The sequence below is a fragment of the Bufo gargarizans genome, chromosome 8 (assembly GCF_014858855.1).
Source record: "Bufo gargarizans isolate SCDJY-AF-19 chromosome 8, ASM1485885v1, whole genome shotgun sequence".
Classification (NCBI taxonomy): Eukaryota; Metazoa; Chordata; class Amphibia; order Anura; family Bufonidae; genus Bufo; species Bufo gargarizans.
Window position 1 is genome coordinate 121,982,986 of NC_058087.1, and position 72,089 is coordinate 122,055,074.

The window sequence follows — 72,089 nt, forward strand, 5'->3', positions numbered from 1 at the left end:
CCACGTACAACACCAACGTTCCCCGAAAGGTGACAACAAGCCCCCTGGGACGCCTGCTGTGGTTGGTCTTCCACCTCCTCAAAGCCACCTTCCTCCTCTGACTCCTCTTCTTCAGACTCCTCTCTCTGCGTTGCCGCAGGTTCAGCAATTGACGACGACAAGGCTGCTTCTGGTGGTGATGTTACCACAACTCTTCCTCATCATGCTCATCTACGGCCTGATCCAGCACTCGCAGGGCATGCTCCAGAAAAAACGCATATAGGATGAGGTCGATGATATTGCCTTGTGACCAGGTTTGTCACCTCTGCAAAAGGACGCATGAGCCTACAGCTATTGTGCATGAGCGTTCAGTAACGCGGCCAAAAAATACCCAGCATCGCAGAGGCTGTCCTCTTTTTTTTTTATTAAAAAAATCTGTTCTTACCAGTTTAATCTTTGTTTTGTCCCCTATCAAGGACCGGTGTATGGAATAGATTTTAGGAACCGGGAGATGGAAAAAGATGCTTGGTCGGTCCTCTTACTTCCAATTTGGGGCACTGCGCGTACGGCTTGCAATGTACTGTGCCACCATATATGAGTGGTGTGTGTAAGTAGTACTATTCCTATCAGTTTAATCCCTGTTACGTCCCCTATTATTATTATTATTATAAGGTGTGTTAAGTAGTACTATTCCTATCAGTTTAATCCCTGTTACATCCCCTATCAGGGGCCGGTCTATGGAATAGATTCTAGGAACCGGGAGATGGAGAAAGATGCTTGGTTGGTCCTCTTACTTCCAATTTGGGGCACTGCGCGTGCGCCGTGCAATTTTCTGTGCCATCAGATATAAGTGGTGTGTTAAGTAGTACTATTCCTATCAGTTTAATCCCTGTTAAGTCCCCTATTATTATTATTAATAATATTATAAGGTGTGTTAAGTAGTACTATTCCTATCAGTTTAATCCCTGTTACGTCCCCTATCAGGGGCCGGTCTATGGAATAGATTTTAGGAACCGGGAGATGGAAAAAGATGCTTGGTTGGTCCTCCTACTTCCAATTTGGGGCACTGCGCGTGCGCCGTGCAATTTTCTGTGCCACCAGATATGAGTGGTGTGTTAAGTACTACTATTCCTATCAGTTTAATCCCTGTTAAGTCCCCTATTATTATTATTAATAATATTATAAAGTGTGTTAAGTAGTACTATTCCTATCAGTTTAATCCCTGTTACGTCCCCTATCAGGGGCCGATCTATGGAATAGATTTTAGGAACCGGGAGATGGAAAAAGATGCTTGGTCGGTCCTCCTACTTCCAATTTGGGGCACTGCGCGTGCACCGTGCAATGTACTGTGCCACCAACTATGAGTGGTGTGTTAAGTAGTACTATTCCTATCAATTTAATCCCTGTTAAGTCCCCTATTATTATTATTATTATTATTATTACAATAAGGTGTGTTAAGTAGTACTATTCCTATCAGTTTAATCCCTGTTACGTCCCCTATCAGGGGCCGGTCTATGGAATAGATTTTAGGAACCGGGAGAGGGAAAAAGATGCTTGGTCGGTCCTCCTACTTTCAATTTGGGGCACTGCGCGTGCGCCGTGCACTGTACTGTGCCACCAGATATGAGTGTTGTATTAAGTAGTACTATTCCTATCAGTTTAATCCGTGTTACGTCCCCTATCAGGGGACGTGTATGGAATAGATTTTAGGAACCGGGTGATGGAAAAAGATGCTTGGTTGGTCCTCCTACTTCCAATTTGGGGCACTGCGCGTGCAATGTACTGTGCCACCAGATATGAGTGGTGTGTTAAGTAGTACTATTCCTATCAGTTTAATCCCTGTTATGTCCCCTATCAGGGGCCGGTCTATGGAATAGATTTTAGGAACCGGGAGATGGAAAAAGATGCTTGGTTGGTCCTCCTACTTCCAATTTGGGGCACTGTGCATGCAATGTACTGTGCCACCAGATATGAGTGGTGTGTTAAGTAGTACTATTCCTATCAGTTTAATCCCTGTTACGTCCCCTATCATGGGACGTGTATGGAATAGATTTTAGACAACCGCAAAGAGTTGTCAATAGTTGACACACTCATTACATCAATTTTATTCCTCTATGCGTCAATCTTGGTGTAGTGATGACTGTGCTCGTGCGCATATTTGGGAGATTGCAGGCGATGGGGTTTTTTCTAAGCCTATGGTCGTGCTGAGGTAGTTCAGTGACAGTTAAGTGACCCAGAAAACATTGATCACAAAGAAAATTAATGTTTTTTCTATGCAAAATTATCCAGCTGATTGCTTTTGGTCTGTTCACAACCTTATCATCTGGGGTGTGCCAACATTGCCATTGCCAACATACTCATAGAGGTGGTCGCTTCATTGTGATACGCAAGCCCCTTCACCACAACAAGGTAACGATCACGAAGGGGAATTTACACATGTATATGCCATTTTTTTTTGTTTGGTTTTTGCAGCCACAGTGCAGCACCAAAGGCCAGAAAAATTAGGCATGTACACCAGCGGCCAGAAAATTGATGTTTTCCAGGCAGAAAGTGCCCTAAAGCATTGCGGCTTGAACCCTTGTTGGTGGTGGATAAGTCACGCAAGTCATCCGGCATTCAGAGATAAAATATAGCAGCGTGTGGACCATTTTTAGCCCAAGGCAGCTTATCTCATCAGGCCTTTTTTAGTCGAATGTATCGCCCACTGCCAGTCCCTTCGGGATCCATCCCTCATTAATCTTAATAAAGGCGAGGTAATCTAGACTTTTTTGACCTATGTGACTTCTCTTCTCAGTGACAATACCTCCTGCTGCACTGAAGGTCCTTTCTGACAGGACACTTGAAGCGGGGCAGGCCAGAAGTTCTATCGCAAATTGGGATAGCTCAGGCCACAGGTCAAGCCTGCACACCCAGTAGTCAAGGGGTTCATCGCTCCTCAGAGTGTCGAGATCTGCAGTTAAGGGGAGGTAGTCTGCTACCTGTTGGTCGAGTTGTTCTCTGAGGGTGGACCCCGAAGGGCTGTGGTGATGCGTAGGACTTAAAAAGCTCTGCATGTCCTCCATCAACAACACGTCTATAAAGTGTCCTGTCCTTGCCGGCATGGTCGTGGTAGGAGGAGGATTACTTTCACCTGTTCCCCTGTTAGATTCCCGTTGTGCTGTGACATTACCCTTATATGCTGTGTAAAGCATACTTTATGTTGGAACTGCTGCATCCTTTCCGACTTCCGGTAATTCAGTAACATTTCAGGCACTTTCTGCTTATACCGGGGGTCTAGTAGTGTGGTCACCCAGTACGGGTCGTTCTCCTTCAGCCTTTTTATTTGAGGGTCTCTCAACAGGCATGACAGCATGAAAGACCCCATTTGCACAAGGTTGGATGCCGAGATCCTCATGTCCCGTTCCTCGTCCTCACTGATCTCACTGAAGGTCTGTTCTTCCCCCAGCCACGTACAACACCACGGGTACCAGATAGGTGACAACGAGCACCCTGGGATGCCTGCTGTGGTTAGTCTTCCTCCTCCTCAAAGCCACATTCCTCCTCTGACTCCTCTTCCTCAGACTCCTCTTCCAGTATTGCCGCAGTTCCAGCAAGCGATGCTGATAAGGCTGTTTCTGGTGGTGATGATGGTGACCACAACTCTCCTCTTCACGCTCATCTATGGCCTGATCCAGCACTCTTCGCAGGGCACGCTCCAGGAAAAAAACAAATGGGATGATGTCGCTGATGGTGCCTTTGGTGCGACTGACTAGGTTTGTCACCTGCTCAAAAGGATGCATGAGCCTACAGGCATTGCGCATGAGCGTCCAGTAACGTGCCCAAAAAATTCCCAGCTCCTCAGAGGCTGTCCTAGCACCCCGGTCATACAAATACTCGTTGACGGCTTTTTCTTGTTGGAGCAGGCCTGCTTGAGGACGTCCTGTAAGCCTGGGTACTTATGCACAAAGCGCTGTACGATCAGATTACACATATGTGCCATGCACGGCACATGTGTCAACTTGCCAAAATTCAAAGCCGCCAACAAATTGCTTCCGTTGTGTAACACCACACCACTTTGCCGATCTCCAGTTGGTGCGGAGTCAGCCACTGATCCACCTGTGCGTTCAGGGCAGACAGGAGTGCTGGTCTGGTGTGACTCTCTGCTTTCAGGCAAGTCAACCCCAAGATGGCGTGACAGTGGCGGCATTGAATTTTGCCAAGTTGACACATGTGCCGTGTATCCGGGATGTGGAATAGCTCCTGGGGAGCTGGGTGTGTGCAGTTGATGTGGAGCAAGACGCAGCAGCAGAAGAGGACTCAGCCGAGGAGGTTAGCGAAGAGGATGGAGTAGGAGGAGTAGAGGAGTCAAAATTGTTTTTGTTTTTTTATGTGATATACTGTGACACCAGATAGCAGTTGCACTGGTGACACTCTGCACTTGCAGGGGGGCCTGAAACACACGCTTGCAGGCAACTGACTGCTATTCTATTACAGTCAAAAAAGTTTTTAGTTTTGACACCAGACACCTATGACACCAGATATGAGTGGTGGTACTGGGCAAGTGGGCACAGTATATGCTGTAAGCCTGACACACACGCTGGCAGGCAACTGCAATTAGATTACACAGGAAGAAAAAAAAAAGCAGACTGATGTACTAGCCCTAAAAAGGGCTTTTTGGGGTGCTGTCAGGACGCTGTCCTTACAGCAGAGATCGGATGAGTCTTTCAGGACTGGAGTGTAAACTGAATACACTAGCCTAGCTATCGATTTCCCTTTTAAATCAGCAGCAGCTACACTGTCCCTTCTCTCACTAAGAATGCAGCTTCCGAATGAATCTAAAATGAATGCTGTCAAGGAGGTGGGAGGGTCTGGGAGGGAGGGTCTGCTGCTGATTGGCTGGAATGTGTCTGCTGACTGTGAGGTACAGGGTCAAAGTTTACATAATGATGACAAATAGGGGGCGTTCCGAACATCGCATATGCTCGCCCGCTGCGGCAAACGCGAACACCTTCACCCTGACATTATCTCCTATGGTTAACCTACTGCCATCCCCTGTCTTAATTTCCAGGTCCTGCAAAATGTGTATTCGTAATCCTATTCCCCCTATTTGCTCTGCAAAGGACGACAACACCTTGGGGTCCAGCATATCCAGGTAGGAGCACTGTGACACGTGCACAACACCTTAAGGGACATTTAGGCCACCCTACACCCCTCTGGCATTCCTACACCTGGGTACCACCATATCACTAAAAGGAGTCCTGAGCCCTTGTTGCTTCACTGCAACTTAGGGTGGCCAGATGTCCGGTTTTAGGCTGGGCAGTCTGGTTTTCTGTCTCCCTGTCCTCCATCCTGCACAGAGCCTGGACGGACACAGGGATGTCTTCCCTTGCAGTAGCTCATGCTCAGACAGCAGCACTGCACTGTCTGAGTGTGAGCTGCAGCAACTGACTGAGGCTTCTTTCACCCCCAGTCAGTCACTAGAGCTGCAGACATGGCTTCCTGTGGCTAACTGAGGGGAAGAGAAGCACCCTGGCTGCCCCCAGCTCACCTTCCCTGCAGAAACTTCTTCCCTCTCCTTCCTTCGTTTTTTTCCCTGGCTGGTGATGGGGGCATGGCTTCACATAGGTGGGTGGGGTTTATTGGTTTGGGGGCGTGGCCGATGAGGTCCAGCTTCCTGGGGTGAAGCCAGTGGCCAACCAACTGCAACCGGCGTCACGACAAAAACACTAAGAAAGGACCCCTTTTTTTCTTATAGTGTGCAAGCACAAGCACCACTGCTGGATTACAGCGTGGTTTTAACCTTGGAAACTATCAGTGTATAATTCGGTGGAAAAATGAATCAAGCCAGCAAAGGAAGCAATATGGATAATAACAATACATTAGTAAGTGCCTTGTATTAACTTTCTGATGATAAATGGCACATTTTATGCATCAAAATCCACATCAAACAAAACTTAAAATAAGCGTCATTAGGGATGAGCGAATTAACTTTGGATGAAAACTTTCAATACTGTACGGAGCTGCGTACAGTATTGGAAAGTATTGGCTCTGATGAGCCGAAGATATTCTTTGCGAAGTCTCTCGAGACTTCGCATAATAACTTCAGAAATTGATTTATACTGTAAAAAAACATTTCCCAAACAGAGTTCGGGAAATAGTTTTTTACCGTACAAATTAATTTATGAAGTTATTGCGCGAAGTCCCTCACGAATTTGCGAAGCAATAACTTTGTCTCATCTGAGCCAATACATTCTAATAATGTACAGAGCTCCTGCTCTGTACAGTATTAGAACAAAGTTTTATGTGAATCGACTTCGAATGTTTAGATGGAAATCCATACATGTCAATTCTTATTGTGGTTTCTGCACAGGAACCTGTACTCAAACTGCAGCATGTGATCACACATGGATTAGCCCATTTGAAGCTTGCTCCTTTGTTTATTGAGTGGCAAAAGTATTTGAACCTTTAATATTAGCAGATAATTTGAAGGTGAAATCGAAGGTGATTTGCGTGTTTTCAATCAATGTGTTGACAACGAGCTGCTACCAGCTGCAACCCTGCTCACCTTAGGCTACTTTCACACTAGCGTTCGATCGGATCCGTTCTGAACGGATCCGATCATATTAATGCAGACGGAGGCTCCGTTCAGTATGGATCCATCTGCATTAATAACTTAGAAAAAATTCTAAGTGTGAAAGTAGCCTGAGCGGATCCGTTCAGACTTTCAATGTAAAGTCAATGGGGGACGGATCCGCTTGAAGATTGAGCCATATGGTGACATCTTCAAGCGGATCCGTTCCCATTGACTTACATTGTAAGTCTGAATGGATCCGCTCGCCTCCGCACGGCCAGGCGGACAGCTGAACGCTGCAAGCGGAGGCGAGTGGAGCGGAGGCTGAACGCCGCCAGACTGATGCAGTCTGAGCGGATCCGCTCCATTCAGACTGCATCAGGGCTGGACGGAGGCGTTCAGGTCCGCTCGTGAGCTCCTTCAAACGGAGCTCACGAACGGACCTATGAACGCTAGTGTGAAAGTAGCCTTACCCGGCAGTCCATACCTGATTCCTGCTGCTTTCTTCACAGCAGGTCCAGCTGCTGGGTCCCCCTGTAGCCTGCCTGTCGGCTTAGTCTCTCCTCTTGTGCTTGCTGGGCCCATGCACACAGTCTCTCCAACTCTTAAAGGATCAGAATGAGCACTCTAATTTTCACCAGCCAATTGCTAGCTTCCCTAGAGGAACTTAAAGGGGTTCTCTGGGAATTAAGAAAAGAAAATTACTTAAATATTACTTTATTATGAATATATTCTGAAATGCCTTTATTAGTTATAGCCCTTTTTTTCTAGGGAGCAATCATTAGGAGAAATAAAATGGCCGCCGTCCTATTAGTACACACAAAACCCGTTCTACTCACACAGGAGGACAAGTTACTTCACAACATTATAGAGCTGCCTTATCCTCCTCACTTCTTTGATTGTCAGGGATTATGATCCTGAATACAGCTGACAAGATCTTCAGCTGAATCTCTGTAGGAATGGAGTTCATGAGGAGATATGAAGTACGGAGGGGACAGACTGTGGGAATGTGGTAATGGAGACTGCAGACAAGTGCTTCTGCTCATCAACCACACCTCCACCCTGTTCTCTGTACTTCATGTCTCCTCATGAACACTATTCCCACAGACATTGAGCTAAAGATCATATGTATTCACGATTATAATCCCTGCCAAAAACAGCAGAGTGGAGGATGAGGCAGCTCTTTAGCTCAGTGTTGTGAGGTAATTTGTCCTGCTGGGGTTTTAGGACAGGTTTTGTTTGTACTAATAGGACGGCAGCCATTTTATTTCTCCTAATGATTGCTCCCCAGACATAATTAACCATTATAACTAATGAAAGGTATTTGAGAAGAAATTTAGAATAAAGTAATATTTAAGTATTTTCATTTTCTTTATTCCCAGAGAACTCCTTTAAGACACCTTCTCTTGTGCGGAAAAGCCTGAGCAATAGGTTCCTTATCTTACTAAGTTCCTGAAAAGGTGTCCCGTATTCTGTTGTCTGCCTGTGTACCAATCTCTGCCCATTTACTGTGTTCTGACCCTCCACTTCCTGACCTGTGTCTAGACTATCATTATCCTCCCAAGGAGAGGTTGACCAACAAAGAGCACTTCACGAACAGGGTGTGTAAGGTCGAAGGAACCAAGCCACTAAAGATCTTTCTCACATTAACTAATATTAATGTTTATGAATCTACCATCAGAAGGATATTGAACAACAATTGTGTGCAATTGTGAAAGGATTGCAAGGAGATAGCCGCTGTTCTAAAAAATACAAATATAAACACTGATGCCCTTCTACAGTTTACTAAAGATCACCTGAACAAGCCAGAAAGCTACTGTAAAAAATGTTTTGTGGATAAATGAGACCAAAATAGTATTTTTTGGTTTAGCCCCTTAATGACCGGGCCATTTTGCACCTTTGTGACTAGACTGATCACTTTATGTGGTAATAACTTTGGAATGCCTTTACTTACCCAAGCCATTCTGAGATTGTTTTCTTGTGACATATTGTACTTTATGCTAGTGGTAAATTTGAGTCAATATGCTTCACCTTTATTTATAAAAAAAAAATCCAAAATGTACAGAAAATTTTATAATTTTTACAATTTGAATTTCTCTGCTGTCCATATACCATCTCTGCTGTCCATATACCAGGCCTACCATTATTACCCCATTATATACTGCCTGCACGTCTGGTCACCCCACACCTAACAGTCTCTTGTTTCCCTGAGTGTTAGGTGGGGTGACGAGGCAGTATATTAAGGGGTAATGCTGGTAGGCTTGGCCTGGTTTATGGACAGCAGAGATGGGCAGGTGGCATCCTCTGGGCAGTACTGTCTCTCTGCACCCTGACTGCCACCTGCTTGGCCTGGCTCTCATGGCACTTCACTGCCTGGTGCTTGGCTATCAGCACTGAGTGACTCAGTTACACTGTGACACTGACTGCTATCCATACCCCGAAACGCGTAGAGCAAGATTCCTTCACCCCACCCTGTGGTTCAAATAAAGACGTTTGACAAGAAGCTCGACTGGACTGCTGTCTTTTCGTGAGATCCTACAGGCGACCCAGGCGCAGGAGGTGATCCGGTGGGTGTTTTGAGTTTATCCCATCTGGGACCTCCTGGGTGAAGTGAGTTAAAATTGTTTTTATTATTCATTTATAATATGACATCATAGCTGCTATTTGAGCCTTTGATTATATGAATTTTAATAACATACCAAACTTAGATTTTAATAACTATTTAATAAGCGGATATTTTAACACATATTTCTCATCTAAGGGACGGTGGCGCCGTCTAAAGGGGTGAAAAACATTTTTTTCTACCTTGAGTGCTATCCATATACCAGGTCAGGCCTACCAGCATTACCCCTTGATATACTGCCTGCCCTCATGGCCACACTGACTGGCATTCACTGTCAGTGTCGATCATTCCTGCTGCCTGTGGAGCCTGTCCTGAAGGGGCACTGCGGCAGCAATCTTCTTCTTCTTGTTCCGGCTCCGCAGTGTCTTTCCCGCCTGGATGGTGGGCGGAGCCTATCAGTGAAGTTCCGTACTGCCGTGCGTACCCTGGTGATTTATCAGGGAGCGCACGCCTTCTACTGAAACAGTTCTTCACTCTGCGGCGCTGCGCAGTGCAGCAGAGCAGAGCAAAAACTAAAGTTAACGGATTCTTTAAACAAATCCTCCCTATCACCAGTATTATCTGAAAACCTCAGGGCTCTCAGAAGGAAACTTAGAGAAAGTATGCTACATAAATATGAACTTTCACTAAAGAAAGTTAAAACTATGTATTACTCCCAGGCAAATAATGCTGGTAGCCTATTAGCAAAGATTAGCAAAACCAGGGACCTGAAATCATGCATCGCCTAGCTCTGGGACTCCACGAAGACCGAGAAGATTTATGAACCTAAATCCATAGCTAATAGATTTATGTCTTACTACTCTCAACTATACAACCTAGCTGATGAACCGGACTTTACTCCAGTATCATCTCAGGAGATTGAGGATTTTCTTCAGTCCCTATCTTTGCCCTCTCTGAATGAGCAACAACGAGATTCCCTATGTAACCCTATAACCCTGGAAGAGATCTCCCGTATAATTAGCCAACTACCTCATCAAAAAAGCCCTGGCCCGGTTGGCCTCTCAAACTCCTATAATAAATTGTACTCTAAGATATTGACCCCTCACCTTCATGCATCCCTGTCTCATGTTGTGGCGGAGGGCAACATGCCCAGAGAAATGTTGGAGGCGGTCATAGTAACTTTGCCAAAACCAGGGAAGGAACCATCGGTCCCACAAAACTTCCGACCTATCTCCTTGTTAAATACTGACCTTAAAATCTATGCAAAGCTACTAGCGAACAGACTAGCCAAGATCATACCTTCACTGGTGACCCCTGACCAGGTTGGATTTGTTCAGGGCAGACAGATTACCGATAACTCTAGACGAGTGTTAAACCTACTAGATTAAATCAACAGCAGTGTTTATCGAGCACCGTAGTGCTCGGGTGTTCGGGCGAGCACCCGAGTATAATGGAAGTCAATGGGAGAACAGAGCACTAAACCAAGCACCCCCTGCTCTGAAGAGGGGAGGGTGCCTAGTTCATAGGAAAATGTCATAAATTGATGGAATCACCACGAAATGGTTCGGGAACAGAATGGGGAGGATGTCTGGATGCATCTTGGACTCCCAGTTCGCTGCTGGGAACGATGTTGTGCGATTAGTATGCCACTTTTACAGACTAACAATAATACGCACAAAACCAAAGATGAAAATCGATTTTAGCTGAAAAATTGTTAGGAAACATTTTTTCCTGTATATTTACTTGTATATAAAGTGCAAGTTCAGCCAAAAATGTTGTTGATTTTCGGAACTGGGGCCATGATTAAGAGGGACGGCCGGTGGCATCCGTATTGCGCCGCTAGAAGTGAAATTCATGGATCGGCGCAAGACGAACCACAGTGAAAGCATTTGCCAAGAATGTTTTCATTAATTAACAATGAAAGTCGGAGGTTCGAAGATGATGTTATTCTCATGACCCGCCGAGCAGCTTTCGGGAAACAAAAGTTCGGGGGGAGTATGGTTGCAAAGCTGAAACTTAGGCCTCATGCACACGACCGTTCAGTATTTTGGGGTCCGCAAACCGCGGATCCGCTAGAAACGGAAGCTGCCCCTGTGCCTTCCGCAATTTGCGGAACAGAACTGGGCAGCCCATTGTAGAAATGCCTATTTTTGTCCGCAAAACGGACAAGAATAGGAAATGTTCTCATTTTTTTGCGGGGCCACGGAACGGAGCAACAGATGCAGACAGCATCGGTCGTGTGCATGAGGCCTTAAACTAATTGATGGAACGGCACCACCAGGAGCGGAGCCTGCGGCTTAATTTGACTCAACATGGCAAACCTCACCCAGCTCGGACACAGAAAGGATTGACAGATTGATAGCTCTTTCTCGATTCTGTGGGTGGTGGTGCATGGCCGTTCTGAGTTGGTGGAGCGATTTGCCTGCTTAATTCCGATAACCAACGAGACACCTCCGTGCTAATTAGTTACGTAACCCCTGGCTGTGAGGATTGTGTTGACCAGACTCTTATGGGAGAGTGCCTGCTGCTTAGCTGACCATCGAAAAAATTATGGTTGAGGGCCTGCAGGTGAGCTGACCATCGCAAACATTATGGGCAAGTGCCTGCTGCCGCTTTGCTGACTCTAGATAACTTCTGCCTGATCGACCATCCCTGAGACGTCGATGATCCATTTGGATGTCTGCCCTATCAACTTTCGATGTTCTTTTATGCACCTAACATGGTGACCACCGGTAACGGGGAATCAATCAGTGTTCGATTCCGGAGAGGGAGCCTGAGAAACGGCTTCCACATGCAAGGAAGGCAAGCGGGAGGCGTGCAAATTGCCGACTCCCGATTTGGGGAGGCAGTGACGATAAATAACAATACAGGACTCTTAAGAGGCCCTGTTATTAGAATAATTAATAAAAAATTACAGTAAATGTCACTGGTATTTAGGATCAGAAAACTTTTTTCACTAGCGGTACCACAGGCAATGTCACTGCTTGCAGCGTCTACGCAAAAAGTACACTGTGTGTCACAGATATGTGAGGGCCTGCAAGTGAGCTGACCATCGCAAACATTATGGGCGAGGCCCTGCTGCCGCTTTGTTGAACCTAGATAACTTCTGCCTGATAGCACGTCCCCGTGACATTCATGATCCATTTGGATGTCTGCCTTATCAACTTTCGATGTTCGTTTATGCGCCTAACATGGTAACCACGGGTAATGGGAAATCATTGTTTGATTCCGTAGGGCAGGTGCCACCCATAAGCAGAGTAGGCCACCATGTAGAGTGCACTCTTTCTGGGGGGGTGGCATTCTGGAGTCTGGCCGCCAGTGGCGTTGCGAGGTAGGTGCGGCGGGTGCGGGCTGCATCGGCTGACACCAGTCTGATGGGGTGTCACCCACCGGACCCAAGTTCCCAACACCACTAGCATCTGACCCCTTGTACTTGTGACGCTGATCTGATCCTGTACATGCGCGGGCATGAGTTCAGTCACTTCGGCACGTGATCCCTAAAGTGGGTCTCGCAGGATCACGTGCCGCAGGACAGGATTGCACGCTGAAGACACTGAACTTAACTGAATTCATGCTCGAGCAACCGGCAAGTACAGGCTGCACAGGATCAGCGACACAAAATAAACTTGTGTGGGGGCAAAATTACTTAGTGGGGGGCATATTACATAATCGAGGGCAGTGTGTGGGCAAAATTACTTAGTGTGAGGGCAAAATTACTTAGTGTGAGGGCAAATTACTTAGTGGGGGCAAATTACACAATGGAGGGCAGTGTGGGGGAAAATTAATGTGAGGCAGTGTGGGGGGCAAATTACAGAATGTGGAGCAGTATGGGGGGGCAAATTACTTAATGTGGGGCAGTGTGGGGGCAAATGACATAATGTGAGGCAGTGTGGGGGGCAAATTATTTAATGTGGGGCAGTGTAGGGGGCAGTATTACTAATGAGGGCATTCTAGAAGGGAATTGCTATTGGTGGGACTATGAGGAGCACTATTACTATGGGGGCACTATTATTTTTTCAGGATAGTATTTGTGGTATTGGGGCTGGGGCACAGCGAGCAGCAGGATAACACTGTGGGGACTCCAGTTTGGGCAATGATGATAGAAAAGTGAGGACACTAAGATGTCTGTGTGTCACACTCTGCAGAGACGAGGTGGCTGAGAGAAGTTTCCGGACCGAATGGAGAAGATGATGACATATCATTCAAAAGAGCGTTTAATGATGACATATTATTCAAAAGAGCGTTTCTACAGGGAGGAACAAAAATACCAAACTTCAAAAAAGCTAAATTTAGCCAACTAAGAGAGGCCATAGGCCTAACTAACTGGGACAAAGTCCTCAAAAATAAAAATACAGCCACAAAATGGAATATCTTTAAGAACATCCTAAAATCTCATTGTGAGAGGTATGGGAATAAAAGGTTAAGGAACAAAAAGAAACCAATGTGGATAAATAGAACTGTAAAGAAAGCAATAAATGACAAAAGGAAAGCATATAAATCACTAAAACAGGAATGTAGCACGGAAGCACTGAAAAACTATAAGGAAAAAATAGAACATTTAAAAAACAAATAAAAGTGGCCAAACTAGAGACCGAGAGATTAATTGCCAAAGAGAGTAAAACTAACCCTAAAATGTTCTTCAATTATATAAATGTTAAAAAGTATAAATCTGAAGGTGTCGGCCCTTTAAAGAGTAATGAGGGGGGAGTCACAGAGAGCGATGAGGAGAAAGCAAAGCTGTTAAATATTTTTTTTCTCCAATGTATTCTCTGAGGAAAATAAACTGTCAGATGACATGCAGAATGTAAAAATAAATTCCCCAGTACAAGTGTCCTGTCTGACCCAGGAAGAAGTACATCAGCGACTTAAAAATATTAAAATAGACAAATCGCCAGGACCGGATGGCATACACCCCCGTATCCTAAGGGAATTAAGTAATGTCATAGCCAGACCCTTATTTCGGATATTTGCAGACTCTATACTGACAGGGAATGTCCCACAGGATTGGCGCATGGCAAATGTGGTGCCAATATTCAAAAAGGGTCCAAAAACAGAGCCTGGAAACTATAAGCCGGTAAGTTTAACATCTGTTGTGGGTAAACTGTTTGAAGGTTTTCTGAGAGATGCTATCTTAGAGCATCTCAATGGAAATAAGCAATAACACCATATCAGCATGGCTTCATGAGGGATCGGTCATGCCAAACTAACTTAATCAGTTTCTACAAGGAGGTAAGTTCTAGACTTGACAGCGGCGAATCAATGGATGTTGTATATCTGGACTTCTCCAAAGCATTTGACACTGTACTACATAAAAGGTTAGTATATAAAATGAGAATACTCGGACTGGGAGAAAACGTCTGTATGTGGGTAAGTAACTGGCTCAAAGATAGAAAACAGAGGGTGGTTATTAACGGTACATACTCAGATTGGGTCACTGTCACTAGTGGGGTACCTCAGGGGTCAGTATTGGGCCCTAGTCTCTTCAATATATTTATTAATGATCTTGTAGAAGGCTTGCATAGTAAAGTATCAATTTTCGCAGATGACACTAAACTGTGTAAAGTAATTTACACTGATGAGGACAGTATACTACTAAAGAGGGATCTGGATAGATTGCAGGCTTGGGCAGATAAGTGGCAAATGAGGTTTAACACTGACAAATGTAAAGTTATGCACATGGGAAGGAATAATGCAAGTCACCCGTACATACTAAATGGTAAAACACTCGGTAACACTGACATGGAAAAGGATCTAGGAATTTTTATAAACAGCAAACTAAGCTGCAAAAAACAGTGTCAGGCAGCTGCTGCCAAGGCCAATAAGATAATGGGTTGCATCAGAAGGGGCATAGATGCCCGTGATAAGAACATAGTCCTACCACTTTACAAATCGCTAGTCAGACCACACATGGAGTACTGTGTACAGTTCTGGGCTCCTGTAAACAAGGCAGACATAGCAGAGCTGGAGAAGGTCCAGAGGAGGGCAACTGGACTGGGCAACTATAGTACCCTGAAAGATTATCAAAATTAGGGTTATTCACTTTAGAAAAAAGACGACTGAGAGGCGATCTAATTAATATGTATAAATATATCAGGGGTCAGTACAGAGATCTATCCCATCATCTATTTATCCCCAGGACTGTGACTGTGACGAGGGGACATCCTCTGCGTCTGGAGGAAAGAAAGTTTGTACACAAACATAGAAAATGAATTCTTTACAGTAAGAGCAGTGAGACTATGGAACTCTCTGCCTGAGGAGGTGGTGATGGTGAGTACAATAAAGGAATTCAAGAGGGGCCTGGATGTATTTCTGGAGCGAAATAATATTACAGGCTATAGCCACTAGAGAGGGATCGTTGATCCAGGGATTTATTCTGATTGCCTGATTGGAGTCGGGAAGGAATTTTTTATTCCCCTAAAGTGAGGAAAATTGGCTTCTACCTGACAGTTTTTTTTTCCTTCCTCTGGATCAACTTACAGGATAACAGGCCGAACTGGATGGACAAATGTTTTTTTTCGGCCTTATGTACACCACCACCACCAGCCTGCACAGTGGTAACAAGGCATGATGGATACATGTTCTCATTCTGTTTATGCCAAATTCGGACTCTACCATTTGAATGGCTCAACAGAAATCGAGACTCATCAGACCAGGCAAAATTTTTCCAGTCTTCAACAGTCCAATTTTGGTGAGCTTGTGCAAATTGTAGCCTCTTTTTCCTATTTGTAGTGGAGATGAGTGGTACCCGGTGGGGTCTTCTGCTGTTGTAGCCCATCCGCCTCAAGGTTGTGCGTGTTGTGGCTTCACAAATGCTTTGCTGCATACCTCGATTGTAACGAGTGGTTATTTCAGTCAACGTTGCTCTTCTATCAGCTTGAATCAGTCGGCCCATTCTCCTCTGACCTCTAGCATCAACAAGGCATTTTCACCCACAGGACTGCCGCATACTGGATGTTTTTCCCTTTTCACACCATTCTTTGTAAACCCTAGAAATGGTTGTGTGTGAAAATCCCAGTAACTGAGCAGATTGTGAAATCCTCAGACCGGCCTGTCTGGCACCAACAACCATGCCATGCTCAAAATTGCTTAAATCACCTTTCTTTCCCATTCTGACATTCAGTTTGGAGTTATCGGGAAGTAGTGAGAGCAGTTGAAACAACAAAATCATATAAAAGAATGATAGCTCACAAGAATTTCACACTCAAAAAATATGAAATTGGGCATCTTGGGACTGTCTGTATCAAACGGCATCCCATACGCCACGATCAAGTAGCGGGAGAGCTCAGGAAACAGAAACAGAAACTGCTTAAACTTATAAGCTTCAAGTAAAGCTTGGTATATATGCCTTGCTAATGCCTATGGTACCTCTCTATCTTTTCTATTCTTTTTCTTTTTTTGTCTCTTCTTTGAAGTTCCTTTACAGAAGTTACTGTTGCCTTTATGTTGTGTTCTTTATATCTTATTCTGATATGCTAATCCCACCTGATCGTATATCAAAAACATAAATGCCTATTGGTTGGTGTTACTTTGGACAAATGCGATGACTATACTATGTTTGAAGGTATTTGATAATTTGTTAAAAAACCATTGAACAGTAAATTTAATTTAGCCTCTATTTCTGAAATGTTTCTGCTGGGATTTGAACTCACAACCTACTACATTAGAGCCAAGAACTTTAACAACTACGCTATACAGCTAAATGTTAACCTGCCCTGAAATATGAAATGATACTTCTTCTGTATAGGAATACTTACTACATGACAAACTACTATGAGGTTTTTCTGACATAGTTTATCATTCAGCTTTATAGCTGAGTGGTTAAAGTCCTTGCCTCTAATGTAGAAGGTTGTGAGTTCAAATCCTGGCAGAAACTTTTCAGAAATAGAACTAAATTAGATTTAAATACGCTGGGTGTCTCCAAGCACTGACTCCATATATGGACACAGCTATATATGGAGTCAGAGAAGGGACTCCTAAGCCGCGGACTGACAATGGGGGATTCCCTCAATGTACAGTGATCTTCTGCATAGACCTCAGTGGGACCCGGCACCCTCCCCTCTTCAGAGCAGGGGATGCCTGGTTTAATGCTCGGTTTCTTCCATTGACTTCCATTGTGCTCGGGTCCTCTGTAGAGCACCCAAGCATCGCAAAGTTTTCTACCCGATCACTTTAGTGCTCGATCAATACTAATTGGTTAGTGACATATTCCCATTCTTGTTGTGAGGTACACCTGCACTGCATACCTGACAGAGAAATAAATACAGTTAATCCGTCGGTTAGTTCGGTGGGTGACATACTGTATACCCATTTTTTGTGAAATTGATATAGTTATATCAACTGTTAGTCCGGTGGGGGAAATATACCCAATTTTTGTGTGAGATACACCTGCATTGCATATGTGACAGTAAAATTGATACACAGGGTGAGCCATTTATATGGATACACCTTAATAAAATGGGAATGGTTGGTGATATTAACTTCCTGTTTGTGGCACATTAGTATATGTGAGGGGGGAAACTTTTCAAGATGGGTGGTGACCATGGCGGCCATTTTGAAGTCGGCCATTTTGAATCCAACTTTTGTTTTTTCAATAGGAAGAGGGTCATGTGACACATCAAACTTATTGGGAATTTCACAAGAAAAACAATGGTGTGCTTGGTTTTAACGTAACTTTATTCTTTCATGAGTTATTTACAAGTTTCTGACCACTTATAAAATGTGTTCAATGTGCTGCCCATTGTGTTGGATTGTCAATGCAACCCTCTTCTCCCACTCTTCACACACTGATAGCAACACCACAGGAGAAATGCTAGCACATTACTCCAGTATCCGTAGTTTCAGGTGCTGCACATCTCGTATCTTCACAGCATATGAAGATACGAGATGTGCAGCACCTGAAACTACGGATACTGGAAGCCTGTGGAGACGGAGACTTTTAAAAACCTTATGATGGTGGGTGTCCAAAAATGCGTGGTTCCCAGTCGCCACTACTGTTCCATGCGAGCCATCCATGCCCTGCACAACCAAGTGGCGGACAAAATAGATATGCACTGCGCAACACCATCTATGGCAAGGTCCACATAACCACCGATACATGGACCAGTAAGCATGGACAAGGACGTTATATCTCCCAAACTGCACACTGGATAAATGCAGTGGAGGCTGGACCTGAGGCAGATAGCAGTTTGGCGCATGTCCTTCCACCACCGAGGATTGCAGGACGTTTCTCTTTGCCTCCTGTTGCCTCCTCCTTCTACTTCACTTCCTCCTCTACCACTTCCTCAGCTGTTCAGGGGAAAACGACAGCAGGCAGTTTTGAAATTCATCTGTTTGGGGGAAAAACTCACACCGTGCAGGAGCTCTGGGCATGGAAAACAGACCGATGAGAGGTTGGTGCCAGTGAGCCTCATGCCCGGCCTGGTTTTGTGCAATAACAGGCAAAATCTCGTAGCAGCTCTAGGCCTAGCCGGTTTGACACACATCCCTTGCCTGGCACGTGTGCTGAATTTGGTGGTGCATAGGTTCCTTAAAAATTACTCCGATATGTCAGAGCTGCTGCAGAAAGTGTGGGCCGTCTCTGCATGCTTTTGGCGTTCTCACTCTGCTGCTGCTCGCCTGTCTGCACTGCAGTAACTTCGGCCTTCCAGCTCACCGTCTCATATGCGGCGTACCCACAAGGTGGAACTCCACCTTTCACATACTGGAGAGACTGTGCGAGAAGCAGCAGGCGATAGTGGAGTTTCAGCTGCAGCACGCACGGGTGAGTTGCTCTGCGGAACAGCCCCACCACGTCACCACCAATTAGTGGACCTCCATGCGGGACGTGTGTGCCGTGTTGCATTGTTTCGAGTACTCCACCAAGATGGCCAGTGCCGATGATGCCGTCCTCAGTAGTACTATCCCACTTCTATGTCTCCTTGAAAAAACACTTCGGGCGATGTTGGAAGAGGATGTGGCACAGGAGGAAGAGGAGGAGGAAGAGGGATAATTTCCATGGTTATCAGGTCAATCATTCACAAGTGGCTTGGAGAGTGGGCTCCTGCACCAACAGAGGCCAGGTACACAACTATCCAGCCAGGGCACAGTTCTGGAGGATGTGGAGGAGGAGGATGATGAAGAGGAGGAACCGTGTTCACAGCAGGGTGGCACCCAAAGCAGCTCATGGGCATCACTGGAGCATTGCTGGGGGGATACAGAGGACACAAACGATACACCTCCCACAGAGGACACCTTGTTGTTGCCTCTGGGCAGCCTGGCACACATGAGCGACTATATGCTGCAGTGCCTGCGCAACGACCGCCTAGTTGCCCACATTCTAACCAGTGCTGATTACTGGGTGGCCACCCTGCTGGATCCCCGCTACAAGGACAACATGCCATCCTTAATTCCGTCACTGGAGCATGATAGGAAGATGCGTGAGTACAAGCGCACTCTGGTAGACGCGCTGCTTATGGCATTACCACCTAACAGCGGGGGTCAGTGGAAGCACAGGGCGAAGGCAGAGGAGGGGGAAGAAGTTGCCAATGCAGCTGGGGCACCGCCAGCTCCTCAGAAGGGAGGGTTATCTGGAAAAGCTTGATCAGCACGCAACAACAACCAGCACCATCAGCTGATATGGAACGTCTTATCAGGAGGCAGGATTTCAGCAACATGGTGGAACAGTACGTGTGCGCATGCCTACACATACTGACTAATGGTTCTGCCCCATTCAACTTCTGGGTTTCCAAAGTGGGCACATGGCCTGAGCTTGCTATTTACACCTTGAAGGTGCTGGCCTGCCCTGTGGCCAATGTATTGTCCGAACGTGTGTTTAGCACAGCGGGGGGCGGGGGGATGGGGGGCGTGATCACAGACAAGCGGCTGTAAAAAAAAAGAAAAAATTACATATTTTACAGAAAAATGTCAATTTAAGCCCAAGTTTTTCATTGTCACAATGGGTAACAGTAGAAAGTCACCACAAAATGTATTACCCATTTTCTCCTGAATATGGTAACACCCCATATGTGGCTGTTGACTGCTGTATGGGCATAGTGCAGAGCTTAGAACAGATGGAGCACAATATGACTTTTGGAGGGCAGATTTCCCTGGAATAATTTTCATGTGCTGTGTCACAATTGAAGGTACCCTGAGGTACCTAACAGTGGACACCCACAAAAAGTGACCCCATTTTGGAAACTACACCCCCCAAGGAATTTTTCGAGGGGTATAGTGAGCACTTTGGCCCAGTATGCTTTTCATATAATTGAAAAAAAAACTTGGGCTGTACAGTAAAAACGAAAAATTACTTATTTTACTGAAAATTTTCACTTTAGATCAAAGTTTTTCATTGTCACAAGGGGTAACAGGAGAAAGTCACCACAATATTTGTTACCCATTATCTCCTGAATACGGCAACACCCCATAGGTGATTGTTGACTGCTGTATGGGCATACAGCAGAGCACAATATGGCTTTTGGTGGGCAGATTTCACTGGAAGAATTTTCAGGCACTGTGTCGCATTTGAAGGTACCCTGAGATACCCCACAGTGGAAACCCCTAAAAAGGGACCCCATTTTGGAAACTACACCCCCCAAGGAATTTTTCAAGGGGTATATTGAGCATTTTGACCCAGTATGGTTTTCATATAATTTAGAAATCCTTGGCTGTAAAAAAGAAAAATGACATATTTTACTGAAAAATGTCAATTTATGCACAAGTTTTTCATTGTCACAAGAGTTAACAGGAGAAAGTCACCACAAAATGTATTACCCATTTCTCCTGAATACGGTAACACACCATATGTGGCTGTTGACTGCTGTATGGGCGTAAGGCGGAGCACAATATGGCTTTTGGAGGACAGATTTTACTGAAATCGCATTTGGCACTGTGTCGCATTTGAAGGTACCCTGAGGTACTCCATAGTGGAAACCCCCCAAAATTGACCTCATTTTGGAAACTATAACACCCAAAGTAATTTTTAGATAGTGAGTACTTTGTCCCAATATGCTTTTCATATAATTTAGAAACCCTTGGCTGTATGAATGAAAAATGTCACTTTAGGCCCAAGTTTGTCATTGTCACAAGGGGTAACAGGAGAAAGTCACCACAACATTTTTTTTACCCAATTTCTCACCCCATATGTGGTTGTTGACTGCTGTATGGGCAGAGCTTAGAACAGATGGAGCACGATATGGTTTTTGGAGGGCAGATTTCACTGGAATAATTTTCCGGCTCTGTGTCGCATTTGAAGTTACCCTGAAGTACCCCAAAATGTGACCCCATTTTGGAAACTACACCCCTAAAGTATTCATCTAGGGGTGTAGTGAGAATTTTATTATTTTACGCTATTCATCTAGGGGTATAATCGTTAATTTCTAACGATAATTTGTTTTCCCTTAGTCCTAACAGCAGCACAGATGGGGTTAACTGCCCCCCGTGGACTGGTAGGACCGGCGGAATTTTAATGAGCCCAAAGATTAAACCAATAAAAGAACTCCAGCTCCCTTAAAGGGAGGGGTTCATCCCCCAGCCCACCGTGTATGTTACAAGAAAAAAAGTACTTTAGGGCGGGAAATTTGTGTGCTGCTGTTAGGACTAAGGGAAAACAAATTATCGTTAGAAATTAACGATTCCCTTACGTCCTACCAGCAGCACAGATGGGGAGATAGCAAGAAGAATCCCCTAGGGAGGGTCCTCATGCTCGGCAGAAGTAAGGACTGTCTGCCCAAAGGCCGAGAACTCCGATATCCTAGCATCGATCCTATAATGGGAGATGAAGGTAGACTCAGAGCTCCAGGAGGCTGCCTTACAGATCAACTCTAGGGGGAGAAGATTTCTTTCCGCAACAGAGGTAGCTACGGCCCTTGTAGAATGGGCCCTCACAAACTCCGGAGGATCTAAGGCTTGGGAAATAAAGGCTTCCCTAATGGCCTCCTTAATCCAGCGACTAATAGTCGTTTTAGACGCTTTACGGCCTTTTGACTTACCGGCAAACAGGATAAAGAGATTTTCATCCAACCTGAACTCTTTAGATCTATCCACATAGATCTGAAGGCATCTAGCTATGTCCAGTGGATGTCGAACTGGAGCATCAGAGGAGGAGGCAGAGAGCAATACAGGTAGAGAGACTACCTGATTAATATTTTGGAAGGTAGAAACCTTAGGTCTAAAGTAAGGTAGAAATTTCAGAAGGACCCTGTCTTGTAGAAACATGGTATAAGGGTAAGATGCGGAGAAAGCTTGAAGCTCCGAGACTCTTTTGGCCGAAGTTATGGCCAGAAGAAAAACCATCTTAAGAGTTAAAAGTTTAAAACTTGCCTCCTCCAAGGGTTCAAAGGAGGGAGATGCTAGCCCCTTAAGAACAACTGATAAATCCCATTGAGGAACGGGTCTCAGTATTGTAGGCTTCAATCTTTCCGCTCCTTTAAGGAAGCGCTTGATGAGCGGGTCCCGAGAATATGGTCTGTTAAGACAGGCCGAGATGGCAAAAACTTGGACCTTCAGGGTAGAAGGGGAGAGACCTCTGTTTATCCCATCCTGGAGGAACTGTAAGATCGCTGCGAGGGGCGGATCTGCAGACGCCACCTGGTTGGAGCTACACCAAGAGGCGAAGATCCTCATAATCCGAGAGTAGGCCTTTCTGGTAGACTCTGCTCTGGAATGCGATAAAGTTCTCAGGACCGACTCAGAGAGCCCTTCCACTCTGGGAAGGGACTGGTCAACCTCCAGGCTGTCAGGTTGAATCTGTGCAGATCTGGGCAGAGATGCGTGTCCCACGACACCAGGGTCTGCTCCGGGGGGAGTCTCCAATATTGTCCCCGACTCATCTGAATGAGCTGGGTAAACCAGGATCTCCTGGGCCAGAACGGTATGATGGCTATTACCGAGGCCTGATCCTGACGGATTTTCATCAATACCCTCGGGATCATGGAAAAAGGAGGGAAGATATACGCCAGCCTGAACCTCCACGGTATTGTCAGAGCATCTATCGCCAGGGGGTTGTCCTCCCTGTAAAGGGAACAGAACCTCTGTATCTTGGCGTTGAACCTGGTTGCCATGAGATCCACCTCTGGCATCCCCCACCTGAGGACTAATTGTTTGAAGATCTCCGGATGTAATGACCATTCCATGGTAGGTAGGCCGCGACTTAGGCGGTCCGCGATGACATTGAGGGAGCCTTTGATGTGAGTGGCGGATAGATGGGATAGGTTCAGCTCTGCCCACCGAAGAATTACCCCAATCTCTAAAAGAAGGGGTACGGATCTTGTGCCCCCCTGCTTGTTTATATAAAGCACGGCAGTCATGTTGTCTGACTGGACTTTCACTGCTTTGCCCCGAATCTGAGGGGCGAAGTGAAGGAGGGCTAGCCGGATAGCACGCATCTCGCGGAGATTTGAGGAAAGATGCCGCTCCTGAGGAGACCAGGACCCCCGAACTGGGGACCCGTCTAGATGAGCGCCCCAGCCTACAAGGGACGCGCAGCCTAGGCGGAGCAGAAAGGATATTGCGACATGAAGTTGGTGGGAAAGTAGAGGGACTGAAGAGGCTAGAAGAAGCCAGTCGTCCAGGTAAGGGACAATGGTCAGACCTTGGAGTCTCAATGCTGCCACTACCGATACTACCACCTTGGTGAAGATCAGGGGGGCAGACGAGATTCCGAAGGGAAGGGCGGCAAACTGGAAATGTTTGCACACACCTGATATCTGGACCGCGATCCTGAGAAACTTCCGAGAGGAAGGGTGGATCGGGATGTGGAGGTAAGCGTCTTTGAGGTCCAGAGTAGCCATCACATCCCCAGGGTTGAGGAGGTGGCAGACTGACCTTATGGTTTCCATGCGGAACCTGGTCCTCTTTATGAAACAATTGAGAAATCTCAAATCTATAATCATCCGAAGATCTCCCGTCCTTTTGGGTACCAGAAATACCGGGGAATAAATCCCTAAACGCCTCTCCCCTGCCGGTACCTCCTCCAGGGCTCCCTTGGAAAGGTAGTCTTGGATATAGGCTTCCAAGACCCTTTGCCTGGTTGGCAAAAAACTGCGTGTAGCAATGAATCTTCCTGGGGGGGGGAGAAATAAGGTCTATTAGATAGCCGGTGGTTACTATATTTTGGACCCAGGGGTCTCGAATTTCCTGGGCCCACACGTGACTGAAAAAGAAAGACGCCCCCCCACAGGGAGGTGGGGGAGGGGTACGGGATAATCGAGAGGCGTAACGGTAGGGACAGCAGGGTTTATCCAAGAGACTCTGAGAGGCCCATAGTCAGGAGGGCTTTGCCTCCCTGGGTTTGCGGGAACGCCTGGAAAATTTTCTAGGCGGTCCCCCCCAATCCTTACGTCCCTGCTGTCCTGGTCGACCTCCGCGGGCTTGTCTTCCCCTGCCTCGAAAGGGCTGCTGGGGAAGGCTCTTCCCCTTTTTAGCTCACGTTCGACTTCGACCAGTTGACCATCTCATTAAATGGAAATAAGAAAAAAAAACCTCCAGTGTTTTAAGCACGAACCAGAGGAGAGAACAAGATAGCTGAGCAAAAGAGAAAGAGCAGTCTGAAGGCAATGTCTCACAAATCAGGAGACTCTGGAGCTAGCTTGTTAAAGCAGCGCAACCAGAGACCGACTGAGGGAATCAGGGAGCTTAAATAGGATAGCTCCGCCCAGGGGAGTGGCAAAGTCCAAGCTAAAAACCTCCCCCTAAGCACAGCTACAAACAAACTCCCTTTGGAAAAAAAAAAAGGGGGGAGAAAAGGCATAAGCCTATAAGGAAATGTCCCCACATATCATTCATCCCTGCTGCGCAAGAAAAAGAACAAAGAACAGCCGGATAAATCCGGCCGGCCGACGCCGAGGAAACCGGAAGTGACGCCGAGGCAAGGGCCGCGTCACTTCCGGTCATGGCGGCGCCCAGCAACAGGAGCGCTGCCGGCTATCGCAGGGGAGTGGGAGGACCTGTGAGCACGGAAAAACATATGCTACAAGAGCGCAATATAAGCGCACGCAGATAAGTAAAAGAGGGACTGAGTCAGCTCATGATAGTGTCCCAAAACCCCTGTCTGAATAATAAACCAGGGGAAAAAAACTCGCCAGTCCACCTGTCCGGAGGACAGAAAAAAACACGGTGGGCTGGGGGATGAACCCCTCCCTTTAAGGGAGCTGGAGTTCTTTTATTGGTTTAATCTTTGGGCTCATTAAAATTCCGCCGGTCCTACCAGTCCACGGGGGGCAGTTAACCCCATCTGTGCTGCTGGTAGGACGTAAGGGAATGATAATTTATTTTTACATTTTGGAGTTTGTCTAATTTTCTAAATTATAATTGGCTAATAATATAATGAAATGTGGAGTGTTAAAATACTGTGGATTGCATAATAAATAAAAAATTGCAAAAAGTGCATAAAAGAAGTAAAAAAAATGTAAATTGATTAAATTAATAATCTAGGGAAGTATGGTAAATGCGGAAACACCGCTTAATGCAGGATTATCTGGACAGGTGTCACATTGATATATGGTATCCTGCCGTATCCCATTCTTGTAATAGACCATACATCTCTTTTGGGCTCTGCTTTTTTTCACAGTAGTGGGCCCCTCTGATGGGAAATGTTGCCCTGGGATAATTATGCTGGCATGACTAGATGATGCTATCCCACTGCTATCCTGGTGCTGCTCTTTAAATATAACAATTTTAATGATTTGTTCTTGAAAACAAAGATTCCATGGTTCCTTGGTTTCCTGCTTTTTGGAACATGACAAAAGAATTATACAGGGCTAGTTGCATAAGGTGGGCTGCAAGTTTCTTATACAAAATGCAGGATTTTCTGACTGCACTATAGGGCTTCAGCATTTGCTTTGCAAGGTCTACCACACCCATATATTTATTGTAATCCTGTATGCAGACAGGCTTACAGAGAGTGGTATTTTTGCCGCGCACAGGAACAGGGCTGTTACTGTCTGGATGTATAGATGTCATTATGAGGACATCTTTTTTGTCTCAATATTTTACAAGTAAGATGTCCCCATTGCAAAGGCCCTTTATTTCCCCAGACCACAATTTTTGGTTGACTAAAGTCTTGGGCAGGCCTCTTTGATTGTGGCGTATGGTACCACATGCCACTGTCTTTCTGACTGAAAGGCACCTGAAAAGGGGTATGCTGGTCTAATAATTGTACACGACGTATCGACGTACAAGTGGTACCCCTTAACTAAAAGAGGGTGCAAAAGATCTTACACTATTTTACCTGCCACACTGAGGGAAGGGGGGCATTCAGGACGGCAAAACTGGGCATCTTTGTCTTCATACACTCTAAATTTACAGATGTAGCCAGACCCGCTCTCACAAATTGTGCCCTCTTTCTTGGCAAATATTGGCGAAATTGAGGCCTGCCTTTAAAAAGAACAATTAACTCGTCCACGTCAATGTTTTTTTCTGGGGTGTAGGCCTCTTTAAATTTTTCATTTAAATAATATATAAGGGGCCTAATTTTATAAAGCCTGTCATGGCTGGGGTAATCACGTGAGGGGGATTGTCTCAAATCGCTGTCTTGTCATTACTTCCCTGTACATGCAGTGGCGTTGCTAGGGCTGGTGTCACCCCCCCCCAAGCAATAATTTTATTGCCATATATGGGGGCTATGGTGGTGCTACTGTCATAGGGGGCATCCGTTAGCTCAGCAGACCCCCCCTAGCAGTCAGAGCCTAGTCTCAGGAGGGGCACTTCCAGATTATTTTCTGTCCGCCACCACAAAACAATGGTGCTTATAGAACAGACTACACAGTGTAGCGGTATACTGTATATTGTGTGGCACAGTGTAGCGGTATAGTGTATATTATGTGGCACAGTGTAGAGGTATACTGTATATTGTGTGGCACAGTGTAGCGGTATACTGTATATTGTGTGGCACAGTGTTGAGGTATACTGTATATTGTGTGGCACAGTGTAGAGGTATACTGTATATTGTGTGGCACAGTGTAGAGGTATACTGTATATTGTATTGTGTGGCACAGTGTAGAGGTATACTGCATATTGTGGGGCACAGTGTAGAGGTATACTGTATATTGTGTGACACAGTGTAGCGGTATACTGTATATTGTGTGGCACAGTGTAGCGGTATACTGTATATTGTGTGGCACAGTGTAGCGGTATACTGTATATTGTGGGGGCACAGTGTAGAGGTATACTGTATAATGTGTGGCACAGTGTAGAGGTATACTGTATATTGTGGGGCACAGTGCAGCAGTATACTGTATATTGTTTGGCACAGAGTAGCGGTATACTGTATATTGTTGGGCACAGTGTATGTTATATGTGTATAACAAACATACTCCACATGAAAACTTTTACAATTACTTGGCTTGGTCCTTGGGGATCTCGGACACCACTTCACCACTTTGGCCGGGGGCTCGGCGGAGCTGATGTGTTTTATCCTAATGAGAAAGATTTCATAATAAGGATTTGGAGAAGGGGCAGAGGAATAGCAGAGCAGGGAGAGACTGGTGCTGCTACTAGGGAGCTCATACCATGGGAGAGTAATAAAGCCCATCATAATGCCCCCCCCCCCAGTAGAAATAATTCTCCTTATAATAAGACAGTGCATAAAATACCCCCTGTAATGCCCCCAGTTGAGCTAATGTCCCCATAGTGCCCCCATAATGTGCAAGTATAAAATACCCCTATATAGTGCCCCCAGTAAATTTACCCATAGTGCTCCTCTCCCCCCTTCCTGCTAGTGCCCCCCATAATGTACCAGTATAAAATGCCCCATATATAGTGCCCCAGTAGATGCCCTCAGTGTCCGGCCTCTGATAGGCTGCCGGCCTAGTGTCCCCCATAATGCCCCTCAATAATATTGCCAGTAAGTGTCCCCATAGATGCCCCCATCATGTGCCAGTATCAAGTGCATGTCTCCCCCCCCCCCCACATGTCCCAGTATCATAGTGCCATCTCCCCCCAATGTGCCAGTATCAAGTGCCTCTCTCCCCCCCATGTGCCAGTATCATAGTGCCATCTCCCCCCAAATGTGCCAGTATTAAGTGCCTCTCTCCTCCCCCACGTTATTGAAGATCAAATTGATATATAGATTTAAATATAGGTGCTTTCTTTACTCCATATTTTATATTTTATATCTCACTCCCATTTATTATTCGGAAAAGATTATATTTGATTATATTGTTATTACTTTATTATTGATTATTTATTATTGATTATTTATTACTGATTTTTTATGAATTGCTTGTGATTTTCATACATGCAATTTTTTTGTTCTTCCACAACCCAGCATCGACCACCCGTGTTTTTTGAATTTTTTCATTATGAATTTTTTATTATGAAATTTTTTATTATGAATTTTCTGTGATTTGCATACATGTATTTTGTGTCCCAATATACTCACACATCCATTACCCCTGTATTAATTTTTTTCAAAATCATGAAATAATCCATATTAGGGGGGCCCTACAATAATGTATGTAAATACAAACCGATAGGAGGTAGATATATCTATATTTCTTATTAATAACAATTTTTTATATATAGATCTATATAAATTGAAATCCTTCAGTTTAATTTCCTCCTCCTTTTAGATCACATAGACGAGCGGTTGGTATAAAGTGAAGGACGCCGCTACTGATAGGCCGCTCCCTCTTTCACTTCCTATGCCGGTGTGTTCCACTACTTGGAGCGCATCTAGGCAGGAAGTGACGTTCCCCAGAACCAGCGTGCGTTCCATATGCAGCCGGCATGCGTTCCACAGAACCGGAAGTCGCTGTGAATACGCGACTTCTGGTCCTCGGATGCGTTCCACCTGACCGGAAGCCGCAAATGTACGCGACTTCCCGCCCCTTTGCGATCCCAGAGCGCGGGAACAAGATGCGGTGGTGTGAGGAACCTATTTATTGTGTGAGTTTTCTTGATTTTATGTATTAGTATCTTGCTCCTGAGGAAGGGGTTTTGTATAACCCCGAAACGCGTAGAGCTTCTTTTATTAAAGTATATGAAGAAACTTATTTCAAGGTTGGATGTACTGATTTCCAATTCGAAGACCACGACAAGCAGACTCGGCCGGGGGGGTACCATCTCAGGTAATTTACCTTACACCTGTTTGACAGCCCCCCAGTGAAGTGGGTAATAACTGCCTTACAAGATTTACTTGTTTCCTTAAGTGAATCCCAGCGATCCTGGCCAGGGGAGTATACTGTCCTAGGTACTTGCGACTACTGACCTATCTGACAGCCCCCCCTAGTGAAGTGAGTAGTCCTGTTCACTTCAGGTTGCAATCACCTACTTTTACTTATTTGTGCTCCTTTTCCTGGCAGCCTTACTTGGGGGGTCACTGTCGCGGGTGCATCTATACCTGCTTGACAGCCCCCCATCGAAGTAAGTCATTACTTATCACTATTTACGGCTATTACGGATTATTCGGTAATTCGTCCCTTTTAGACCTAATTGCGCTTATATATTTTATATATTTTGTTAGTTTTATGTTTGTGGGGATTAGGCGCTATCTATGTGTATTTAGAAGTTTTGAAGGTCATTAACACTATAGACCAAATCCTACACATATATATTTTTTTCTCTTTTCCTCCCTTATGTGCCAGTATCATAGTGCCATCTCCCCCACCCAAAAAGTGCCAGTATCAAGTGCCTCTCTCCTTCCCACCTCCCATGTGCCAGTATCATAGTGCCAAACCCCCCCATGTCCCAGTATCAAGTGCCTCTCTCCCCCCATGTGCCAGTATCTTAGTGTCATCTCCCCCCCCAATGTGCCAGTATTAAGTGCCTCTCTCCTCCCCCATGTGCCAGTATCATAGTGCCATCTCCCCCCCCAAAAAAGTGCCAATATCAAGTGCCTCTCTCCTTCCTCCTCATGTGCCAGTATCATAGCGCCAACCCCCCATGTGCCAGTAGCCAGTATCAGGTGCCAACCCCCCTCCCCCCATATGCCAGCATCAGATGCCAACCCCCCCCCCCCATGTGCCAGTATCAGGTGCCTCTCTCCTTCCCCCTCATGTGCCAGTATCATAGTGCAACCCCCCCACCCCCATGTGCCAGTATCATAGTGCCAACCCCCCCCATCCCCATGTGCCAGTATCAGGTGCCAACCCCCATCCCCCCATGTGCCAGTATCAAGTGCCTCCCGCTCCCCCCATAGCAGCAACAGTCGGGTATTAAAAAAAATAAAAAATACACTTATACTTACCTCCATGTCAGCCTCTTCCTGTGTACCGCCCTGTATGTCCATATATGGAGTCAGTGCTTGTGTATTTCAGAAAAGCTTCTGCTGGGATTTGAACCCACAACCTTGTGTATCAGAGGCAAAGCACTTACCCACACAGCTGTAAGAAGTGCAATGCCTCTGACTGAAAAAATATGATACTTCTACTGTTATAGCTGGTTGGTTAAGTGTACATCTATACACATGACAGCTGCCCCAACACACCCAGCACTACTATCTCTCTATATGACAGCTGTCCCAGCACACTCAGCCTGCTATATCTCTATATATGATGTACATTTAGCCAGCTATAACAGTAGAAGTCAGAAGCATTGCAGCTCTTACGGCTGTGTGGGTGAATGCTTTGCCTCTGATACAGAAGGTTATAGGTTTGAATCTCAGCAGAAACTTTTCTGAAATACAAAGATACAGAAGGTCGTGGGTTTGAATCCCAGACACATCCTCTCCTGAGATATTGACTATGCCTGCGATTCGTAAATGAGAAGTGTGCAAGTTGCCGGACCTGCTGGTGTCACCCGGTGCGGCCCGCACCCCCCTTGCAATGCCACTGTGTTTATGGGTGTATCATACAACACATCAGATGACCGATAAGATTTTATTGTGTTGTTTTTTTTATGAGACCCATATTAGAAGAATTGGGTGGGGTGACTAGCGATGAATTGAGCAGCGTATAAATTGGTCTGCTCAACCATCAAATTTACCAGTTCTTCTGATAAGATTTTAAAAAAACTCCACACCCCTAAACCCAATAGCATCTTAACTGATGCCTGTGACAGAATTAAATTCTGTAACAGACGGAGTAAATAAATCTGTGGGCATCCATTCGGGGTCAATGGGGTTAGTGCCAGGCAAAGAGTTTCATCTTCGACTTTGCTGTGGCTTGTTATCACTAGTGTTAGCGGACGATGACGAAATTTGAAACTGTTCTGTCTCGCTTGTACTTTCTGTATCAGAACAGATAAATGCGTATGCCTCCTCTGCTGTATACAAATGCTCAGCCATTTTATATGATACAAACTACAACTTTATATATATATATATATATATATATATATACAGTACAGACCAAAAGTTTGGACACACCTTCTCATTCAAAGAGTTTTCTTTATTTTCATGACTATGAAAATTGTAGATTCACACTGAAGGCATCAAAACTATGAATTAACACATGAGGAATAATATGCATAACAAAAAAGTGTGAAACAACTAAAAATATGTCATATTCTAGGTTCTTCAAAGTAGCCACCTTTTGCTTTGATTACTGCTTTGCACACTCTTGGCATTCTCTTGATGAGCTTCAAGAGGTAGTCACCTGAAATGGTTTTCACTTCACAGGTGTGCCCTGTCAGGTTTAATAAGTGGGATTTCTTGCCTTATAAATGGGATTGGGACCATCAGTTGCGTTGAGGAGAAGTCAGGTGGATACACAGCTGATAGTTCTACTGAATAGACTGTTAGAATTTGTATTATGGCAAGAAACTGGCTCACATGCGGACCACCCCAGGAAAGGAAGACCAAGAGTCACCTCTGCTGGGGAGGATAAGTTCATCCGAGTCACCAGCCTCAGAAATCGCAGGTTAAAAGGAGCTCAGATTAGAGACCAGGTCAATGCCACACAGAGTTCTAGCAGCAGACACATCTCTAGAACAACTGTTAAGAGGAGACTGTGTGAATCAGGCCTTCATGGTAGAATATCTGCTAGGAAACCACTGCTAAGGACAGGCAACAAGCAGAAGAGACTTGTTTGGGCTAAATCTGTGCTTTGGTCTGATGAGTCCAAATTTGAGATCTTTGGTTCCAACCACCGTGTCTTTGTGCGACGCAGAAAAGGTGAACGGATGGACTCTACATGCCTGGTTCCCACCGTGAAGCATGGAGGAGTAGGTGTGATGGTGTGGGGGTGCTTTGCTGGTGACATTGTTGGAGATTTATTCAAAATTGAAGGCATACTGAACCAGCATGGCTACCACAGCATCTTGCAGCGGCATGCTATTCCATCCGGTTTGCATTTAGTTGGACCATCATTTATTTTTCAACAGGACAATGACCCCAAACACACCTCCAGGCTGTGTAAGGGCTATTTGACCATGAAGGAGAGTGATGGGGTGCTGCGCCAGATAACCTGGCCTCCACAGTCACCGGACCTGAACCCAATCGAGATGGTTTGGGGTGAGCTGGAGCGCAGAGTGAAGGCAAAAGGGCCAACAAATGCTAAGCATCTCTGGGAACTCCTTCAAGACTGTTGGAAGACCATTTCAGGTGACTACCTCTTGAAGCTAATTAAGAGAATGCCAAGAGTGTGCAAAGCAGTAATCAAAGCAAAAGGTGGCTACTTTGAAGAACCTAGAATATGACATATTTTCAGTTGTTTCACACTTTTTTGTTATGTACATAATTCCACATGTGTTAATTCATAGTTTTGATGCCTTCAGTGTGAATCTACAATTTTCATAGTCATGAAAATAAAGAAAACTCTTTGAATGAGAAGGTGTGTGCAAACTTTTGGTCTGTACTGTATATATTTTAAAAATTTTATTTTTCAAACTGCTAACCTGAGACTAGTCCAAACAATATATATATATATATATATATATATATATATATACACAGTGGCTATACAAAGTCTACACACCCTTATTAAAATGTCAGGTTTCTGTGATGTTTCAGAACTTTTTCCACCTTTAATGTGACTTATAAACTGTACAACTAAATTGAAAAACAAACTGAAATCTTTTAAGAAAAAATATAAAAATGAAATAATATGGTTGCATGAATGTGCACACCCTTAAACTAATATTTTGTTGAAGCATCTTTTGATTTTATTACAGCACTCCAGAAAAATCTCCAAATCTGTCTGATTACGAGGGCATCTCCTGTGCACAGCCCTCTGCAGATCACCCCACAGATTTCCAATTGGATTCAGGTCTGAGCTCTGATTGGGCCATTCCAAAACTTTAATCTTCTTCTGGTGAAGCCATTCCTTTGTTGATTTGGATGTATGCTTTGGGTCGTTGTCATGCTGAAAGATGAAATTCCTCCTCATGTTCAGCTTTCTAGCAGAAGCCTGAAGGTTTTGTGCAAATATTGACTGGTATTTGGAACTGTTCATAATTCCCTCTAGCTTAACTAAGGCCCCAGTTCCAGCTGAAGAAAAACAGCCCCAAAGCATGATGCTGCCACCACCATGCTTCACTGTGGGGATGGTGTTATTTTGGTTATGTGCAGTGTTGTTTTTGTGCCAAACATATCCTTTGGTTTCATCAGACCATAATACCTTTTCCCACATGCTTTTGGGACACTTCAGATGTGTTTTTGCAAAATGTAGCCTGGCTTGGATGTTTTTCTCTGTGAGAAAAGGCTTTCGTTTTGCCACTCTACCCCATAGCCCAGATATTCGTGCAGCTCCTTTAATGTTGCTGTAGACCTCTTGGTAGCCTCCCAGACCACTTTTCTTCTTGTCTTTTCATCAATTTTGGAGGGTCATTGGGCCATATTTTTCCTCTTGATAATGACTGTCTTCACTGTGTTCCATGGTATATCTAATGCCTTGGAAATTCTTTTGTACCCTTCTTCTGACTGATACCTTTTAACAATTAGATCCCTCCGATGCTTTGGAAGCTCTCTGTGGACCATGGCTTTTTCTGTAGGATGCGACTACGAAGATTTCAGGAAAGACCAACTAGAGCAGCTGAACTTTATTTGGGGTTAATCAGAGGCACTTTAACTGATGGCAGGTGTATGCTGACTCCTATTTAACATGATTTTGAATGCGATTGCTTAATTCTGAACACAGCTGCATCCCCAGTTATAAGAGGGTGTGCAAACTTATTAAAGGTGGAAAAAGTTCTGAAATGATTTATCTTTGTATCATTTTTTTACAGAAACCTGACATTTTAACAGGAGTGTGTAGACTTTTATATCCACTGTATATATATAGGTTGAAGAAATTCCACAGCACATCCAAGGCGTAAAAATAAACAGAAGACTTTATTCACCAACTTTTCGATCTGCTTCCTGGGATCTTTCTCAAGCAGTGACAACATATGACAGTGCAATGTGCATATTTATACAGCTTCACATAATCAATCAATGATTTTCTTAATTAATCCAATCAATTAAAAAACATTTCAAAATATCATAAAAAACATCATGAGTCAACATTACATAATAGACATAACAAAATCATAACTCCAATGAATTCAGTGCAGTGATTTGGGCATTATTACCAAGCAAATAGCAATCATAAATTCATATATTCCTATAATCAAATACATCTGTGGCAAACATAATATTCAAATACCTTAGTGCAGGTGTATATTAAAAACAATCATGAAGAGGAAGGTCCTAGAGAGAGCGGGGGATGCGGTCCACATGGATGTCGGCGTGTAGGTTTATCTAATGCGCATGTCAAAGGACCTTTTGAAACTTCATGGTCACGTGATCGTATGTCAGATCATGTGATCGAGACTCTGTTATCAAGTGGCTTCACTGTTGTTCTCGCAACAGTGGAGTGTCTTGCGTTCCACCATAGTGTGAACCGCAAGCCTTACTATGGAGACTGAAAGGCCAATCATATGCCGATCCACAGAATGTCTGTAAGTCACACACCCCGGTTCAAGAAGCGCTCAATGTAACTCGTGTAATAGGTCATGTGGGTAAACGGTAATAGTACACACGGAGATCACAAGGGGTCGATATAGTGAAGGTGATGTCACAGTCCTCATTATAGCTCCTCTGTATAGACATGAAAAGCATAGCTGAAGTACCGCATATAGCACATCGCATTATTTGTTGAGAGACTGAATCCAAATTGGCAATCAGTATTTCTCCAGACAATGCAATGGATCCAGATGGATCAATAGAACAGTATTTATATTAAATAAAATAAATAAATAAGGATATCCTCCATCACTAATGGCATCCTGCCCCCTAAATGTATGATGAGTCCAAAATGCATGTCGTGTGCTGGTTACACACGGCATGAAGTCGGAACCCCACCACTGTCAATGGGCAGCCATTCCTGGATGTCCAACCAGACATTGTGGGGTAACATCCTCCTGATTCCAGGGGCAATGTTGTTGTGTCTCATATACTCATATTCCGGACCTGTATCACCCCCCATCAATCCCCAGTTGATCACCGGTACTGTACAACATTGAGCTAATAAAAATAAGAATAAATACCCACAGGTCATTGGGCGCTAAATTGAGACCTCAGTGGTAGACATATCCAGTGAATCTCATACAATTAGTGTGAAAAAATACTTATCGTCAATGTCGCTAAAGGGAACAAATCATGATAAAATAAATTGCTCAATATCATTAGGGCACTACAAAAAATGCTATTCATTCCACATAACCAATTAATCATGTTTGAATAAAGAAGCATGCCATCCTAGTTGACCAACATTCCACCGCTTCCTCTTCACAAAGAAACCAACTCCTCCCCATATATCTGCAAGAGATGAAAACAAATATTAAAATCACCTTGTTCATAACAAGGGGCACCAACAACATAACCCAGTTAAGAGAAAAACTGAATCCACATAATGTTCACTCAGGACAATAACAAGGCTTGTAGTCTACATTTAACCCATGAGGTCTCAATGTGTTCAATGTAGAGATCCAGCGAATCTCACGTTTTTTCAGAAGTAAATGCCTATTTCCACCACTCCTAGGGGTATGGACATGGTCTATTAACATACATCTCAAATTTCCTTCTTTATGACCCAGATCCACAAAATGTTTAGGAACTGGGAGATTCATACGTTTCTTCCAGATCGTGTATCTGTGTTGGTTTATTCTGGTTTTGAAATCCAGAGAGGTCTCACCTACATATAGCATCTGACATGGACACCATAGAATATACACGACAAATGTAGATTCACAAGTCAAAAAATGTTTAATGATGTATCTCTTTTGTGTCATAGGATCTGATAAAAAAGCTTCCTTTCTGTATATATCGACAATTTACGCAGTTCAAGCAGGGGAAACACCACCACTTTTGACTGTGTAAAAATGTTTGGCCTAATGTCTTTTGTGGGCCTATATCAGTATGTATAAGTTTATCTTTCAAATTTCTCGCTCTTTTATATGACATGAGGGGAGGAAGTTTAAATTCCTCAATCTCCCCATGTCCGCTTCTCAAAATAGACCAATGTCTAGAGATGATCTGTCTAATCCGTGTACTGTCTTCCGTATAGGTAGTTACCAGTGGAATGCTATTTGTGTGTTTCCCATTCCCTCTTTTCTCCTTAAGGAGTTCAGTGTGAGACTTATCTTGTATTGTTCTCAAATGTTCCTCTAATAATGGTAGAGGAAAACCTCTGTCCTTGAATGACTTGGACATCTGATTCAGTGTACCTGTTAATTCATGGTCATTACTCACTATGCGTTTTGCACGTAAGTATTGACTCAGGGGCATTGATTTAATCATTGCCCTTAGATGTGCACTATTGTAGCACAATAATGTGTTCCGATCTGTTGGTTTGGAATACAGCTTAGTGGACAACGAATGATCTGTCACTGTTATGATGGTGTCCAAAAAATGAATCTGTTCTCTTGAATGATCTAGAGTAAACTTGATGTCTATATCAATAGTGTTGAGAAAATGAAAAAATTCAAAAGTTGATCCTCAGATCCAGTCCAAATTAGAAAAACATCATCTATGTATCGCCACCACCTCAAGACGGAAGTGGGGCGATACATAGATGTATGTCTCTTCAAGGAAGGAGACCGCCATGTTGGCATAAGTGGGGGGGCCACATTGGAACCCATGGCGGTCTCCTTCCTCTGAAGATAAAAGTAATCCCCAAAAAGAAAATAGTTGCATGTCAGGACTGTGTGGAGTAACCTTAGAATAAAGTCCTGACACACCGCAGAAAATGCGGAACCTGTCAAGGCCTTTTTCACTACCTCTATCCCAAAACTGTGTCTAATTGATGTATATTGACTGGTTATGTCAAGAGATGCTAAAGTTATGTCTGGAGGAAGCGTAGTGTCTGTCAATTTATTAAGGAAATCTGAGGTGTCCTGAATATAAGATTGGGATGACACAGCATATTGTCGCAAAACCTTATCTAGAAAGATAGAAATGTTGCAGAGTAGTGATCCCCTCCCTGAGACGATCGGTCTCCCTGGCGGGTTTTTAGGGTCTTTGTGTATCTTTGGTAGTAAGTAAAGAAAAGGTGTCATTGGATGTGTAACTTCTTGAAGCATATTTTGGATCTTTCTTTCTATATCCCATCTAGGGTCAGTATGTAATTTCTGATAAACCGTCTCATCCTCTAATTGTCTGTGTGCTTCTGCTATATATTGCTGAGTGTCCATGACAACAATCGCACCACCCTTGCCAGCAGACTTGATGGTGAGACTGCGGTCATGGACCAACTCATCAATCGCACTCCACTTGAGTCATGTTGGGGTGTCGAAAGCGATTGCTACCACTAGATTTCAGAACATATACTTCCTTCATGACTGCATCTATAAATAGCTCAATCGACAGTGATGATACAGGTGGAATAAAATTACTCTTATTAAATAAATCAAAATCACTTCATCTCAATTCAGTGGTGATACATTCTTTCTGTTGTGACGAATGTGTAGTAAACCAGGTTTTGAGCTTAAGTCTGTGGAAAAATTGATATAAATCAGCTTCTAGTTGCAGCCAATTAGTGCTGGTATTAGGACAAAAGCTCAATCCCTTGGTTAAAACTTTCATTTGTTTATCTGATAACACATGGGAAGAGATATTTACCACAATGTTATCTGATAACACATGGGAAGAGATATTTACCCCAATGTTATCTGATAACACATGGGAAGAGATATTTACCACAATGTTTAAGTCTGTCTGTATCTTTTCCTCATTGGTGGTATTTTGCTCCTGGTTTTTATATTGGTATATGTGACGCCTTCTTCCTCCGCGACGAGTTGGTTTCTTTCTAGATGGTTGGATGGATTCTCTAAAAAAGGCCCTGAAGAGACAGTTTTCTGTTGTGCCTGAGTAGATTCCTTGGCAAAATTTTTCTTTCCCAATATCGGATTCCGCAGTTGAGGTTGATGACTATTTGTCCAATTGTATACATTCCCTGTGTTGTAATCCATAGCATCTCGCTGCCACTTGCTCCGCTTTGTATCTTGTATCTCAATCCTTAGTTCGTCAACAAAGGGTTTAAATTTAGACACATATTCTTGATATTCATCAGCTGGTAATAAAGAAATAAGTGTGGCCTGTAATACGTCCCTCTTTTCTATAGTGTCCGTCAAATCTTTTTGAAGGAATTCCAAATTCAACAAAATTAAGCCCAAAGAAAACTTATATTTCAACCTGAATTCATTGTAATGCATATACATGGTGGGTTGTGAGTGAGTCCTCAATCCCCTGGGTATTCTATTGATCTTGCAATATTCAATAAGCGTAGTATGATGTAGTTCCAGACCGACCAATTTCGATCAGGTAGTGTAAGGGTTACGCCCGCTTCACAGACATTGACAGACCAAACTCCCCTTTTAATGCACCGCAAACCACCGCAAACAGTCCATTTGCCCAACCGCAAACTTCCCATTTGCACAAGGTTGGATACCAAGCTAGCCATGTCCCGTTGATGTCATTGAAGGTTTCTTCCTCCACCCAGTCACGTACAACACCAAGGGTCCCGGAAAGGTGAATTGAATTGATTTTTCGAATGGGGAGATGGTTAAAAAAATGCTGGCTCCCTCCCCTTTGTTTGAATCCACGGTCACTGCGTCTGTGCCGTGCAATTTACTGTCCCACCCAATATGAGTGGTATTTTCTATAGTTCTCTCTTCTCATCAGTTTAATCCCTGTTATGTCCCCAATCTGGGGTCCATTTATTAAATGGATTTTTCGAACGGGGAGATGGTTAAAAAAACGCTGTCTCCCTCCCCTTTGTTTGAATCCACAGTCACTGCGTCTGTGCCATGCAATTTACTGTCCCACCCGATATGAGTGGTATTTCCTGTAGTTCTCTCTTCTCATCAGTTTAATCCCTGTTATGTCCCCAATCTGGGGTCCATTTATTAAATAGATTTTTCAAACGGGGAGATGGTTAAAAAATTGCTGGCTCCCTCCCCTTTGTTTGAATCCACGCCACGGTCACTGCGTCTGCGCCGTGCAATTTACTGTCCCACCCGATATGAGTGGTATTTCCTGTAGTTCTCTCTTCTCATCAGTTTAATCCCTGTTATGTCCCCAATCTGGGGTCCATTTATTAAATGGATTTTTCGAACGGTGAGATGGTTAAAAAAAACGCTGTCTCCCTCCCCTTTGTTTGAATCCACTGTCACTGCGTCTGTGCCATGCAATTTACTGTCCCACCCGATATGAGTGGTATTTCCTGTAGTTCTCTCTTCTCATCAGTTTAATCCCTGTTATGTCCCCAATCTGGGGTCCATTTATTAAATAGATTTTTCAAACGGGGAGATGGTTAAAAAATTGCTGGCTCCCTCTCCTTTGTTTGAATCCACGCCACGGTCACTGCGTCTGCGCCGTGCAATTTACTGTCCCACCCGATATGAGTGGTATTTCCTGTAGTTCTCTCTTCTCATCAGTTTAATCCCTGTTATGTCCCCGATCTGGGGTCCATTTATTAAATAGATTTTTCGAATGGGGAGATGATAAAAAAATTGCTGGCTCCCTCCCCTTTGTTTGAATCCACGCCACGGTCACTGCGTCTGCGCCGTGCAATTTACTGTCACACCCGATATGAGTGCTATTTTCTGTAGTACTATTCTCACCAGTTTAATCCCTGTTACGTCCCATATCAGGGTGGGATTGCCTTTACAGTGACAGACCAAACTCTGATACACCAAACTGAATTGATTTTAGGAACCGGGAGATGGAAAAAGCAGCTTGGTCGGTCCTCTTACTCCCAAGTTGGGGCACTGTGCATGCACGGAGCAATGTGCTGTGACACCCTATATGAGTGGTGTCTTAACTAGTCCTATTCCTATCAGTTTAATCCCTGTTACGTCCCCTATCCGGGGACGTGTGTCGAATTGATTAACCATTGTCGAATTAACGAACCATTACGACGTCCTGGAATAATTTAGTTCTGAGCTTTGTACTTGATTTGTAGTGGAATTGTTGGGGATTTTTTAAATTGTCTGCATTATTTCTAATAAACTATTAAGAGACTTTAATATGATTTTTTTTATTGTATGTATTAAAAACCCACCCATACACAATTACAGCTGGGGTGAGCGGAGCGGCATGACGTGAGTCACGGACGTGCAGCGATCCCTCCGCCCCCAACGCTGGCTCCAGCTCCGACCCCTGCAGCAGCGTGACATGCAGGAAGAAACTTGGTGGATCTGTATCTGTCGCCTGAATCCTCTCCAGAAGCCGCGCTTTTATCTGTCCTTCTCCGCCCTGCCTTCCACCCCCGGCGTCGGCTCCAGCTTTGACCCCTGTGGTAGCGCTGCATGCGGTCCTCTGTGGGCCGCTGGGTGAGTGAACTGATGGTGTACGCTGCGTTCCGGGAGGAAAATTGGTGGAGCCGGTGCTGAATGAATGGCTGGGGTCCTCTCCAGACGTTGTGCTTTTGCCTGTCCTGCTTTTGGAGCTGGGCATTGAGGGTGGATGTGCTCTCCCTCTCCCTACTTGCTGTGCCGCGTAGCCTGTTGTCCAGCCTGCTCTGTAGTTTTAGGGGTTACTCCCCATGGTGAAGCCCTCTCCTTGATACTGAACAAAAGCAGATTTGTTTCATCAAAATGCTGTCTGTGGTTTTCGGTCCTATAGGTTTACCTCTTTGATGGTTGCCAATTAGTGTGGGTGGACGGCGCAGAAAATATCTGGGATATTACAATCTGAAAACCTTTCAAGATCCGGGACTCTGGGAATTTTTTAACATCGGGAGATCAAGGAACGTAAGATCCGCTGCTTCTTTGTGTCATACCATAATATATAATTAGTGTATGGAATATGTATTACGAGGTGCAACCCTTTTTCTTTCGCTAAGATACATTTAGAAGATAGCCCCACCGTGAGGGGGGAGGGGAAGGAGGAAAGGGGAAAGGGGGGGGGAGAAAAAACAAACAAAAAAACATATACAATATGGCACCCAAGCTGCAGAATAGAAAATCGGTTGGCAGTTCCTCACCAAAGGGTGGCATAGCTCGGAACAACATGACGCAGCTGGACAAATATCTTAAATCTCCACCCACACTAAGTAAGATGAGAAGTAATCAGAAGCAGTCAACGCAGATGGAGGACTGTGAAAATCCATTAAATAGAGCAGGAGAAAATAGGACACCGGAAGTGGACAATCAGATGTGTAATATTGACTTTAAGTTAGCAGGTATACTGGACGCAGTTAAGGCTACTTTCACACTAGCGTTCGATCGGATCCGTTCTGAACGGATCATATTAATGCAGACGGTGGCTCCGTTCAGAACGGATCCGTCTGCATTATATTGGCAAAAAAAAGCTAAGTGTGAAATTAAAATCACAGAAATGAAGTGGCCAACATGGGGGAACTGCCCAAGCCCCAAACACTGTAGCGTGTTTCTCATTGGGCGAGCAGTCCCACCACATGTGAACCACTGAAATACCGTGGCAAGTATGGGGGAGCTGCTCAAACCCCAAACACTGTAGCGTGTTTCTCATTAGGGGAGCAGTCCCACCGCATGTGGACCGCAGCAAACGACCATCCCGAGCAAATAATGCATACAAAGGAGGACGCCAGCGCGGTCCACATGCACCACAAAAGCATCCTACACAAACCAGAGCATTGTGCGGATGAAAATACAATTATATAAATCACTAAAGAAAATGCACCAAACAGATATACCACTGACTATACTAGCTGGTCATACAAGCAGATATTAAAAGCTGAGACTTTTGCCAATATATTCCTGTCAGGAAGATATCGGAGCCCTGACAGGAATATATTGGCAAAAGTCTCAGCTTTTAATATCTGCTTGTATGACCAGCTAGTATAGTCAGTGGTATATCTGTTTGGCGCATTTTCTTTAGTGATTTATATAAGTGTGAAATTAGCCTGAGCGGATCCGTCCAGACTTTTACATTGAAAGTCAATGGGGGACGGATCCGTTTGAAGATTGAGCCATATTGTGGCATCTTCAAACGGATCCGTCCCCATTGACTTACATTGTAAGTCTGGACGGATCCGCACGCCTCCGCACGGCCAGGTGGACACCCGAACGCTGCAAGCAGCGTTCGGGTGTCCGCCTGCTGAGCGGAGCGGAGGCTGAACGCCTCCAGACTGATGCATTCTGAGCGGATCCGCATCCATTCAGACTGCATCAGGGCTGGACGGAAGCGTTCGGGTCCACTCGTGAGCCCCTTCAAACGGAGCTCACGAGCGGACAGCCGAACGCTAGTGTGAAACTAGCCTAATACAACTAATCAAGCATTAAGTACCCTAATAATTACGGTGGCAGCAGTACAGACCGACATCTCAGTAATTAGAGACGATCTAAATAAAATGAGGCAACGCATTAAGGAATACGAAATGCTTACCTCAGAACTGCAAAAAGACACTAATCAGATAAAGAAAAGGATGGAAATAGTGGAGAGTGATAATAAGGCACTGAAGGAAAAATTGGCGGATTTGGAGGACAGATCTAGGAGAGGCAATCTTAAAATGGTGGGTTTTCCGGAAGAAGTAGAAAGAAATGATCCAACAGGATTTATTCAAAAATGGCTCTCGGATAATGTATCACTTGTAGAAGTAGCTTCATCATATATAGTGGAGAGAGCACATCGCATCCCAATAAGAAAACCACCACCAGGGTCAGCACCAAGACCATTGTTAGTTAAAATGGTTTCCTCAAGAGACCGTAATTATATTCTTAGGTGGAAACGAGAGATAAAGACGGTGAAATACAACGACGCTAATATAGAAATATATCCGGACTTTTGCAGAGTCACGCAGGATAAAAGAAGAGAATAAAAAGATGTAAAGAAGAGACTGATACAGGCTCAATTAAAATACTCCATGATGTATCCCGCAAAATTACGGGTTATGCATGGAGATATTGTTCACTTCTTCGTTAACCCAAGTGAGGCAGCTGATTGGATGGACTCAAAGGGCTTCAAATAATCTATCTGCAGCAATATAGGGAGGAGCTGGGGGGGTCGACGGTGTTAGGGGGGGTAGCTCAATGCTAGAGGCCTATGAGTCACATTCAGCGACTCGCAGGTCAGTATGGGGGTGGGGGGGGAGGGGGTATTTTCTCTCCCCGCTGAGAGCTGTCGAGGTTCGGGGGGGGCGCCCCTCTCCTTCTGCCCGGCGCCGTCCTAAAGTTAGGAAACATAAAAATAAAAAAAAGAAATGTCTAGAATACTGACATGGAATTTTCGCGGATTCGCGGATAAAATCAAGAGGTGCGCTGTGTTTGATTTAGTTTCTAGACATTTACCAGCCATAGTGGCCTTGCTAGAGACACATTTAACAGATGAAAAAGTGGCGGCGTTTGGCGGAAGGAGATGGGCCTCTCATGAATATCATTCATGTTATTCTATATACTCCCGCGGGATCAGTGTTTATGTTCATAGACAGGTAAATTATGTACAAATAGAACAACTAATCGATCAAGAGGGTCGATATATCTTTCTTCATTGTGAGTGGCAGGGGCAAAGGAGCATAATCGCCTTTATTTATATCCCACCTCCTTTTTCAACATATGTGCTATGTAAATTGATGCAATATATTTCGGCGCGAGAGGAGTGCCCGGTGCTGGTGATGGACGATTTCAACTCGGTCATGGACATTAAAATAGATAGGACATCTACCACAAATAACTACGAACAAAACACTAGAATGAGTAAAGAAATGGTACTGGTCGACATATGGCGATCTCTGTATGGTAATAAGCAGGTATATTCATGCTTTAGCTTGACTTATAGGTCCATGTCACGAGTTTATCTGGCCCTCGCCAGCCCTGGGCTTATTAATAGGGTCAAAAAAATTAACTATGAAAGTCATGGTATTTCCGACCACTCCCCGGTTACCGTAATACTGGACAGTAGAGTTGAGCGAATACCTGGATGTTCGGGTTCGAGAAGTTCGGCCGAACTTCCCGGAAATGTTCGGGTTCGGGATCCGAACCCGATCCGAACTTCGTCCCGAACCCGAACCTCATTGAAGTCAATGGGGACCCGAACTTTTCGGCACTAAAACGGCTGTAAAACAGCCCAGGAAAGGGCTAGAGGGCTGCAAAAGGCAGCAACATGTAGGTAAATCCCCTGCAAACAAATGTGGATAGGGAAATGAATTAAAATAAAAATTAAATAAATAAAAATTAACCAAAATCAATTGGAGAGAGGTCCCATAGCAGAGAATCTGGCTTCCCGTCACCCACCACTGGAACCGTCCATTCTCAGATATTTAGGCCCCGGCACCCAGGCAGAGAAGAGAGGTCCCGTAACAGAGAATCTGGCTTCATGTCAGCAGAGAATCAGTCTTCATGTCATAGCAGAGAATCAGGCTTCACGTCACCCACCACTGCAACCAGTGGCGTACCGCCCATAGAGGCAGACCACGCCACTGCTATGGGGCCCGCGGCACTGGGGGGCCCGTAGCGCAGATAAGGCCCCGCCCACTGATGACCAGCAGCCGGCTATGCGGCTGCTTTTCTCCCCAGGGCCCCCCCCCCCATGTTTAGCTGAATCGCCTCCCAGAGGCGCGGCTAAGTCCTAGACACCCGCCCCCCTCCTCAGCGCTGCGCTCTGAAACACCCGATCCTCCTCTCGTCAGCGTCCCAAATCCCGCGCAGGCGCAGTGCCGGCGATTGCCTGCGCCTGCGCTCTGATAATACGGCTGAGGGCAACAGCTTCAACATCGTCACTGGGCATGCGCCGAGCCCAGTGACGATGTTGAAGCTGTTGCCCTCAGCCGTATTATCAGAGCGCAGGCGCAGGCAATCGCCGGCACTGCGCCTGCGCGGGATTTGAGACGCCGACGAGAGGAGGATCGGGTGTTTCAGAGCGCAGCGCTGAGGAGGGGGGCGGTGTCTAGGACTTAGCCGCGCCTCTGGGAGGCAATTCAGCTAAATGATGGAGGCGTTAGAGTTTTCATATTTAGGCGGGCACGGCACTAATCAGAGGGGCACCGTGGAGAAAGAAAAACGCCCCTCTGGGCTCCAGTCCGGCTTACAGCAAGAATCGATTTTTAGAAGAAAGGACAAGACTGACATGGAAAAGAAGAACACAGATGGAAAAAAGGTACTTTATTAAACATGGATCCATGAGTACCTTTTTTCCATCTGTCTTGTTCTTTGGATTGTGAGTCTTGTCATTTCTTCAAAAAATCGATTCTTATGTAAATGACGCTGTAAGGAGCCCAGAGGGGCGTTATTCTTTCTCCACTGTGCCCAGGAACGCCCCTCTGAAGTGCCGTGCCCGGCTAAATTTGAAAACTAATAACGCCTCCAAGTTCATCTAAATCGCCTCCCAAATCCGATCCTCCTCTCGCTGGCATCCCAAATCCCGCGCAGGCGCAGTGCCGGCGATTGCCTGCGCTATGATAAGATGACTGACGGCACTGCGCCTGCGCGGGATTTGGGATGCCGGCGAGAGGAGGATCGGGGTGTTTGCCGCAGAGCGCGGCACTGAGGAGGGGGGTGTTGAGCACTTAGCCGTGCCTCTGGGAGGCGATTTAGATGAACTTGGAGGCGTTATTAGTTTTCAAACCTAGCCGGGCACGGCACTTCAGAGGGGCGTTCCTGGGCACCGTGGAGAAAGAATAACGCCCCTCTGGGCTCCTTACAGCTTCATTTACATATCATAAGAATCGATTTTTTGAAGACATGACAAGACTCACAATCAAAAGAACAAGACAGATGGAAAACAGGTACTCTGTTAAACATGGATTCATGAAAAAAAAATTGGGGGTAAATTGCTAGTGACAGATTCCCTTTAAGGCTACTTTCACACTTGCGTTCAGAGCGGATCCGTCTGGTGTCTGCACAGACGGATCCGCACCTATAATGCAAACGCTTAGATCAGTTCAGAACGGATCCGTTTGCATTAACATGAACAAAAAAAAAAAAAACATTTTTTTTTTTGTTCATGATAGTGCAAACGGATCCGTTTTGACTTTACATTGAAAGTCAATGGGGGACGGATCCGTTTGAAAATTGAGCCACACTGTGTCAACTTCAAACGGATCCGTCCCCATTGACTTACATTGTAAGTCTGGACGGATCCGTTTGCCTCCGCACGGCCAGGCTGCAAGCAGCGTTCAAGTGTCCGCCTGCTGAGCGGAGGACAGACGGAGCCATACTGATGCATTCTGAGCGGATCCGCATCCACTCAGAATGCATTAGGGCTGGACGGATCCGTTCGGTGCCGCTTGTGAGAGCCTTCAAACAGAACTCACAAGCGGAGACCCGAACGCAAGTGTGAAAGTAGCCTAACATGGCACCCCAAATAAGGAGACCTGCAGGCTGCAGCAGATATCCCATGTGACAGGTCACCCCCAGGAAACCCCTAACAGTTTCTGTAGGTCATGTATAAATTTATTTAATGGGGGTGTGGCATGGGAGGAGCAAAGTCAGGAAGTGGGAGGGGCCATGGTGGGTAGTGGGCGGGGTTAAGGGGCCCAATTCAGATTTTTGCTATGGGGCCCAGTGATTCCTATGTACGCCTCTGACTGCAAAAGTCCATTTTCATAAATTTAGGCCCAGCACCCAGGCAGAGGAGAGAGGTCCCGTAACAGAGGATCTGGCTTCATGTCAGCAGAGAATCAGTCTGCATGTCATAGCAGAGAATCAGGCTTCACGTCAGCCACCACTGCAACAGTCCATTGTCATAAATTTAGGCCCAGCACCCAGGCAGAGGAGAGAGGTCCCGTAACAGACAATCTGGCTTCATGTCAGCAGAGAATCAGTCTGCATGTCATAGCAGAGAATCAGGCTTCACGTCACCCACCACTGCAACAGTCCATTGTCATAAATTTAGGCCCAGCACCCAGGCAGAGGAGAGAGGTCCCGTAACAGACAATCTGGCTTCATGTCAGCAGAGAATCAGTCTTCATGTCATAGCAGAGAATCAGGCTTCACGTCACCCACCACTGCAACAGTCCATTGTCATATATTTAGGCCCAGCACCCAGGCAGAGGAGAGAGGTCCCGTAACAGACAATCTGGCTTCATGTCAGCAGAGAATTAGTCTGCATGTCATAGCAGAGAATGAGGCTTCACGTCAGCCACCACTGCAACAGTCCATTGGCATATATTTAGGCCCAGCACCCAGGCAGAGGAGAGAGGTCCCGTAACAGACAATCTGGCTTCATGTCAGCAGAGAATCAGTCTGCATGTCATAGCAGAGAATCAGGCTTCACGTCACCCACCACTGCAACAGTCCATTGTCATAAATTTAGGCCCAGCACCCAGGCAGAGGAGAGAGGTCCCGTAACAGACAATCTGGCTTCATGTCAGCAGAGAATTAGTCTGCATGTCATAGCAGAGAATGAGGCTTCACGTCAGCCACCACTGCAACAGTCCATTGGCATATATTTAGGCCCAGCACCCAGGCAGAGGAGAGAGGTCCCGTAACAGACAATCTGGCTTCATGTCAGCAGAGAATCAGTCTTCATGTCATAGCAGAGAATCAAGCTTCACGTCACCCACCACTGCAACAGTCCATTGTCATATATTTAGGCCCAGCACCCAGGCAGAGGAGAGAGGTCCCGTAACAGACAATCTGGCTTCATGTCAGCAGAGAATTAGTCTGCATGTCATAGCAGAGAATGAGGCTTCACGTCAGCCACCACTGCAACAGTCCATTGGCATATATTTAGGCCCAGCACCCAGGCAGAGGAGAGAGGTCCCGTAACAGACAATCTGGCTTCATGTCAGCAGAGAATCAGTCTGCATGTCATAGCAGAGAATCAGGCTTCACGTCACCCACCACTGCAACAGTCCATTGTCATAAATTTAGGCCCAGCACCCAGGCAGAGGAGAGAGGTCCCGTAACAGACAATCTGGCTTCATGTCAGCAGAGAATCAGTCTGCATGTCATAGCAGAGAATCAGGCTTCACGTCACCCAACATTGGAACAGTCCATTGGCATATATTTAGGCCCCGGCACCCAGACAGAGGAGAGGTTCATTCAACTTTGGGTAGCCTCGCAATATAATGGTAAAATGAAAATAAAAATAGGATTGAATGAGGAAGTGCCCTGGAGTCCAATAATATATGGTTAAGGGGAGGTAGTTAATGTCTAATCTGGACAAGGGACGGACAGGTCCTGTGGGATCCATGCCTGGTTCATTTTTATGAACGTCAGCTTGTCCACTTTGGCTGTAGACAGGCGGCTGCGTTTGTCTGTAATGACGCCCCCTGCCGTGCTGAATACACGTTCAGACAAAACGCTGGCTGCCGGGCAGGCCAGCACCTCCAAGGCATAAAAGGCTAGCTCTGGCCACGTCGACAATTTAGAGACCCAGAAGTTGAATGGGGCCGAAACATCAGTCAGTACGTGGAGGGGTGTGCACACGTACTGTTCCACCATGTTAGTGAAATGTTGCCTCCTGCTAACACGTTGCGTATCAGGTGGTGGTGCAGTTAGCTGTGGCATGTTGACAAAAGTTTTCCACATCTCTGCCATGCTAACCCTGCCCTCAGAGGAGCTGGCCGTGACACAGCTGCCTTGGCGACCTCTTGCTCCTCCTCTGCCTTGGCCTTGGGCTTCCACTTGTTCCCCTGTGACATTTGGGAATGCTCTCAGTAGCGCGTCTACCAACGTGCGCTTGTACTCGCGCATCTTCCTATCACGCTCCAGTGCAGGAAGTAAGGTGGGCACATTGTCTTTGTAGCGTGGATCCAGCAGGGTGGCAACCCAGTAGTCCGCACAGGTTAAAATGTGGGCAACTCTGCTGTCGTTGCGCAGGCACTGCAGCATGTAGTCGCTCATGTGTGCCAGGCTGCCCAGGGGTAAGGACAAGCTGTCCTCTGTGGGAGGCGTATCGTCATCGTCCTGCCTTTCCCCCCAGCCACGCACCAGTGATGGACCCGAGCTGCGTTGGGTGCCACCCCGCTGTGACCATGCTTCATCCTCATCCTCCTCCACCTCCTCCTCATCCTCGTCCTCCTCGTCCTCCAGTAGTGGGCCCTGGCTGGCCACATTTGTACCTGGCCTCTGCTGTTGCCAAAAACCTCCCTCTGAGTCACTTCGAAGAGACTGGCCTGAAAGTGCTAAAAATGACCCCTCTTCCTCCTCCTCCTCCTCCTCCTCCTCCTCCTGGGCCACCTCCTCTTCCATCATCGCCCTAAGTGTTTTCTCAAGGAGACATAGAAGTGGTATTGTAACGCTGATAACGGCGTCATCGCCACTGGCCATGTTGGTGGAGTACTCGAAACAGCGCAACAGGGCACACAGGTCTCGCATGGAGGCCCAGTCATTGGTGGTGAAGTGGTGCTGTTCTGTAGTGCGACTGACCCGTGCGTGCTGCAGCTGAAACTCCACTATGGCCTGCTGCTGCTCGCACAGTCTGTCCAGCATGTGCAAGGTGGAGTTCCACCTGGTGGGCACGTCGCATATGAGGCGGTGAGCGGGAAGGCCGAAGTTACGCTGTAGCGCAGACAGGCGAGCAGCAGCAGGATGTGAACGCCGGAAGCGCGAACAGACGGCCCGCACTTTATGCAGCAGCTCTGACATGTCGGGGTAGTTGTGAATGAACTTCTGCACCACCAAATTCAGCACATGCGCCAAGCAAGGGATGTGCGTCAAATTGGCTAGTCCCAGAGCTGCAACGAGATTTCGCCCATTATCACACACCACCAGGCCGGGCTTGAGGCTCACCGGCAGCAACCACTCGTCGGTCTGTTGTTCTATACCCCGCCACAACTCCTGTGCGGTGTGGGGCCTGTCCCCCAAACATATGAGTTTCAGAATGGCCTGCTGACGTTTACCCCGGGCTGTGCTGAAGTTGGTGGTGAAGGTGTGTGGCTGACTGGATGAGCAGGTGGAAGAAGAGGAGGAGGAAGCCGAGAAGGAGGAGGTGGCAACAGGAGGCAAAGAATGTTGCCCTGCGATCCTTGGCGGCGGAAGGACGTGCGCCAAACAGCTCTCCGCCTGGGGCCCAGCTGCCACTACATTTACCCAGTGTGCAGTTAGGGAGATATAGCGTCCCTGGCCGTGCTTACTGGTCCACGTATCTGTGGTTAGGTGGACCTTGCTACAGATGGCGTTGCGCAGTGCACACTTGATTTTATCGGATACTTGGTTGTGCAGGGAAGGCACGGCTCTCTTGGAGAAGTAGTGCCGGCTGGGAACAACATACTGTGGGACAGCAAGCGACATGAGCTGTTTGAAGCTGTCTGTGTCCACCAGCCTAAATGACAGCATTTCATAGGCCAGTAGTTTAGAAATGCTGGCATTCAGGGCCAGGGATCGAGGGTGGCTAGGTGGGAATTTACGCTTTCTATCAAATGTTTGTGAGATGGAGAGCTGAACGCTGGCGTGTGACATGGTTGAGACGCTTGGTGACGGAGGTGGTGGTGGTGGTGCTGGGCGGCAGGTGCCAACGTTCCTCCAGAGGCGGAGGAAGAGGCCGAGGCGGCAGCAGCAGAATAGGCCGAGGCGGCAGCAGCAGAAGAGGTAGCAGGGGGAGCCTGAGTGACTTCCTTGGTTTTAAGGTGTTTACTCCACTGCAGTTCATGCTTTGCATGCAGGTGCCTGGTCATGCAGGTTGTGCTCAGGTTCAGAACGTTAATGCCTCGCTTCAGGCTCTGATGGCACAGCGTGCAAACCACTCGGGTCTTGTCGTCAGCACATTGTTTGAAGAAGTGCCATGCCAGGGAACTCCTTGAAGCTGCCTTTGGGGTGCTCGGTCCCAGATGGCGGCGGTCAGTAGCAGGCGGAGTCTCTTGGCGGCGGGTGTTCTGCTTTTGCCCACTGCTCCCTCTTTTGCTACGCTGTTGGCTTGGTCTCACCACTGCCTCTTCCTCCGAACTGTGAAAGTCAGTGGCACGACCTTCATCCCATGTGGGGTCTAGGACCTCATCGTCCCCTGCATCGTCTTCCACCCAGTCTTGATCCCTGACCTCCTGTTCAGTCTGCACACTGCAGAAAGACGCAGCAGTTGGCACCTGTGTTTCGTCATCATCAGAGACGTGCTGAGGTGGTTTTCCCATGTCCTCATCATCAGGAAACATAAGTGGTTGTGCGTCAGTGCATTCTATGTCTTTCACCGCTGGGGAAGGGCTAGGTGGATGCCCTTGGGAAACCCTGCCAGCGGAGTCTTCAAACAGCATAAGAGACTGCTGCATAACTTGAGGCTGAGACAGTTTCCCTGGTATGCATGGGGGTGATGTGACAGACTGATGGGGTTGGTTTTCAGGCGCCATCTGTGCGCTTTCTGCAGAAGACTGGGTGGGAGATAATGTGAACGTGCTGGATCCACTGTCGGCCACCCAATTGACTAATGCCTGTACCTGCTCAGGCCTTACCATCCTTAGAACGGCATTGGGCCCCACCATATATCGCTGTAAATTCTGGCGGCTACTGGGACCTGAGGTAGTTGGTACACTAGGACGTGTGGATGTGGCAGAACGGCCACGTCCTCTCCCAGCACCAGAGGGTCCACTAACACCACCACGACCATGTCCACGTCCGCGTCCCTTACTAGATGTTTTCCTCATTGTTATGGTTCACCACAACAACAAAAATATTATTTGGCCCAATGTATTGTATTCAAATTCAGCGGGATATAAATTTGAGGCCTAGTATTTAGGCGCTGGGTGACCGGTATGGATTTAGTGACAGAATTAGACTTGGAAATGCACAGTAGCGTGTGTGTGAAGTTATTCTGAATGACCCTATGTGCACCTTGAATATTATATACCCTTTTAGGGATAGATTTCAAATAGCTCTGATATAGCAGAAACCACTAAATTATGAAATTGCTAAATTGGGAATTGTATTTCAACCCAGAACAAAAAATGTGCTTTGACGGACACTAAATAACTTTCCCATCCACAACAGGACAGCGGTAACGAGAGATTTAGCGGGATATAAATTTGAGGCCTAGTATTTAGGCGCTGGGTGACCGGTATGGATTTACTCACAGAATTAGACTTGGAAATGCACAGTAGCGTGTGTGTGAAGTTATTCTGAATGACCCTATGTGCACCTTGAATATTATATACCCTTTTAGGGATAGATTTCAAATAGCTCTGATATAGCAGAAACCACTAAATTATGAAATTGCTAAATTGGGAGTTGTATTTCAACCCAGAACAAAAAATGTGCTTTGACGGACACTAAATAACTTTCCCATCCACAACAGGACAGCGGTAACGAGAGATTTAGCGGGATATAAATTTGAGGCCTAGTATTTAGGCGCTGGGTGACCGGTATGGATTTACTCACAGAATTAGACTTGGAAATGCACAGTAGCGTGTGTGTGAAGTTATTCTGAATGACCCTATGTGCACCTTGAATATTATATACCCTTTTAGGGATAGATTTCAAATAGCTCTGATATAGCAGAAACCACTAAATTATGAAATTGCTAAATTGGGAATTGTATTTCAACCCAGAACAAAAAATGTACTTTGACGGACACTAAATAACTTTCCCATCCACAACAGGACAGCGGTAACGAGAGATTTAGCGGGATATAAATTTGAGGCCTAGTATTTAGGCGCTGGGTGACCGGTATGGATTTACTCACAGAATTAGACTTGGAAATGTACAGTAGCGTGTGTGTGAAGTTATTCTGAATGACCCTATGTGCACCTTGAATATTATATACCCTTTTAGGGATAGATTTCAAATAGCTCTGATATAGCAGAAACCACTAAATTATGAAATTGCTAAATTGGGAATTGTATTTCAACCCAGAACAAAAAATGTGCTTTGACGGACACTAAATAACTTTCCCAGCCACAACAGGACAGCGGTAACGACAGATTTAGCGGGATATAAATTTGAGGCCTAGTATTTAGGCGCTGGGTGACCGGTATGGATTTACTAACAGAATTAGACTTGGAAATGCACAGTAGCGTGTGTGTGAAGTTATTCTGAATGACCCTATGTGCACCTTGAATATTATATACCCTTTTAGGGATAGATTTCAAATAGCTCTGATATAGCAGAAACCACTAAATTATGAAATTGCTAAATTGGGAATTGTATTTCAACCCAGAACAAAAAATGTGCTTTGACGGACACTAAATAACTTTCCCATCCACAACAGGACAGCGGTAACGAGAGATTTAGCGGGATATAAATTTGAGACCTATTATTTAGGCGCTGGGTGACCGGTATGGATTTACTAACAGAATTAGACTTGGAAATGCACAGTAGCGTGTGTGTGAAGTTATTCTGAATGACCCTATGTGCACCTTGAATATTATATACCCTTTTAGGGATAGATTTCAAATAGCTCTGATATAGCAGAAACCACTAAATTAAGAAATTGCTAAATTGGGAATTGTATTTTAACCCAGAACAAAAAATGTGCTTTGACGGACACTAAATAACTTTCCCAGCCACAACAGTACAGCGGTAACGACAGATTTAGCGGGATATAAATTTGAGGCCTAGTATTTAGGCGCTGGGTGACCGGTATGGATTTACTAACAGAATTAGACTTGGAAATGCACAGTAGCGTGTGTGTGAAGTTATTCTGAATGACCCTATGTGCACCTTGAATATTATATACCCTTTTAGGGATAGATTTCAAATAGCTCTGATATAGCAGAAACCACTAAATTATGAAATTGCTAAATTGGGAATTGTATTTCAACCCAGAACAAAAAATGTGCTTTGACGGACACTAAATAACTTTCCCATCCACAACAGGACAGCGGTAACGAGAGATTTAGCGGGATATAAATTTGAGACCTATTATTTAGGCGCTGGGTGACCGGTATGGATTTACTAACAGAATTAGACTTGGAAATGCACAGTAGCGTGTGTGTGAAGTTATTCTGAATGACCCTATGTGCACCTTGAATATTATATACCCTTTTAGGGATAGATTTCAAATAGCTCTGATATAGCAGAAACCACTAAATTATGAAATTGCTAAATTGGGAATTGTATTTCAACCCAGAACAAAAAATGTGCTTTGACGGACACTAAATAACTTTCCCAGCCACAACAGTACAGCGGTAACGACAGATTTAGCGGGATATAAATTTGAGGCCTAGTATTTAGGCGCTGGGTGACCGGTATGGATTTACTAACAGAATTAGACTTGGAAATGCACAGTAGCGTGTGTGTGAAGTTATTCTGAATGACCCTATGTGCACCTTGAATATTATATACCCTTTTAGGGATAGATTTCAAATAGCTCTGATATAGCAGAAACCACTAAATTATGAAATTGCTAAATTGGGAATTGTATTTCAACCCTGAACAAAAAATGTGCTTTGACGGACACTAAATAACTTGCCCAGCCACAACAGTACAGCGGTAACGACAGATTTAGCGGGATATAGATTTGAGGCCTAGTATTTAGGCGCTGGGTGACCGGTATGGATTTAGTGACAGAATTAGACTGGGATATGGCCAAAAAATAACCACACTATTGCTGGTTAAATGCACTTGGTGTGACAGCTTGACCAACCACACTACTGAGGGTTAAATGCACTTGGTGACGGGCGCAGCTTGCCCCTGATGTAGTATATGGCCAAAAAATGAACAGACTATTGCTGGTTAAATGCACTTGGTGTCACAGCTTGACCAACCACACTACTGAGGGTTAAATGCACTTGGTGATGGGCGCAGCTTGCCCCTGATGTAGTATATGGCCAAAAAATGAACAGACTATTGCTGGTTAAATGCACTTGGTGACGGGCGCAGCTTGCCCCTGATTTAGTATATGGCCAAAAAATGAACAGACTATTGCTGGTTAAATGCACTTGGTGTGACAGCTTCACCCTAATGTAGGCTTTAGCCAAAAAACAACCACACCATTGAGGGTTAAATGCACTTGGTGACAGGCGCAGCTTGCCCCTGATGTAGTATATGGCCAAAAAATTAACAGACTATTGCTGGTTAAATGCACTTGGTGTGACAGCTTGACCAACCACACTACTGAGGGTTAAATGCACTTGGTGACCGGCGCAGCTTGCCTCTGATGTAGTATATGGCCAAAAAATGAACAGACTATTGCTGGTTAAATGCACTTGGTGTCACAGCTTGACCAACCACACTACTGAGGGTTAAATGCACTTGGTGACGGGCGCAGCTTGCCCCTGATGTAGTATATGGCCAAAAAATGAACAGACTATTGCTGGTTAAATGCACTTGGTGTCACAGCTTGACCAACCACACTACTGAGGGTTAAATGCACTTGGTGACGGGCGCAGCTTGCCCCTGATGTAGTATATGGCCAAAAAATGAACAGACTATTGCTGGTTAAATGCACTTGGTGACGGGCGCAGCTTGCCCCTGATTTAGTATATGGCCAAAAAATAAACAGACTATTGCTGGTTAAATGCACTTGGTGTGATAGCTTGACCAACCACACTACTGAGGGTTAAATGCACTTGGTGACGGGCGCAGCTTGCCCCTGATGTAGTATATGGCCAAAAAATAAACAGACTATTGCTGGTTAAATGCACTTGGAGTGACAGCTTCACCCTGATGTAGGCTTTAGCCAAAAAACAACCACACCATTGAGGGTTAAATGCACTTGGTGACAGGCGCAGCTTGCCCCTGATTTTGTATATGGCCAAAAAATGAACAGACTATTGCTGGTTAAATGCACTTGGTGTGACAGCTTCACCCTGATGTAGGCTTTAGCCAAAAAACAACCACACCATTGAGGGTTAAATGCACTTGGTCGCAGCTTGTGCTGGCGCACCACAAGACACAAAATGGCCGCCGATCACCCCAGAAAAAAGTGACTGACAAACGGTCTGGGCAGCCTAAAAACAGTGAGCAATTGAATTTCAGCAGCTCAATGATGCACAGCTGCAGATCGATCGATTAATCAAGTCCTTTGGAGGAGTTAATCTGCCTAATCTCGCCCTACTGTCGCAGCCGCAACCTCTCCCTACCTCTCCCTACGCTAATCAGAGCAGAGTGACGGGCGGCGCTATGTGACTCCAGCTTAAATAGAGGCTGGGTCACATGGTGCTCTGGCCAATCACAGCCATGCCAATAGTAGGCATGGCTGTGATGGCCTCTTGGGGCAAGTAGTATGACGCTTGTTGATTGGCTGCTTTGCAGCCTTTCAAAAAGCGCCAAGAAAGTGTCACAAAAGCGCCAAGAAAGCGACGAACACCGAACCCGAACCCGGACTTTTACGAAAACGTCTGGGTTCGGGTACGTGTCACGGACACCCCAAAATTCGGTACGAACCCGAACTATACAGTTTGAGTTCGCTCATCCCTACTGGACAGTAATAATAAACTTAATCCCCACTGGATTACATTAATAAAAGATGTGGATAAGATCAACGAGGAAATTAAACTCTTTTGGAGCGATAATATTAATTCAACACATATACATATGGTTTGGGATTCCCTAAAGGCATATTTGCGTGGCTTATACTTATATCAAATTAGGAAACAGAAGAGTCTTTTTGCACAAACTCAAAAAGAAATAGAAGATACGATCAATGGGTGAGATTGTACAGATTAATACCCCTGAAAAACAATATCAATTAAAAAAAGCACGGGAGGATTATAAGCAATATTTATATAAAAAAGCACAGAATAAATTGTTCTTCTCGGGGCTAAGGACCTTTAGCGAATCCGGTAAACCAAGTAGAGTATTATCCACAATAGTAAAAAATCAAAGGGGTAGTAATAACATCAATGGAATTAGGACAGAGGTTGGAAACATTTTAAGAGACCCTGACGATATCTTGGGGGAATTTACTCGATATTTCTCCATGTTATATCAGGCCGGACCTACAGATCAGGGAGGAAAAATAGATGAATATCTAGACATTATCAATATCCCTGAATTTGACCAACAAGATATAGATTGGCTGAATAGACCTATTCAATTGAGCGAGTTACAGAATACGTTAAAAACCATTAAGGGTAATACGTCTCCAGGGGCGGACGGCTTCCCATTTGAAATATATCGGAAACATGAGGGAATTATCCTTCCTCAAATGTTGGAGGTATTAAATCAATCATGGTCATTGGGTTTTTTACCCCCCTCATGGATGGAAGCGACTATCACACTGATTTTAAAAAAGGGGAAGGACCCGTTGTCAGTTGCGTCATACCGCCCCATTGCTCTGTTGAATACAGACTATAAAATTCTTGCAAAATTGTTGGCCAATAGATTGAAGGTCGTTATCCATAAAGTTGTCCATGAGGACCAAACTGGGTTTATTCCTAAAAGGAATATTCAGGATAACATAAGAAGGGCCTTCCTGAATGTTCAGATGGGGAGGGGGGAGGACTGCTCCATCCTGTCTCTTGACACCTCTAAGGCGTTTGACAGGGTGGAGTGGCCCTTCCTCTGGGGAGTGATGTCACGAGTGAGGATGGGAGAATATTTTTCCAAATGGGTCCAGGTTCTCTATCGAAATCCGGTTTCTAGGGTCCGAGTCAACGGGGAGTATTCCCCCCCCCCCCTTTTCACTGACCCGGGGAATACGTCAGGTATGCCCCCTTTCCCCTTTGCTTTTTTCGTTGTTTCTAGAGCCAATGGCATGTAAAATTAGAGCAGATAAGGAAATACAGGGCTTCAGATGTGAGGGAGAGGCCGATAAAATAAGTCTCTATGCGGACGACGCCCTACTATTTTTGGGGGAGGGGCATAGGAATCTACCCAGGGTTATGGAAAGTATAGACGAATTTGGATCCTTATCTGGATACGAGATAAATTGGGAAAAATCTAAATTTCTCCCATTAAGACGCCCTGTCCCACCGGGTTATAATTATCGGGTGAGTGTCCTGACTCCAGCAGAATCGTTACTTTATCTGGGTATCCATATAGGGACCAAGTTGGAAAACTATGAGAAATTGAATATACTCCCAATAATAGACAAGGTTAAGGGAAAAATTAGAACATGGTTAAGGTTACCTCTGTCACAAATTAACTGTATTGCGCTTATTAAAATGACACTATTACCAATGTTATATGTATTTAACGCAAGTCCAATGATGATAGAAGATACGTTTTTTAATAAACTGGAGACCCTTTTAAACGAATTAATATGGGGGCGCAAACTAGTTAGAATCAAAATAGAGTATCTTTATAAAGAAGAGGGTGGTATCTCCGCCCCCTTTTTAAAAGGATACTATTTGGCCGCACAGCTGAGATGGTGTGTGAGGAATCGAAAGAATAAATGTATACGGCTTGTTTTCGGGGAGAACTGTGGACCCTGGGAGGATGTCTTCTCGATCCTTGAGAAAGGCCCCTCTGAGAAGAAAACAATAATAAACCCTTTCAGAAGAATGCTTGAGTATATTTGGCAACAAGTTCGACGCATGGTTGGAGTATCCCAAGCGGTTCAATATACCCCCTTGTGGGGGAATGCACACTTACCACAAATTAAGCAAATGGGTGACGTTAGATATTGGGAAAAACAGGGGATATATTTAATTTCACAAGTTTTTGATAAGGGACAATTAAGCCCCTAAACGAAATTCTTCCGGATATTTCAGTAACACTTATAGATAAATTTTGATATGCACAATTACGACACGCTATACACTATACGGAAAATAATAATTATTTAGATATTGTACAGAATTCCTTTTTAGACTTCTGTTATGATATGACGTTAAACACTTCTGCCGTATCTCACATTTATGTTAAGTTAAAACACGAATACACTAGTCAGATCACATTTAGAGCTGAAGGTAAATGGGAAAGGGATTTGCAGAACGTGGAACCCATTACTTGGGACATTGTTTATAAAAATATTAAAAGGTCAACGGTCTCCCCGGCCCATGCATGGATTCTTCTAAAAATTATACACCGCCTCTATTATCCACCAGCCTTTTTGCATAATATTTACAAAGATAGAAAACAGAACTGCTATAAATGTAATAAGGATAGAGGTGAATACATACATTTGCTGTGGGAATGCCCGGGTATAAAAGAGTACTGGACTAAAATTTTTCGTAAATTACAGAATAGCTCCCCTCTGAAATATGAAATGGGTATTGACTTGGCGATCTTGGGTACCTTCCCAGAGATAAAGAGAAATAAAATTGAGCAACTACTCTGGCTCCGGGGTATAGCCCTGGCTAAAATAACAATAGTTAAACACTGGGACTCTATAAAATACCCTAATCTCCAGGAATGGACAGAGTATATGGACAGGGTAAAGTTGTATGAATACAGTCTCGCCTATACGGAAAAAAAAAAGTAGTTTGGCAGCGGATATGGGGTAGGTGGAAATAAAAAATACCAAATAATAAAAATATTAAATAAAAGTAAGTGGGATAACGGCGGCTCCGCGGAGGAAAAGGGGTGGGGGGAGGGAGCGGTGGGTGGGTATAAAATAAGAGGGGGATTTGATATATGATGAGAACACGTTGTATTGTATGGTAATGTATTTAGTAATATGATATTCAATTTGATGCATTGTAATCTCCTGTTTTTCTATCTCCTTTTGTAAAATAAAATAAATTATAAAAAAAAACACCCATACAACTTAAAAAAATAAAATAAAAAATGTTACGTTTTTTCTATGAAAAAACATCCAGCCGTCCAGATCGCTTTTGGTCTGATCATAATGAAGCAACGGCCTTATTATCTGGGGTGTGGCAACATTGCCAACACACTCATAGAGGTGATGATCGCTTCATTGTGATACGCAAGCCCCTTCACCACAACAAGGTAACGATCAGGAAAGGGAAATTGACACTTGTATGTGCCTTTTTTTTTGCTTTGTTTTTGCAGCCACAGTGCAGCACCAGAGGCCAGAAAAATTAGGCATGTACACATGCCTGAAAAACAATGTTATTGTTGCAGCCGCTGTTGTAGCAGCGGCCGGAAAAATTTATGTTTTCAAGGCAGAAAGGTGACTAAAACATTGCAGCTTGAACCCTAGTTGGTGGCGGAGAATTCACGAAAGTCACCCGGTATGCAGACATTAAATACAGCAGCGTGGGGACCATTTTGAGGCCAAGGCATGTCACGCCTTTTGTTAGTTAAACGTATCCCCTACTGTCAGTCCCTTCGGGATCCATGCCTCATTCATCTTAATGAAGGTGAGGTAATCAACACTTTTTTGACCGAGGCGACTTCTTTTGTCAGTGACAATGCCTCCTGCTGCACTGAAGGTCCTTTCTGACAGGACACTTGAAGCGGGGCAGGCCAGAAGTTCTATCGCAAACTGGGATAGCTCAGGCCACAGGTCAAGCCTGCACAGCCAGTAGTCAAGGGGTTCATCGCTCCTCAGAGTGTCGATATCTGCAGTTAAGGCGAGGTAGTCTGCCACCTGTCGGTCGAGTCGTTCTCTAAGGCTGGATCCCGAAGGGCTGTGGCGATGTGTAGGACTGAAAAAGCTCCACATGTCCTCCATCAACAACACATCTGTAAAGCGTCCTGTCCTTGCCGCCGTGGTCGTGGTAGGAGGAGGATTACTTTGACCTCTTCCCCAGTTAGATTCCCGTTGTGCTGTGACATCCCCCTTATAAGCTGTGTAAAGCATATTTTTTGGTTTGGTTTTGAACTGCTGCATCCTTTCTGACTTCCGGTAATTTGGTAACATTTCCTCTACTTTCTGCTTATACCGGGGGTCTAGTAGCGTGGCCACCCAGTACAGGTCGTTCTCCTTCATCCTTTTTATACGAGAGTCCCTCAACAGACATGACAGCATGAAAGACCCCATTTGCACAAGGTTGGATGCCGAGCTACTCATTTCCCGTTCCTCCTCCTCACTGATGTCATTGACGGTCTGTTCTTCCCCCCAGCCACGTACAAGACCACGGGTCCCAGATAGGTGACAACAACGAGCACCCTGGGATGCCTGCTGTGGTTGGTCTTCCTCCTCCTCAAAGCCACATTCCTCCTCTGACTCCTCTTCCTCATACTCCTCTTGCAGCGTTGCCGCAGCTCCGGCAAGCGATGATGACAAGGCTATTTCTGGTGGTGATGGTGACCACAACTCTTCCTCTTCCTCTTCACGCTCATCTACAGCCTGATCCAGCACTCTTCGCAGGGCACGCTCCAGGAAGAAAACAAATGGGATGAGGTCGCTGATGGTGCCTTCGGTGCGACTGACTAGGTTTGTCACCTCCTCAAAAGGACGCATGAGCCTACAGGCATTTCGCATGAGCATCCAGTAACGTGGCAAAAAAATTCCCAGCTCCGCAGAGGCTGTCCTAGCACCCCAGTCATACAAATACTCGTTGACGGCTTTTTCTTGTTGGAGCAGGCGGTCGAACATTAGGAGTGTTGAATTCCAACGTGTCGGGCTGTCGCAAATCAAGCGCCTCACTGGCATGTTGTTTCGGCGCTGAATGTCTGCAAAGTGCGCCATGGCCATGTAGCAACGCCTGAAATGGCCACACACCTTCCTGGCCTACTTGAGGACGTCCTGTAAGCCTGGGTACTTAGACACAAAGCGTTGTATGATGAGATTCAACACATGTGCCATGCACGGCACATGTGACAACTTGCCCAAATTCAATGCCGCCAACAAATTGCTTCCTTTGTCACACACCACCTGTGCGTTCAGGGCGGACAGGAGTGCTGGTCCGTTGTGGCTCTCTGCTTTCAGGCAAGTCAACCCCAAGACAGCGTGACACTGTCGTATCCGGGATGTGGAATAGCCCCTGGGGAGCTGGGGGGGGTTCAGTTGATGTGCAGCCAGACGCCGCAGCAGAAGAGGACTCAGCCGAGGAGGTTATGGAAGAGGATGGAGTAGGAGGAGTAGAGGAGGTGGCTGTAGGCCTGCCTGCAAGTCGTGGCGGTGTCACCAATTCCACTGCAGAGCCACGCATTCCATGCTTGGCAGCCGTCAGCAGGTTGACCCAATGCGCAGTGTAGGTGATATACCTGCACTGACCGTGCTTTGCAGACCAGCTATCAGTGGTCAGATGGACCCTTGCCCCAACACTGTATGCCAGAGATGCCATGACTTCCTTTTCAATCACCGAGTAGAGGTTTGGGTTTGCCTTATTAGAAAAAAAAATTCGTCCGGGTACCTTCCACTGTGGTGTCCCAATAGCGACAAATTTTTTGAAGGCCTCAGACTCCACCAGCTGGTATGGTAAAAGCTGGAGGGCTAAGAGTTCCATCAAGCAAGCTGTCAGACGCCGGGCAAGGGGGTGACTCTGTGACATTGGCTTCTTACGCTCAAACATTTCCTTAACAGACACCTGACTGTGGGCAGATAAGATGGAACTGCTCAAGGTGAGAGGCGGAGTGGCGGGTGGTTGAGAGGGGGCAAGGAGTACAGCAGTGGTTGACGTGGCTGAAGATGCTGGACCAGGAGGAGGATGGTGGCTTTGAGCTTGTGTGCTGCTTCTACTCGTCATCATGTATTGATCCCATAGGCGTTTGTGATGTGCGATCATGTGCCTTCGCAAAGCAGTTGTACCTAGGTGGGTGTTGGATTTCCCACGACTCAGTTTCTTTTGGCACAGGTTGCAAATGGCATCGCTGTTGTCAGAGGCAGACACACAAAAAAAATGCCACACTGTTTAGCTTTGCAATGACGGCATTCTGGTGGTGGCAACAGCATGTATTGAACTTTCCCCCTCTTCTTCTTCTCTTCGAGCAGGCACCCACGTGGCATCCACGGACACATCGTCATTATCAACCGCTTCACTTGTATCTGACACCTCAGCAAAGCAAGCAGCAGCGGGTACAACATCATCATCATCATCACACTGTACGTCCATGTGTGTAATGCTGCCTGACTGAGACATATCCCTGTTATCTACATCCCCTGGCAATAATGGTTGCGCATCACTAATTTCATCCAACTGATGTGTAAATAACTCCTCTGAGGGATCAAGTGGAGCGGCTGTGGTGGCTGTGGTGGTAGTGGTGGTGGTGGTGGCGGCGGGCGGGAGAGTGGTGACCAAAGCTGAGCTGGAGGAGGATGGTGCGTCAAGGTTCTTAGCGGAAGCTGTTGAAGATTGGGTGTCCTGTGTAAGCCAGTCAACTATTTTCTCAGAATTTTTTGGGTTCAGGGTATGTGGCCTCTGAACACTGGGCATTATTCCAGGGCCAGTGGAAATCACAGCACCATGAACATGACGGCCCCTGCGGCGTGGCCTGCCTCTGCCTGTCATTTTTTATTAGATAAGTGTTACTATGCGTGCAAGGTACTGTGCCACTCTATGTAAGTGGTGGGCAGTGGGCACAGTACAGTCTGTGTGGGCCTGGCTGACACACACGGGCTTGCAAATGTGATTAGATCACAGTTAGATTTTAAATCGATTTTTTTTTTTCTGAAAGGTATTTGGGCGAATGACACCCTGTAACGGTATGAGTGCAGGCCTAACCAGCCACTAGCCAGTGGACACAATAGAGTATGTGTGGGCGCCTGACACACACGGGCTTGCAGATGTGATTAGATCACAGTTAAATTTTAAATAGAATTAGTTTTTTTCTGAAAGGTATTTGGGCAAATGACACCCTGTAATGGTATGAGTGCAGGCCTAACCAGTCACTAGCCAGTGGACACAATAGAGTATGTGTGGGCGTCTGACACACACGGGCTTGCAAATGTGATTAGATCACAGTTAAATTTAAAATAGATTTTTTTTTTCTAAAAGGTATTTGGGTGAATGACACCCTGTAACGGTATGAGTGCAGGCCTAACCAGCCAGTGGACACAATAGAGTATGTGTGGGCTCCTGACACACACGGGCTTGCAAATGTGATTAGATCAGTTAAATTTTAAATATAATTTTTTTTTTCTAAAAGGTATTTGGGTGAATGACACTCTGTAACGGTATGAGTGCAGGCCTAACCAGCCACAAGCCAGTGGACACAATAGAGTATGTGTGGGCGCCTGACACACACGGGCTTGCAAATGTGATTAGATCACAGTTAAATTTGAAATTTTAATTTTTTTTCTTAAAGGTATTTGGGTGAATGACACCCTGTAACGGTATGAGTGCAGGCCTAACCAGCCACTAGCCAGTGGACACAATAGAGTATGTGTGGGCGCCTGGCACACACGGGCTTGCAAATGTGATTAGATCAAAGTTAAATTTTAAATATAATTTTTTTTTCCTGAAAAGTATTTGGTTGAATGACACCCTGTAACGGTATGAGTGCAGGCCTAGCCACTAGCCAGTGGACACAATACAGTATGTGTGGGGGCCTGACACACACGGGCTTGCAAATGTGATTAGATCACAGTAAATTTTAAATAGATTTTTTTTTTCTGAAAGGTATTTGGGTGAATGACACTCTGTAACGGTATGAGTGCAGGCCTAACCAGCCACTAGCCAGTGGACACAATAGAGTATGTGTGGGCTCCTGACACACACGGGCTTGCAAATGTGATTAAATCACAGTTAAATTTTAACCCTTTAAGAACTTAGGGCGTACCGGTATGCCCTATTTCCCGAGTCCTTAAGGACTCAGGGCGTACCGGTACGTCCTAAGTTTAAATAGAGATTCCGGCGCCACGGGGGTTAATCTAATCAGGATTCCGGCTGAAATGCCGGCTGAAATCATCCTGTCACAATTTTACAGTGCCTAAAATAAAGATTTTGAACCCCCCTGCACCCCTGCACGATTTTATGCCGGCGGGTGGTGCAGGGGGGGGGGTGTCGCAGGCGGTAAGGGCGTTGCGGGAGGCGGGCGGTGCGGCAGGCGGGGGATTGCAATCCCCCGCCTGCCTCCCCTTGAAAATTCGTTGGCGTCTAGTGGGTATACCAGGGTGTCAGCACATTGCTGACACCCTGGTATAAACGGCTGACATCTGTGCAGATGTCAGCCGTTTAACCCTCTCCATACCGTACGGACCGCTGTATGGAAAAGGTTAACTGTCATCGGTCAGGGAGCTCCCTCCCTCACCCATCGGGGGGCTGCTGTGCCTTTGCAGCCCCCCGATGGAGAGGGAGAGAGCCCCCCGACAGCCCCCCCGCAGCCCCGTGCTCACCCTTCCCCGCCTGCGAAGATGTGGCAGACGGGGAAGGTTCCCATGGCAACAGGACACCTTCTCAGGCATCCTGCTGTCCGTGGTGCTGAACAGATCTATGCTAAAAGCATAGATCTGTTCAGTGTAAGTAAAATACAGTACAGAACCCTATATAGGATACTGTACTGTATTATACATACATCAGACCCACTGGATCTTCAAGAACCAAGTGGGTCTGGGTCGAAAAAAATGTAAAAAAAAGTGAAAAAAGTTTAAGATTAAAAAAACACATTTATCACTAAATAAAAAAAAAAAAATCACTACACATATTAGGTATCGCCGCGTCCGTAACGACCTGATCTATAAAACAGTCATGTTACTTTCCCCGCACGGTGAACGCCATAAAAATAAAAAAATAAAAACTATGAGAAAAAATAAATTTTGCCCACCTTACTTCCCCAAAAAGGTAATAAAAGTGATCAAAAAAGTTGCATGTACGCCAAAATAGTACCAATCAAACCATCATCTCATCTCGCAAAAATCATACCCTACCCAAGATAATAGCCGAAAAACTGAAAAAACTATGGCTCTTAGACTATGGAAACACTAAAACATAAATTTTTTTGTTTCAAAAATGAAATCATTGTGTAAAACTTACATAAATAAAAATAAAGTATGCATATTAGTTATCGCCGCGCCCGTATCGACCGGCTCTATAAAAATATCACATGAGCTAACCCCTCAGGTGACTACCGTAAAAAAATTGAATTAAAACGGTGTAAAAAAGCAATTTTTGTCATCTTACGTCACAAAAAGTGTAATAGCAAGCGATCAAACGGTCATCTCATCCCGCAAAAAATGAGACCCTACTTAAGATAATCGCCCAAAAACTGAAAAAACTATGGCTCTTAGACTAGAGACACTAAAACATTTTTTTGGTTTTAAAAATGAAGTCATTGTATAAAACTTACATAAATAAAAAGAATTGTATACATATTACATATCACCACGTCCGTGACAACCTGCTCTATGAAATTACCACATGATCTAACCTGTCAGATGAATGTTGTAAATAACAAAACAAAAAAAGTGCCAAAAAAGCTATTTCTTGTTACTTGCCGCACTAAAATGTAATATAGAGCAACCGAAAATCATTTGTACCAACAAAACTGCCATCCTATCCCGTAGTTTCTAAAATGGGGTCACTTTTTTGGAGTTTCTACTCTAGGGGTGCATCGGGGGGCTTCAAATGGGACATGGTGTCGAAAAAAACAGTCCAGCAAAATCTGCCTTCCAAAAACCGTATGGCATTCCTTTCCTTCTGCGCCCTGCCGTGTGCCCGTACAGTGGTTTACGACCACATATGGGGTGTTTCTGTAAACTACAGAATTATGGCCATAAATAATGAGTTTTGTTTGGCTGTTAACCCTTGCTTTGTAACTGGAAAAAAAATATTAAAATTGAAAATCTGCCAAAAAAGTTAAATTTTGAAATTGTATCTCTATATTCCATTAAATCTTGTGCAACACCTAAAGGGTTAACAAAGTTTGTAAAATCAGTTTTGAATACCTTGAGGGGTGTAGTTTCTTAGATGGGGTCACTTTTATGGAGTTTCTACTCTAGGGGTGCATCAGGAGGGCTTCAAATGGGACATGGTGTCAAAAAAACTGTCTAGCAAAATCTGGCTTCCAAAAACCATACTGCGCACCTTTCACTCTACGCCCTGCTGTGTGGCCGTACAGTAGTTTACAGCCACATATGGGGTGTTTCTGTAAACGGCAGAGTCAGGGCAATAAAGATACAGTCTTGTTTGGCTGTTAACCCTTGCTTTGTTAGTGGAAAAAATGGGTTAAAATGGAAAATTAGGCAATAAAATAAAATTCTCAAATTTCTTCCCCATTTGCCAATAACTCTTGTGCAACACCTAAAGGGTTAACAAAGTTTGTAAAATCAGTTTTGAATACCTTGAGGGGTGTAGTTTATAGAATGGGGTCATTTTTGGGCGGTTTCTATTATGTAAGTCTCACAAAGTGACTTCAGACCTGTAGTGGTCCCTAAAAATTGTTTTTTTGTAAATTTCTGAAAAATTTCAAGATTTGCTTCTAAATTTCTAAGCCTAGTAACATCCCCAAAAAATAAAATATAATTTCCAAAATAATTCATACATGAAGTAGACATATGGGGAATGTAAAGTCATCACAATTTTGGGGGGTATTACTATGTATTACAGAAGTAGAGAAACTGAAACTTTGAAATTTGCTAATTTTTCCAAATTTTGGGTAAATTAGGTATTTTTTATGCAAAAAATTATTATTTTTTGCTTCATTTTACCAGTGTCATGAAGTACAATATGTGACGAAAAAACTAGCTCAGAATGGCCTGGATAAGTCAAAGTGTTTTAAAGTTATGAGCACTTAAAGTGACACTGGTCAGAGTTGCAAAAAATGTCCTTAAGGGGTTAAATAGATTTTTTGTTCCCTGAAAGGTATTTGGGTGAATGACACCCTGTAACGGTATGAGTGCAGGCCTAACCAGCCACTAGCCAGTGGCCACAATACAGTATGTGTGGGCACCTGACACACACAGGCTTGCAAATGTGATTAGATCACAGTTAAATTTAAAATAGATTTTTTTTTTCTGAAAGGTATTTGGGTGAATGACACCCTGTAACGGTATGAGTGCAGGCCTAGCCAGCCACTAGCCAGTGGCCACAATAGAGTATGTGTGGGCGCCTGACACACACGGGCTTGCAAATGTGATTAGATCACAGAAAAATATTAAATAGAATTTTTTTTTATCTGAAAGGTATTTTCTGTCATACTCTGTATGAATGGTGTGCACTGTGCACACAGTGCTGTCTATGACTGAGCCTGCAGCCTCTCACACATGGGCAGCCAGGCAACTGCAATATATATATATATATATGAGAAAAATAAATAAATAAAGCAGACTCATGTACCAGCCCTGAAAAGGGCTTTTTGGGGTTCTGTCTGGATGCTGTCCTTACAGCAGATGAGTCTGTGGACACAGAAAAATGCCCTAGCTAACGCTTTCCCTATTGAATCAGCAGCAGCTACACTCTCCCTCCTCTCACTGTGAATGCAGATTCCGAATTAATGCTGTCCTGGAGGTGGGAGGGTCTGCTGCTGATTGGCTGGAATGTGTCTGCTGACTGTGAGGTAGAGGGTCAAAGTTTACTCAATGATGATGTATAGGGGGCGGACCGAACATCGCATATGTTCGCCCACAGCGGCGAACGCGAACAAGCTATGTTCGCCGGGAACTATTCGCCGGCGAATAGTTCGGGACATCACTATTACAGACTTCTTCTCAGACCACGTATTTTTCATATCAAAACTGTGCTTTATTGCGACACAAGCACCAACAAAAACAGTGCAAAAAAAAAACACATTAACTAAAGCCCTGACTAAACCACAGGTTACAATTCATACCTGGCATCAGGCCTGGCTTTCCCAGCCAAACAGTTCTCCAGCCCCTGGGAGGTTCTTAATCCCAGCCTAATTATCACAGACCTCACCTGCGATCCTCTCTGGACCAAGGGAACACCCATCCTGGAAGGGTGTGGATTGGCAGATCCGGCTTCCAGTCCTATCTGCCAATCCAACTAAAATCCAGCCCAGAATATACTGAAAACAACCTTGTCTCAGCAACTGCTGCTGAGACTATTGTATCCTGGATTTTAGCTATCCCACTCAGCTGAGGTATCTGAGTGGGATATACACACCTTCCAGTCACAGTCACCATTGACCTACATTGTGAGTCATGATGGATTCGTATTGCTCCACACCACATCACGGACAGCGTTATTCTGTCCGCGATGGGGCCACAATTAAACAGGATGAAATGCATTCTAGTGCATTCTGTTTCATTCAGTTCAGTTTTGTCCCCTTTGACAATGAATGGGGACAAAAGGGAAGCGTTTTCCCCCGCTATTAAGATCCTATGAAGGATCTCAATAGCAGAAAGGGAAAGAGAAAGTGTGAAAGTAGCCATAATTAGGTTTGAGAGAGGGGTGCCCAGCCAAATTCATATCCGTATAGCAAGGATGGTTAACACAACCAGGACTATTGACACAGGTACTATTAAGAGACTGCCTAACGGGGAAATTTCACGTATTAAGATATGTGGCCTAAAGCTTCTTATTGGATTAAGGGATCTGTGGAGAATTGGAGGTTGACAGGTTAGAGAGAATGGAACCCCGCTTGTTTCCGGGTACACAGGACATTATTCCCGGTTATTATAATCATACGCATACCTAATTTCCCTCACATGTGTTCCTGCAGTAACCCGCAGTTGTCAGCTTCAGTCATTAGGCTATACAGCTGAATATTTTGGTTATCTCTGCAGGGTCGTTGGGAAGCAATGGGTTAGTACATATTGGACAGCATTGTGTAAAATGGTATTACTACTTATATTGTTCATACATTTAATACACTATGCAAAGTATTTATTGCTATATATGTTTTATTGTAACACTAATTTTCCAATAAAAATTTATTAAAAAGAAAAATGTACTATAGCTATTGAGTTAATCAATGAACTTTATCTGTATAGCACCATCTTTTTCTCTTTTTCTGCTCACTGCAATGGAAACGCATGCTCAGTTCTATGCTGCAACTGCCGCTAGCTGCAGCATAGAGGGCATGCCCTCTGAGAAAGGACACACCCACTGAGCTGCCAGCTTGAAATAAATCTAGCAGAACAATTGGAGCAATGAATGGGGAGATCTCTGGAAGGACATGAGGTACAGGGCTGGTTCCAGCTTTGTTAGAAAGAGATTTTCCTTTTTTATATTAATAATGGGATAACCTCTTTAAGAGGGTTTTATAGATTGTGTCAACATCTTTTAAAATAATCATTTATAAAGGTAGCTATAATTGTGTAATGTATTTATTTTACCTTTGTTATGACCATGTCCATGCAGCTCTTTCTCATTTCCTGTGATGGTATGTCCATAGGCATGTCAAAGCAGCAAAAGGAACAATGATAGAGGAGTGTATGTAACCAGCTGGGTGGGAGGAGCTATAAACTAGCTGAGTGTAGTTAGGGGAGGTGCTGGAGCTGTGACAGAGAAAGGAGCAATGCATCATGGGTTTGGTTGGATACAGCAACAGGAAGTGCTACATAGAGGATGGAAACAAACCACAGTGATCTATTTACATGATGAAAACGGGTCAGGAGAGTCCAAAGTGAAAAAGACAAAAGCATAAGGAAGATGTACATGTGAAAAGCAACTACATGAGTACCCATGTATCTATAAAAACAAAAACAAAAAAACATAGTAATCTTGGAAAGCCCTTTCATTTTAAAATACTTATAGTGTGATCTATTTTTTAAATAAAAAAATTAATCTAATTTTTGTAGGTTACATTGCATTCTTCTTTGCAGCTGTTTACATCTCTTACATATAGGATATTATACAAGTAGCCGAGGTTTATAAGCACTTAGGCAGTAATAATAGTAATTACAGAACAGAAGCAATTACTAACACAAAAGATAAACATTCTCTAAAACAATATTCACATGGGACAGGCTGCAAATTTCTTATGTCAGACTGCATGCTGTATTTAACTGTGCAAGAAATCTGAAATAACATGAGCCACTTCTAGACATTGCTGGAACATTGAAAGTCTCATTTTTAGGCCACTTCACTTGATAGTAAAATATTACATAATGACTGTGGTGTTATTGTAAAGAAAATAACATAGCTAGACTAGAATACTAGTACAAAACTTGAGATAACAGAATAGGAGAGGGTATTGATTAGAGAAGGTAGTCATTCTTGGCTCATTTAACTCCTTAAGGACCCAGGACGAGAATACTTGTCCTAAAGGGCCGGTACTTTGCGCCCCAGGATGAGCATTATCGTCCTGCGGTCCTTCTCTTCCCCCACTTGCGCTGCCGCGATCAGCGGCAGAGATCCAGCTGTTACTGACAGCCAGATCCCTGCTACATCCACCAGCATCAGTGATAACGCAGATGGCGGTGGATTAACCACTCATATGCCACTGTCAGTGCTGACCGTGGCATATGGGAGGTTTTCACTCCCTCACCTTAGCCATCAGGTCCCCATGCTGCTGTGGCGGGGACCCAATGGTTTGCATAGCAGCACCAAGCCATTACAAGGCCTTGGGGTCCGGCATGTACGGAAGCCTATGAGACCCAGCCCCCAGGCTGGGTCTCATAGGCAAACTATTAGTGTATTACACTGTGTAATATAGTGATAGTTAATGCAGTTGTCATGAACGGGGATAGGGAAGCGTGCACCCCTGACTGCCACCTACGCCTCTGCCCCTACCTACTTGCAGAATCCATCCTAGGTAACGGGGCGCAACTGGACGGCAGTCCCTAACTTAAGTAAGTGCAGGGGAAAAACAAAAGACAGGACAAACAGAACACAAAGCAAGTCAAACTAGCCGAAGTCAAACACCAGAAAGTCAAATCAGTACAAGGGAGCAACAAGAGCGAGTCCAAACACAAACCGAAGTGAGTACCAGGAGATCACGACAAGCAACAGGGGACCTCTGCGAGGTCAAACGAGCAGAGCAGAGGTCAGGATTCAGGAACACAATGCCAGGAATACAGGAGCGTATAAAGACCTTAATCACAGGCAACCTGTGGCCAGAAGGCTGCCTGTTTAAATAGGCCTGGCTGGTGAGTCACATGACATGGCCAGCGTCACGTGACTCACAGCAGCCCAACTCAGCCGGACACCGATCATCACTATCACCGCTCGGCTCCCCTGCTGCTCGCCTGCATGCAATGGAGACGAGGACGCAGGCTACGTCCTTGCCCCTCTCCTT